The sequence below is a fragment of the Saccostrea cucullata genome, unplaced genomic scaffold, assembly GCF_032062105.1.
Source record: "Saccostrea cucullata isolate Sc308-1 unplaced genomic scaffold, CSIRO_AGI_Scuc_v1 ctg649, whole genome shotgun sequence".
NCBI lineage: Eukaryota > Metazoa > Mollusca > Bivalvia > Ostreida > Ostreidae > Saccostrea > Saccostrea cuccullata.
Genome location: NW_026919021.1, coordinates 1 through 54,838, shown reverse-complemented (window position 1 = coordinate 54,838; position 54,838 = coordinate 1). Strand labels below are relative to the sequence as shown.

The 54,838-nt window shown below is 33.5% G+C and overlaps 3 protein-coding genes across 5 annotated transcripts; 1 reads left to right on the top strand and 2 right to left on the bottom strand.

The window, feature by feature from the left end:
* Positions 1–8,473: 8,473 nt before the first annotated feature.
* On the bottom strand, positions 8,474–24,633 carry LOC134277527 (sine oculis-binding protein homolog A-like). 3 transcript variants are annotated; one of them, XM_062759858.1, is made up of 4 exons: positions 24,323–24,633; positions 15,175–15,388; positions 12,844–12,924; positions 8,474–10,889 (listed from the first exon to the last, which is right to left on the bottom strand). In XM_062759858.1, the coding sequence occupies exons 1-4, from the start codon at positions 24,422–24,424 to the stop codon at positions 8,980–8,982; spliced, it is 2,307 nt and encodes a 768-aa protein (XP_062615842.1). In that variant the 5' UTR covers positions 24,425–24,633; the 3' UTR covers positions 8,474–8,979. The 3 variants fall into 3 exon arrangements, with proteins under 3 accessions (XP_062615842.1, XP_062615847.1, XP_062615854.1); XM_062759863.1 differs by lacking the exon at positions 24,323–24,633 and adding an exon at positions 15,659–15,783; XM_062759870.1 differs by lacking the exon at positions 12,844–12,924.
* Positions 24,634–36,026: 11,393 nt separating this feature from the next.
* LOC134277516 (uncharacterized) lies at positions 36,027–43,346 on the bottom strand. Its single transcript, XM_062759849.1, has 8 exons — positions 43,286–43,346; positions 41,813–41,933; positions 41,237–41,402; positions 40,558–40,778; positions 40,094–40,204; positions 38,880–39,009; positions 38,425–38,530; positions 36,027–38,156 (listed from the first exon to the last, which is right to left on the bottom strand). Exons 2-8 carry the CDS (start codon positions 41,929–41,931, stop codon positions 38,017–38,019), a joined length of 993 nt encoding a protein of 330 aa, XP_062615833.1. The 5' UTR covers positions 41,932–41,933; positions 43,286–43,346; the 3' UTR covers positions 36,027–38,016.
* Positions 43,347–43,568: 222 nt separating this feature from the next.
* Positions 43,569–54,835, top strand: LOC134277499 (small subunit processome component 20 homolog; the record flags this gene model as incomplete). The annotated part of the gene is made up of 20 exons (XM_062759833.1): positions 43,569–43,675; positions 44,574–44,654; positions 44,890–44,956; positions 45,153–45,214; positions 46,956–47,026; positions 47,140–47,334; positions 47,448–47,532; positions 47,669–47,728; positions 48,177–48,254; positions 48,797–48,955; positions 49,171–49,326; positions 49,655–49,789; positions 49,989–50,066; positions 50,306–50,487; positions 50,877–50,993; positions 53,242–53,339; positions 53,522–53,630; positions 54,092–54,242; positions 54,389–54,457; positions 54,686–54,835. Coding segments are annotated over exons 1-20 (2,136 nt in total), but the record flags the coding sequence as incomplete, so codon positions are not given.
* Positions 54,836–54,838: the final 3 nt, after the last annotated feature.

The window sequence follows — 54,838 nt, the reverse complement described above, 5'->3', positions numbered from 1 at the left end:
GACATAAGCAAATTTATGCATCAAATCTGTTAGCAGAGGGTCCTTAAGGTGAAAGGTCAACTGTTTGTCATTACTTGACAGTTAAATGTGTGGCATAACATTTCATGTCACAACAACCTGTAAGATATGATAATTCTAAAATTCAAAGACAGTCGAGAAGATAAAGGGTGATAAAACTACTAACTAGTATCTGTTTTTTAGATGGGAGAAAAATACAGATCATAGGCCCATGCTCTTCGATCCTTAATGAATTCAAAATATATACTGTTTTTAATATCTCTCTAATGAAGATCCTCAAAAAAATCTCAACAAACTTATTATTTATTCCATTTCTCGAAAAATGAAACGAACCTTGGAGTAAATTAAGTGAAAGTGAATTGTGTATTAACAGGATGAAGTTAATGTTCGATCAAGCACATCTTGAATTGATGTAAATGTTTAATCCTCAATTTTCGATCATTCACCCAGAAGAATGGTAAAAGACAGAGGATGCGCTAATTACAGGAAAATTCCACACACCGTTACAAGGTGAAAGCTTGGATGGTTTTGATGAAACCTAAAACAGAATTTCAAGTAAAATAATAAATAAGTAGGCACACGTCTGACTGACCGGAAAACGCATGCACGTGCTGGCCACAGGGGCCGTATATCTGTTTTACCATTGTGCATTAAAATAAAATGCGAGGAAGCGTGGGAAAATGAAGTTCAAGAGAGGAAAAAGAATTTTTGGAATCACCACCATTTAACAACATTGATAGGAAACCAAAACGCGGGCTGAATTTAATTGTTAATGGACGGTCGAGAGATGCTGGAACGGCGGGATACTTTACGACCTGTAAATGAGACTTTTGTAGATGTCCATTTTTGTTTCAGATATCTAAAATGTCTTAACTTTTTTATGTATTTTAATTTCGTATATTTATCACCTCGCGTAAAAAGCTTTAACTACTTCACTGCTGCAAGATTGATATTTCATTTCTTCTTTAATATTCTTTAGTGAATTACATTGAATGAAATCTAATTAGTCCCGTCTTTAATCCCCGGAACATACAGATTAATACGTACTAAATGAAGATCACGAAATGTCTGGCGTGGGCAGTTATTTTCAAAAATTATATAAAACACAGATAGTAATGATATTAAGAGGGCTGGGGGTTGTGGCCATTTTTAGACTTTATTGTTCTCCTTTAGAAGAAGAGTTCCATATGAAGATATACAAAAAATATAAAATTTTAAAACAAAAATTAATGAAAATTTTCTTTGCCAAATGGTAGTTGAGAGCTTAAGATATCATTAATAAACCAGAAGTCTCTGTCGAGACTGTAGCTCTACTGCTTTGTACTTATAACAAAGGATGAGAAAAGAAGCCATTGCCATCAGACCAAAACTGTAGGATGACTAGCGTTTTAAAGGAATTTCAAAGAAAATTCAATTTTGAGTAACCATGGCAACATTGTTCATTGAAATTAAAATCCAATGCACTATTTTATGTATCTTAGTCTAGTCTACTTGTGTGCCAAGTAATATTGAAATCAAATCAAAACTGTAATAGCGTTTTAAAGAAATTTCAAATTTTTCCATGGCAACACCATTCATCAAAATAAAAAACAAATGCACGATTTTATGTATCATAGTGTAGTCTACTTGTGTATAACATAATATTGAAATCAAACCAAAACTGTAGAAGGAGTAGCATTTTAAAGGAATTTCACAGAAAATTCTATTTTTAGTAACCATGGCAAAATCCCTCATAAATCAAAATATATCTTAGTTATAATATTGGAATCAAATCAAAACTGTAGGAGGCGTAGCATTTTAAAGGAATTTCAAAGAAAATTCTATTTTTAGTAACCATGGCAACACCGTTCATCGAAATCAAAAACCGATGCACTATTTTATGTATCTTTATAGTGTAGTCTAATAATATTGAAATCAAAGGAGGAGTAGCGTTTTAAAGGAATTTCAAAGAAAATTCTATTTTTAGTAACCATGGCAACACCGTTCATCGAAATCAAAAACCGATGCACTATTTTATATATCTTAGTGTAGTCTACGTGTGTGCCAAGTAATATTGAAATCAGACCAAAACTGTAGGAGGAGTAGCGTTTTAAAGGAATTTCAAAGAAAATTCTATTTTTAGTAACCATGGCAACACCGTTCATCGAAATCAAAAACCGATGCACTATTTTATGTATCTTAGTGTAGTCTACTTGTGTGCTAAGTTATATTGAAATTTAATAAAAAAATTAATTTCAGACGGACGGACGAATAAGCTCTTCTGGTCTCTGACCAGTAGAGCTAAAAATGAAGTTATATCTGATGCGATGGATAATTTGTTGACCCGGTCCCCAGCCTCCTTAATTTTAGCAATCAATGCACTTTACGAAGAAGCTACAAAGAAATAAAAGTATGGTAAGTCTCGATTAATAACATAGAACCTTTACTGTACTCCTTAATCTTTCAATAAGTTTTAAAAAAATTAATCAACGTAAATATCAAATATTATTATTTTCTTTACAAAAGTGAACCAATTGCTTCATTTTTAAGTACCAACAGGTATACTTTCTCTGGTTAAAATAGTGTTAAGGTCAACCATTTCATTTCATTCATAGGCAAAGCGTGATGGTCTATGCTGGAACTGTACTCTGCGCATCCCTGATAACCTTACTTCGGGTCTAGCCTGGGCAGACAGATTATCTTTTATGTACCTTTTATTTCCCCTAAACACTGCAACTATCCCCGTGAGAAAAAGAGGAGCCCCAGATCGATAATGGCTGTTGATTTTTACAATTCATTATCACTCAGTTTAATTTCTCCCCTGGTATTTAGGAGTGTTGAAATTCTCCAGAAAACTAAACAACTATAAAAGCAGTTGTTCGTACAGAATCAGTAGATGAGGGCTTAATGCACCTTAGAGAATACGGATATTTTGTCAGTCTTCGAGCAAATGATAAGTCTGTCCTCGTGTTAATTTGAAATTATAGTCTTAGTCGAATAATTTTGCATTTCAACTTTTTCATTATCAAAATTAAATTTGGTTTCTCACATTAAATAGTTCTTAGCCTGGATTTTCTGGCAAACGGCTAATTGTACGGTATTAAATCTCAAATAACTCCAAAAAGAAGTTTTCAGCGATATATTGAAACCAAAAGCTTACCAATCCAAGCTGTCTGAAATTCGGAAGGAAATTAACTGGCATAAATAAGAGAAAACTTTCTTTAAAGTTTATGGGTTGATTCTGACGAAAATAGATGAAAACGCGCATCTACTGTTAAGAAGTGCTGAAAATTTACGATTCATTCATAATAAATGTTGAACCCGAAATCTTACAAACTATCTATAGATGTCAGGAGCAGTGGTTCAAGAAAAAGACAGTAAAATTTGACGTTAATATCCATCCACATCCGTTTAAGATATTTAAATCTGCATGAAGCTCTCTAAACTCCACCTAGAATCAAAGCAGAGAGACACCCATAAATACCGAGAGACATAATTTAAAAGACATTCCAAAATCCACAGCTGGGTTTCAGAGGGGTTACTGACTTTACCGATAACCTGCTTGACAAATTGTTCCATATCGTTTCAGCTTTGATCATACATTTATGAGCTGTTGAAAACGGAACATTGAATCCATCAGAATTTACTAGTAGTCTTAAAAGTTGAAGATGATTACAAATGATTTTTTGAGCAATTTTGTGTCACTCTGGCAAATACTGGATGCATTTTTCTAAGTTTTGTTTTGAGAAATAAAAAAAAAAATGGGGATGATATTCTATTTGTAATTTTTAAGAAATGACAATTTAAAGTTGGTGTTTTGACTGTAATTTACCGATGTTCGACTTGTCCGAAACCTATAGATTGTTACGTGGAAACTAAATGAACAACCTGAAAGTACATTTTATCAAAAGCTAGTAACTTTTCTTTATTTATCTCGAGACTTTTCATAAAATAGATAAATTAATGCTAATTGATACATCATAATTGTAATATCATTATAGATAAAAAAATTGACAGAAAGTTATTTGAAGCATTCATAACCTTGGGACTGAATTTTGCACACATTCATGAAAGTGCTTACTTACCAAAGAAAACTAACTCGTATTTATACAATAGAAAATCGCAATGTGTTCACCGAAATAAAGTCTATCGGTTTCATTTTTAACTGTCTGGAAAACTCCTAAAGATTAAAATTTAGAGAGGAGTTACAGATAAGAGATTCCCAAAAGCCGAACAGACAGACAGACAGACGGACGTACAGCCATCCCGATCATTATATTCTCCTACTTTTTTAGCGGGGAGTATAATAATTGTCTAAATATTTATATAAAAACGTTAGTTAGCATTCAAATCAACGATAGATTGTACAATGTTTTTGCTGAAAAGGCCATTACATCAACCAAAGTACTTGTAAAATGGACTGTTATATCCTTGTTTCATCAACTTGTTTGACCATAGCACTTGCAAAATTATAATTTTTATCGAGATTGTTATATCCCTTGTTTCATCAACTTGTTTGTCAATAGCTCATAGTTTATGAATTGATAATACAACGTTGGTATGGTCGATATATACATGTATCATAATGTCAAATTGAAGGCCACAACAAGTTTCTTCTTCTTTTCATGGGCAAGTTTTTAATATAAATTCTGCTTCATACAAGACTTCAAAAAATACGTCTGCGAGTAATGGGAAACAGTAAGTTAGAAAATTCCGGCAGATTGCTGAAATCTCAAAAAATGCATACATTTTTACAATCAGAAAGTCAAGCATTTTTTAATATACTTTAGCGTGCTTGTGTGTACAAACAGAATGTATTTTTTACCAAATATTTTACAAATTACTACATTTTACAAATGACCAGATAAATAAATCTATGGTTTCCATTTTTATCGAAAAGCAGTTGTCTATGTCAAAAAAAGTCTGGACCATATAGTTTATCGCAGGGAATAGCTGTACAAAATGTTAAAAGGGCATGCATTTTGATGTTATTGAATTGGATTAAATATTTAATTGTGACTTCAAAATTTCTAAAAGCCATTTGGAGTTTTATCTAATGTCACTTCTGGAAATGTACAGTACTTCTGAAGTTTTGATTGTATATTCTATTGCCTAATTGAGTAACTTGTTACCGATATTTTCCCTGAAGCAAGGTTAGGCCTGTTAGAAAGTGAACATTTGCTCAAATCATGCCGATCGCCCAACGGTTTGTCAATTAACAGTACTCATTCAAAAAGTGGAAATCTATTGTTAGTAGACTGGAACCATGCAACAAGTAAAGGTTACATGTAGTTTTATAAACATCTGAATAAAGCAGCATACGAACATTTGAATGCAGTGAGATAATAATACGTAAAGGAAAAGGGATAGTAAATATTCAACCCTAATTAAATACGTAGTCAAAGAATATTTTATAGACACTCTCTCTGCCTGTAGATTTAGGCTATCCAACTTAGATATCTTCTTTTCATAAATGCACAAAATTAAAATTAATATCTAACTGGGATTTCAAGCTGATATATCATGTTCCTTGCATATTAGTAAAAATATAAATACCTGTAACGTTCTTCAAGAAATAAAATTCTTTTTTGTTAAGTACTCAAACAAACAAGAGAATGATATAATTGTGAACTGGGAATTAGTATCTTCTGTTGTTTGAAGTTATCGCCCTTATTATTTTAAATGACATTCATTTTTCGCATTATTAACCAATTTTGATAGTTTCATTGGAATTCTAAAATAATCAAGAATAAAGATTTTATATTTTATTTTCAAATAACGCAAAAGAAAATTCTTTTTCTTAGCAGATGTAATGTTTCCATTAATTTTTATTTTGATAAACTATGGAAAATCTATTTATAATGCATATGTATAATTTATTTCAGAAGACAAACTAGAAACTTAGGCAAAAGGACAAAACAAAAATAAAGAGAAGTGGAGTAAGTGGGGAGTGTGTGAAGAGATAGAGTGGGGTGAGGCTAGAGTGGGGAGAGAAAGAGTGAGGAGTGAGAGAGAGTTGGGAGAAAAAGTGGGGCGAGAGGGGGAGAGAAAGAATGAGTGGGGAGGGGAAACAGAGATAGGAGAGAGAGTGAGTGAGGAGAGAAAGAGAGTATGAGTGGAGAGAAAGAGATTGGGGAGAGAAGGAGTGGGGAGAGAGAGGGGAGAGATAGAGAGTGAGGAGAGAGAGTGAGTGGGGAGTGAGGAGAGAGAGAGAGAGTGAGGAGAGAGAGAATGGGGAGAGAGAGGAGAGCGCGAGAGAGAGAGGAGAGAGTTTGTGGTGAGAGAGTGAGTGGGGAGACAGAGAGAGGGGGAGAGAGAGAGAGTATGAATGGACAGAGAGGGGGAGAGAGAGGGGGAGAGAGAGTGTGTGAATGAGAGAGAGTGGGGAGAGAGAGAAGAGAGAGAGAGTGAGTAGGGAGAGAGTGAGTGGGTGGGCAGATAGAGGGGGAGAGAGAGAGAGTATGAATGGACAGAGAGGGGGAGAGAGAGTGTGTGAATGAGAGAGAGTGGGGAGAGAGAGAAGAGAGAGAGAGAGTGAGTAGGGAGAGAGTGAGTGGGTGGGCAGAGAGAGAGAGTGAGAGGGGAGAGAGAGAGAATGGGGAGAGAGTGAGTGAGTGGGGAGAGAGTGAGTGAGTGGGGAGAGAGAGAGAGTGAGAGAGAGTCAGTGGGGAAGAGAGAAAGAGAGAGTGAGGGGAACAATTAATGTGAAATAATCAAACTTATATCTACGACATCTAACACAAGGTTTCTTAGACAATTAGAATGCATCCTTTGCTCACATGCAATGTCAAATATGCTATCTTTAACGTCATTCTTGTATTAATATGCGATTAATATGCGAGTATTTTTGTCTATGTAAAGCTTATATGTCGCTAATATGTCTAGCTTTCAGGCTAAATAAAGGTACAGGCTAAGTAAAGGTACAAAGGTACCTGTCTACAGAGTTATTTACAGTACAAAGTTAGTGGTCAACAACGTTAACGCAGGACTGAAAACTTCATACACATAAATATGCCTGATTTATTTTGATTAACTCCCCTTGGTATGAGGTTTTGTTTTTATTTTCCTTTTAGATAGTAATACGTACGTACGTTGTATCCATTTGGCTAAAATTGCAAAGAAGTTGAAAATGAGAAAAGTTTATAGACGGACGAACGTCGGAAAACGGTAAATCAGAAAACTTTACGTGAGCTTTCAGATCACATGAGATAAAATACAAATATTTTTTCTGTCATTTTAGAACCAAAATAACTATCTTTTTATTCTCAAATATTTTTAACAGTTTTTTTAATCCAAAACAAACACCTAACTTTCAAAAATTATTTTATTACATGCACTAAACACACCTGTATTACAGCGACAAGTTCTTTCTTCATTTTGTACTAGATAATCTACTCACCATCTGATCCCCGTCTGTTTTTTCCAGAGCACTTCGAGAAATAATATCAGGAAACCGTTTAGAATGCTTAACAAACTATCAATTATCTCCCCTTCAAATTCCCGAATTAAGAAAATTTGAAAGGATATGAGCCTAGATGTATGGAAAAAAAAATAAATGTTTTCATTTTCTGAGCAGTCTCTCTTTCATCACAAGCAAGAGAATTCATGCTCCAGAATTCCGTATATTAGAAAACATTTTTGGTGGCGGTAGGGCTTATGTACCTTATCTCACAAACAACCATTTGTAAAAAATCCGATTTTACTCCTTTTGAATTTATTGAATTAATGAGATGTTATAGTTAAGCGATCATTGTCTTCAGTATTTTAAAGTTAAAATATGGGTAATAATGTTCCCTCTGGACTTTTGCGAGTAGCGCTGACTTTTACAGTTGACGGCTTACTTTTATACTAGAACAATCCACGGAAACTCATACGATATAAATATTAACTCAACATTTATAATTCAACCAAAATATCGGGTTATTCCAATGTACAAGTCAGTTGTCCTTAAAGAAAACGACACCCACCCTAGCCTCAACTCCTGGTCTTCACATGTTAGTGACCTTAACAACATTATGGGCACTAACTAGGACCACTAGTAAGGTGTTCTTTTCTATTATCAAAACTCCATACATGATGCCGCAGGTTTAAATGTCAAGTAAATCGTCAACCGTGTGAAAGTCAGTGCTCCTCGAAAAAATTCTCTACTTATGGACTCTGTGATTAAGGACCCCCTTGTACACAACTGAAAAATTATTTTTGGGTATTGAAAAAATTACGTTGCTTAAAGGGGTGATTACTTAGTTTATCTACTGCCTTAATTTTTTAGATTAAAGGACATATCACTCTAACTGCAGTTTCTAGTTTGAAAAAAGATTTTTCAGAAGTTATCTCTCTTTGACCAATTTTATCGAAAAGAAAACCGGAAAGAGGGTGGGGTGAATGGGTAAACCGAAATATGATATTTGTGTGTAATATGGGATTCACATTTAATTCTTTGTTTACATAGTAGTAGTACTCATGCATAAAAAAGATATTGCTTTTTATTATTTTTTCTTTATTTTAAAAATTACAATATTTTTCTTTCGTGAACATCAATGTTGGCATGTAAAGCTTACTAAGTACCATAAACTACTAATAAAATTGCTTTTTTACAGAAGGAAACGAATGATGCAGCACAAGTATAGCATTTTTTAAAATATAAATTTACGAGGAAACGAACAATCCTTTGTAGCAACGTAACAAAATATGACAAAAAAAGTCGTTTGAATTGAATGATTTGACATTCCTTTCATCGAATGCAAAAAATATTGCACAATCAAAATAATAATTGCATTTCTTATAAACATGATAACAAAACCTGATAGACTTAACAATTAACAAATTTTTCGTCTGAAAATGGTCTTATCTTTTAAAAAATTCCTACTGATTTAGAGATATATAAGGCTGAGATTAAAACACATGTTACGTAAGCCGTAAAAACATCTTAATTTTCCTCTATATACTTTACATAAAAATTAGACAAGATCAACAAAATTACAATCATTTAGTCTTTATTCTTGCTCTCATGCATCTTCTCCGAGCAGCTTCCATTACGTCTTTCGGAACCGATCGGGCGTAAGAACGACGATCAGGAGACGGACTCCTCGGTTTTTTAGGTACACGAGGAGCATCTAAAATCAAACCTCTTCTGCTGGCATACTTTGGATCAACGGGCGGAAGAGGTAACTGTTGAGATAGAGGGGGGTCATGGCGGGGACTTATGATGTGAATTTTGGGTATTTTCAATCCAGAATCTCCATTTTTATTGTTAGAGTCTGATCCTTGTGCCGATGAATTTTCGCTTTCGACATTGTCTTTGTTTTCCTTTCCTTTATACAACCTATGCCTGTTTTGAGAAGTGTTTGACAAATCTATTGCACCATCACACGACTGGTCTGAAAATGAGTCCTCTAAACGCGCCCGTTTTGATAGATCTAAGGATCCCTCCATATTTGGAGAAAATGGACGTTTCAGAAGGTCCGACTGTGAGGAATACCTAATGTCAGACATCGGAGACACACATGAATTTACACTTTCACTTCTGTCCGAACTACAAGATGCACACGAAAGCATGTCTTTTGAAACGGTATCATTTTCGTTCACGTCGCCTTTGAATCGAAGAAAGTCTTTTCTTTCAGTCTCAAAATCTGGTTCAGTTTTGATATTTACCTTCAAAGGTGTATCCTCTTTAGTTTTGTTATACACCTCCATTATCTTTTCCATTGTAATTGGCAGAGGAAGAGGGATAGGGACTGGCAGTGGTAAGGGAACCGGAACCGGAAGTATCATTGTTAGGGGAGGGATAGACCCGCACGCTGTAGGATTCATTCCATTTTGACCAAACATTCCAACATGGTTCGGAAGACTTGCAGCGTTAGGTGGAGTGGGAGCTGAGAAGGTCGCATTTCGTGGCGTACTAGCCCTAGGGGTGTTACTTCGGACTGACGTTGTCTGTCGAGATGACGTTCTACCCCGATCCTCGTTAGCGCTTTTAGAAGACTCGCTCTCGTAATTGGGTGAAACGGAGAAACGTTTGCTGCTAGAGGCTGTGGGTGTTGCAGTTCTTGTGGGCATTACTGCTAAACCATCCATAGGCATGCCAGGGGGTATGAAACCAGGAGGCATGAATCCTGGATAGAACCACGGGGGAACAGCACCCATGGGAGGAATACCCATACCGAAAGCCGGGGCCCATATAGGTGGAGGAACGAGGGGCATTCCAAGACTTTGTGTAGATTGTACACTATCTGGGGACTTTGATCTTGGTACCGATCGCTCATGGTAACTGTCTTTCAGTGAACTACGTTTGCTTTTGTCACGACTGTGCATTCTTTCCAAAATGCTCCTGTTTGTAACAGGAAGTTTCTCAGAGCTTGAGGAAGCAGACAAGGGAGAGTGTCGTCTGCTTTGATCAGTTTTTGAGTCAGGTCTCTGAGGTAAATGTGCGGACGATTTTTCAGGATCCTCGTTGGTTGCTCCCGTGTCCTTCCGCCTGTTTTTGGCGTTTTGTTTTGCATTGCTGAGCCAAAGTTCAGGGGTTATTAGAATCTGCTGATCAGACATGCACTCTGTATCGGATTTACTCTCCGTCGGAGAAATCTGTTGTAAGTGTTCTTGAGTTTCTTTACAAAATATATTCATTTTGTACTGATTTAGACACTTGGAACTGCAAAACTGTAGCTGCGTTTCGCCGTCCTGAAAGTCTACGTAATTCACAGTGTGACGTACATGTTTACACCAGTCACAAATTTTGTTCTTTTTAAAAGATGCTCTTCGACACTGATCAAAGCACAGCTCACTACAGAAAGCCTTAGTCGCAGTGCTGGTTTTCAGAGTAAACAGTTTGACGCCTAACTTCTGACACCAAGCGCAGACAATGGAGCCAGATGGAATGGTTCCTTCAGGGGCACCTGCAATTCACAGACAATGGTTAATTTCAGTCTTAATAAGCAAACATATATTTGCAAAGCATCAAATTTCAAACAAATTTGAAATGTATCAGCGTGTTTGATTTATAATTAAAGCATTTAGGCTTAGGTTATATCTTGCACAAAGATAAAACAAGAAAGGCAAATAAAAAACAGTTCACTATCAAATTACTTGGGGTTTAACAGAATATTTGTGAGAAGGTTGGAACATGACTCTGAAACCTAACTAATATTTAGCTAAAAGAACTGAATAAATAGAAGCAGCATTGACAGATGACGCAGAATAAAAGACATGTATTTCCTGCTGCTTTCAAATTTCAAAGTCAGGCGGTCCTAGATTACATTTAACAAACGATAGGGAATTTTGATCCCCACTGAATCAAAGGCCTGCAGACGAGACATGACTTTTTCACCGGTTCGGGTCACGAAATCAGATATCCATTGATTATTAACTAAGATGATTTTCTGGCTAAGTCTTGGATTGGAAATATCCAAAGTCTTCTTAAGGGGTTTTAGTTTTCGTTATTAGATATCTATGTACAAACAGGTCTTTACCGGCAACACACGCCACCAAAAGATGGACGGCTATCTCGTTTTACTCAATTTTCATGTTGCTGTGTAATTAAGACGCATTGTAAATTCAAATTTCGTGCATAAAAACCTAGACGTAGCTGACGGAAGATAGTCAGGGATTGGTTTTCCCGTGCATCCCACGAGAGATTATCTTTCATGTTATTAAGATGTTACCAAAATGGAATTCTGTCAATTTCTTATGAATGCATTGTACTTTCAAAGAAGATCGAAAAGAAAACAGAATTTCTAATAACTTCTTAAAGACAAAATAGATCATGTCTGATTGTGTTTTATATACATATGCGTCCGTAGAAATGTCAAGTCTGTTTTCGTTAAAAGGTTTTGTTTCGATAATGCATCATCAGAATTCTTTAAAGTAATAATAAATTCCACATACACTCTACTCAGAAATGGGTTTCTTTTTTATAATTTCACTTATATAACTGATTTCAGTCATCATTTGCAATATGCACATAAAGAAAAAGAGGCCTGTTTTCATTTCCACTTTTATTTTGCAAAAATGTATTTGTTTTTGTCATTTGCAGAATACACATAAAGTTCATAAATTTACATTCAATACATTATCAAGTCCCTCAAGAGAACCCCAAATCTTTAAGAAATATTGCATGTGTTCTACTTATGTCATAAGAAAGATCAAATTGCAAATTAGATTTTGGAGGAGAATGGAAGCATTGCTGTGCCCTCTACACCTGCTCGCCACCACTGGTATTATGCGTATATAGTGATTTGCGCTGGATGCCAAAAAAACTAAAGGGAAACCTGATTGTCCTTGTAAAATGTTACCCCCCCCCCTTCCTCCTTTATATAACGCAGACGCTTCTTTCTACGTTTCTTATTCTTCTCCTCGAGTCTTTCAGGTGAGGTTGCTTTTCCGCTTGCAATCGCACAATCTCGGGTCTTTCCGTCAGAGGTCAGAAAAACAACGTTGTCAGAAAGACCCGAGAAGTTGCGATTGTTTCCGCTTGTCGTAAAGCCTGAGAAGTTACGATTGGAGGTCATATATATATATATATATATATATATATATATATATATATATATATATATATATATATATATATATATATATATATATATATAGTTCATTGATAAATATGTCGTAAAGAAATGAGAATATTGTATCTCAATACAAATGTACACACATAAAGTGATACTATAAGAAATTCAAGTGTTTGCATGCGAGGTTTATTTAATTCTGTGTTCATTCATAATCATTTCTAAAAAGATACGAGAAAGGGTGGGAAAAATGTAACAAAAAGCAACTAAATAGGACAAACGCAACAGGACACATTGGGATGAGGGATTTTTCCGTGCATTAGCTGAACCATGCAGCTCACCATACCCGTTAATCCGTGCTGCTTGGTCAGAGCTGTGACTAGGTTGCGGTGTTGCGCAGCAAGATTTGTCTCACTGTTACTTCGACCTTTAAAGATGAAAGTGGAACCATTTCATTATCAATTAAGTTCTCTTGCATGCAAATGGTCGTTCTATCTCCAATATTTATCTTTTTCAAAACAACTTTTGTCCATCTAACATCGGAAAACTGGAGTAAAACGTGAAAAGGTTGGATTCTAAGACAGCTGCAATGTTATGTCAGAAATTTTTTATCATTAAATTTTTATTTATTATTTTATTGACAGAATATAGGAAGGCTTACCAATTCTAGTAAAACTGATTTCTTAAAAAAGTATAACAGTGCAATTTTAAACAAAAATCTTTCTTTTAATCAATTTTAATTCTTAGTTTTAGTCTTACTATCATGTCTGTAACTGATCATTTAGATTTAAATCACATGCAGAAGTACATGTATCATTAATAAAAAAAATTACATCAAAATAAAATAGATAAAAAATCAACTCGTTTTGCTGTTTAGTTGTTCGGTTCAGATGTGTTTTAATTGTAGCTATCGTTTGTCGAAAAGATTTTAACTATAAGCAGCTAAAATGTATATTGAATATGAACAGTTGAGGTATTCATTTTACAAAATTGACGCTTACGTTACAGTGCTGCGTTTTGTCGGATTTTAACATTGTTAATGGGATGCGAATGTTTAGTTTAGGTATTAGATTGGTAATATGATCCATTTTCTTTGATAAATGTTGTTTAATTGGTGGCCCGTCTTAGGATGGTTGGGGTCCAAAAACAAACAAGTTCCATACCTTTTTGTTGTTGAAATATTATATGGTCCAAGTTCATGGACAGTTCAAATGTTTTAAAGAATTATAGTTGGACACAATAAAAGTCTTATCATTGACAAAATATTAATATCACTAACATTTCTTCATTAATTAATAAACAGGTGCTTTTATCCATTGCATGCACATGCATAATTTCATTTTCCTTTTCATGTTTATGAATAATAACAGAAACGAAAAATATTCGGACTGAAAGCTAGACCTTGAGAAGATCAGAAAAAAATGAAAAGAAAGACTAAGTGAAGTTAGCGTGCAAAGAAATACCAGCACGCAAATCTTTGCAAAACTATATGAATTAAGACAGGAAATTTTCGAACTGAAAGGAAATACGGGGTTTCAAGTTTCACCAGCCATTTTAACGATGATTTAGAAGGTGATCAGGTTTCCAGCGAAACTTCCATCAGTCTCCCGATCAAGAGAGTTTTATATCAGTGTGTAGAAGATACAGCCTCCGATTTCTTTTTTGCAAGGGAAACAAACGCACCGCGCAGCATTCGATTTCTTTTAACAGGGAACCAAACGCACCGCGCTGATCAAGTTTCTTACGTTCTGACAAGTAAACGTTCGATTCGGCATCAAACAAGAAACAGGACCCTTCGAATTTGATTGAACCGTATTATCTTACTATTTTATTATCTCCGGAAAGCATTCTGTCTAGAGAAAAAAAAGAATAGAAGTCACATCTAGCTCTAAAATATCTAACAATAAACAGATAAATGCTACCATTATTCGCTGCTGGCTCAAAGCAATGCCAGAAAAACGGACATCTTACATCATAACCAATGACTGATATCAAACCGTCTGCACTATTTATTTTATTAAATTATTTGTACTCACCGAGTCACGATTGATTTTTTCGGCGAAGTTATCACATCCCAATAATATTCTGACAGACAAACGAACTGTTTCTTGCCAGATTTTACAGAAGAAGAGAAAAAGATACCCCTTGTTTTGGCCAGGGTATCGTTTACATTCAGATGTGGCAGATGATTCAAATAAGGCAAAATTATACGGTTCGGAGTTGAAATCGCGTGTAAAAATAAAAAGATAGCCCTGGGTCATGGCGTTCATCAAATCTAATATGATTTGGTTGAAATCGAACACCATAAAAAGGCAAAGGCTTTCTAGACCGCTACAAGCATGAGAAACGATATCTGTTTCATTATAAGAATGCTGGCAGAATTCTTGATGGCGGCAGTTGGTGTATACGATACGATAACAAAAATGTTTTGTGCACATTAAGTGCATTCTCTATCTGATATCAGATACTATCAACTTTTCAAATGGGATTATATTTCATCGAATTTCATTGATAAATGCACAACATGTTTGTAATGAATATTCCAATGGATTCAAAAGATAAGTTTTTCGAGCCTCTCATCCTTGCTCTAAATAGATAATAATTTCGTTTGATGGTAGACAGTAAACAGAGAAAATCTATCCATGTGTCTTGCAAAAAGAAATATTATAGTACTCACTTCTGTTATATTTAGAAAGGTCGCTCCTTCCCGAAGAACTATCGCAACTGTCTACACTGACGTCATCACGTGAAGCGTCATCTGGCGGCGAGAGGCGATCGTCTGCTCTTGGGCTGGTGAATCTGTCTACGTTAAGATGTTCAGTTTCGGTTCTGTCGAATTTCTCAAATCCATAAAGACCCAGAAGTTCGTTCATAGTAGATTCAGCATAGTCCTACAACAGAGAAAGACATTCTCCAATCAGCATTTTCTAACATATATGCGGTCAGGGTCCAGTTGAGTTAGCTGTTAAGATTTGTTACGAGACGACATTGTCACCTTCAAAACTAGCGTCTCATAAAAAAAACATACAATTCCACACATTTTCGTTAAAAAGGAGGATTAAATCGAATATCTCATATTGCATTCCAATAATATATTATTACCTACAGATCACTTTACACGTATCGTGTTTAAAAGTTATCTTTCGCAACATATAGCCTACCTCCCTTAAGCAGTTGTGCTCGCTACATTCAAATGAAGAAAAATTGTCAGACACCGGACATGTTATTTGTTTGCTAAGCATGCAAGACGAAGCAAGGTGGATTTACCTCTCGTAGTACTGGATCTAATAACTGCACTGTGTCATAAAAGATGGGGGGACATTTTTTGTTACTTATTAGAAGTATCAAATAAATTACCTCGTCACCCGATACCCCTATCGCTCCACTAGAACAAAACCAAATCGGACACCCAAAGGCCTTTTAAGGCGATTAAATTGCGGTCGCATAAACGTGATATTGCATGGAATCAAAGGACTCATTTCGCTTTGCTTGTTATGAAAAGTTAGTTTGGTGAAATGATACGCGGCAAGTGGTCGCACGGGCTGTCTTTTCCAAGTGACAAGATGGTAATTTGATTAAGAAATCTTTCAGAAAATTGTCAACGAACAGGACAGGTGTTAGACAGCCTTAAAAAGGAGGGGCTGATTTTACAGATTTGGTTTTCAAGGACGCACTGAGATAATTTTACGTTTTTTTTTTAAGATATACATAATATTGAACAAAAAATTAAATGCGGAAATTATAAATAAAGTATATATAAAAACGTCGAATTTCTTTATTTTTATCAGTTCAGTTTCTACGGAAATATGAATCAATAATTGACGTTCAATACTTCTGGTTACATGTTTAATTCAGAAAAAGTGAACACAGATATTACAGATCAATATTAAATACAACTGACACTAGATAAATAAATTTACGGAAGTTATTCAAATATTTCATCTTATCACCGTTTTTCTTATCACACAATTTAAACTTGTCTCAAGGATATTTTCTCTCTTCTTACCTCTTAGGCAGAAAATCCAAATTTCCCTAAGTTTTGCCTTTCATTACATTTTTTTACACCGTCATGATAAGGTATTGTGCACACTAATAACCTTATTTCGTGTCATCTTATTCTTCGCTAATTATCATAATCAATAGGTCTTTATTTTTCAAATTTGACACTTTTAAAATTTAAGGTATGATGATATTTAAGTCGTTATATTGACATCTGATATATGCTGTAAAATTATTTCCACGTAAACTTCACGTGTTTCTGAATGAAAAGAAACAAAAGAATTCTAATCGGTTAATCATTCTAACGATGTCATCTAAACCTTTCAATTTACAAAACAGAGTATATTAAAATTGACCTACTTACGAAAATAAAATAATTAACATACATACCAAAGCGTGGTTCCAATTTAACACTATAGTGCATGGTACATTGATATTTGAAATCTTTACCAACTGAACTTGGTTTCTTATCCTTTCTGTAAATTTATCTATCTTGATATCTTTTAAAAAGGAAGAAGCCTCGCCCATGTGTTATATACAATTGATGTATCCGATGTTCAAATGTCAATCTCTCAGTATTTTTTGGTGTGAATTGAATTACTTCATTGGAAAACCAGGAAAGTCAACGATATTTTAATTTTGATGCCATACTTATAACACGATTCTGAGACTGTAAACCCATTTAGAGCTTCCAATACTTAAGACAGTTTAATAATAATAAACAAATGTAGAAAGATGATACTCTTGAGTCTATATACTGTACTTTTTGATTTTTTTTAGAGTAGATCTTAGGGAAAACCCAATTATCTTTTCAAAATGTGTGTGAGTAGATACAAAAAAAAAATACTTCGCTTGACTGTTCATCACAACTCATCAATGGACACAAAATCCATGGCATGAAATCACAAGGATTTTTTTTTCCAATTCGCTGAAATAAAATTCTTATAACATCAAGGGTAGTACTTAACTATTGGGATTAAAAGCAGTGGGATGCACGTATATTGGTGCATTTTCTTCGATCATTACTCTGGTATTTCTCAATGTAGGTAATTTTATACGGTTTTCAAAACATCTGTGTTTAATTTACGAGTAAAGAGATCGTGCCTATATTTCGCCAGCAACGAAGTACACAACCATATCATTTTCATTTTGTCTTTGCACCCAACATCCAAGTAACGTCAAAATTGCTGAAATTCGAGACTTGATGCCTGTTTTCAAAAAAATTTCCTGTGAAATCTTGTTCTTTGTTCCCAAGGAGATGGGATATTTGGCGCCAAATGATCACGTGTCTTGCTGCTCTTCCGTTGCAGCAGGCGATAAAATGGTTATAATGTAGAAACCGGAAGTGGTTACCAATATATTTTTATTCTTACATCAAGAGTAAATACTTCATGGTTTTTAAATTTGTAACTACTTTGTTGCTTTGTCTTGGTCAATAAAACCACACTGTCTTTTTTTATCGATGCATATATCCCTTTTTATCTCTAAACAACTAATTAACGATTCTCGCGGGTTTCTTTTGACATTTTTCTTGTTTTCACACTATTTTGAAAACATCTACATATATATTGCCTAGAAACTTTCATAAATATTTATTAACCTGTTGGAAGAACAAGTTTGATAAATTTTTTTTGAAGGGGTGGGGTTGGATCGTAATAACATACCATATGATACTGGTGTAGAAATAATATTTTTTAAATGAAAATCCTCTTTGCATGTATATTACGTACAATTAGTTAAGTCCTGTTTCTATGGGCGACCAATGTCTATAATTATTGATTCATATTTCAAATAGCTTAAGAAACACGAAGAAAAAAACCAAAGAAGGATGAAATAGCATCCTGAAACCATTGATTTCCGAAATCTTGGCGGAGGGTAGCTATTAGCCTAAAAATGTAATTTGACCCATGGAACCCTCAAATTGCAAATGTTTCTTCGATTGGAATGGCACGATAGATCATTATAACAAACTGAAGTGCTGGGCTCAACTTTCCTCGTGTATAAATATGCATCAGGCGGTATCATTGTCAGGGAGAACAACCTTGGACATTTAATACGCAATAGAAATGTCAATTTTGTAAAATCGTTGCTATAATTCACCTCGGATTCAATTCCCCCATTTGTTTGGAGTTTAGAATTTCACTAAATAGCACGTGTCAGATTCCAACTGAGTAGGTGGGTATCTTCTATGACTCACAACTAGCACTTTCCCAGGACAACTAAGATTTCAACTTTTTTTTCTTTTAAAACGAATTTTATACGAAAACACGTACATGTATATACAATATACGTTTGCAAGTAGGGATTCGATTAGCAGAAAACTGCTTTCAAAGTCTCTCCATCTCCCTTTCTCAAAGGAGAGCGTTTACAATACAAGTTCATGTTGAAAAGAGGGGGGAGGGTAGGGGGTGGGTGTATTTTTATTAGGAATGCATTAATAAATAAAGATTTCAATTGTTTAAAAAAAAACTGATTGTCAAAATTAAATTTAAAGCAGATTTGGCAATATAGTTTACAAGGACTTATACAGTTCGTGATTACAATAACTTTTATGTTAAAGAAGATCACTTTGCTTATTTTTAGGACTCTGTTTTAACTAGAAAATGTAATATTTTGCTCAAAGATGAACACCTACTCGATGTTAAAAATGATAACATCATTTACATATCTAATTCTTCCCTGATTATCAAAATGACATGGAATTATATTCAAAATTCCCACGACAAGATTAAAATTGGATATGGCATCTGTAATTTAATTTCTGCAATTTGAATCTTTGGAATCATAAATGGGAAATAACTGGAGATGATACCCTTTCAGGAGTATTCATACATGCAAGATTTTGCGAAATGAATCGGTCCCGATTGTTATGCAACGCATTCTGGAACGAAAGAAGAACAAAGGGTATCTTTGGCAATGGCATGTAATGGACGAAATAGGTGACCCGAGTATTATCATTAGAGGCGCAGACGGAAGATATGAAATTACGAAAAGAATACTCGACTTTGACTTCCTTTTAATAAAAATTAAATCAATATATTGGACGTATTCCTATCAATGGTAATTTAAGTGTTGCATATCAATTTTCATATAACGTTCATCTGTGTCAATATTCAAATACAACACAGATGATGCACTTCAATTTAAAATCCTATTTACGTAACCCACATGCGAGCTTCATATGTCTGTTTCCATCACAATTAAGGTAACCTAAGACATAGTCATATTGTTATCAAAATTTATTTCATAACGTCAACGGCCTTGTTTTAGAGAAGACGTAGTAAACTGATCTATCCGCTATATGTTATTTTTTTTGTACTAAACTCATATCACCGAAAAAATATAGACAGCAAATTATCTGATAAATTTGTCAGGCGAAAATCAACGCCATTTTCCCCTTGTATAACTGTTACTGGTGTAACATTATGACATGTTTAAGTGTCACATATCACCTTAATTGTCTCTTAAGGTTTATCACTACAAAAATTGGACTGGTTCCCACCCCTATCGTTTCGGTATTTCCCAGACTTCGGAATCTGAAGAGTGCTACTGATCGAGTCCTGATAACACACCAGTGACACCTTGTGTCGGCTAAAGTGTAAAACAATGTGCAATCCGATAGCCGTGTTTGTTTTTTCCTCCTTTTACAAAAGATGTCTTCTCTTACATACTTTTCTGTTGACTTCTTTAATTTACCCCGTTTCTCACGAACTATACTCAAGACATGCTCGCACCATCACCATCATCCTTTATCAATTAAAAATTGCTTTCTTTTTATTTTGGAAGGTCGAAATACTAGTAAACCTGTACCAAATATCAATAATCTATATTGATTTATTTGACCATTCTAAGTTGGTTGCAAATTCTTTGGTACGACCAATGATTTTAACACGTAGCTTTATTTTTAGTGCATTATTTGAACTGCAGACGAATAGACCGCAAAATATATAGTCCACGAAATAGAATCGTATGGACAAACTAATTTATCTCAAAGGAGTGCATAGACTCTGGCCATGGTCTAGAGTCTGCTTGTAGCTCTTGTACCTTGTAGTACTTACGATTAGAATCGGAGAGGATCGTATTTTGGCCATGGTTTGCGATAATGGACTATTAACGTTAATTCATAAAACCGACTTTGCTTAGAAATCAACCAGTCATTTCAAAACTGCATACTCAAAAATCGAACAAAGCGATTTTTTTAAAACATCAAACGACTTTTTGAAGATTATATGAATGTGTGTGTGTGGCAACATATTTCTTGGTACTTAATCTTATAAATGTGAACGTTTTAAAGAGCATACTTTTCTCCCTTACAATTAACAGTAACATGTAATTTGCATTAGACACAGGCAAGATCTTAATTAACTTTATACAAGAGAGTTGCTCTGCAGTCGTTCAATACCACATTAAACAAGAAATTTGACAAACCAAAAACCGTCTTTTTCAGAGAGAAGCTAGCATCTACCATTTTAAAGTCATAAATAAAAAAATCTTTTATCCCATTTATTGAAAGAGAATTTCTTTAAATAAATCAATTAAAGAAAGGTCAGTATACCAAGACTTTCAAGGTTTGGGGGATGCATAGATATAAATGGTCGTAAACATTCGGTTTAGCTTCTGCGTTTTATTGATGATTTATCAGACATCTCGACTGATGTTTATACTGTTAACAAGATTAAACCCAGTGAGAATTTAAAGAAGAGCCACGGGGCCTTTGATTTTAAGACTTTTAGTACAAGATTAGTATGTTTTATTTCCTTTCACAGTGAAGAACAGAACTAATAATATCGTAACGCAAAGATTTTAAAGAGTCGGTATATATGGCACGCCAAATCCACAAAAATGAGCAAAACATAGTTTCACAGTCGATAAAATAGGTTTATCGGTTGTAAACTATAGTTTACGGACTGTAAACTATAGTTAACAACGTTAATCTATATTTTACATCTGTAAACCATAGTTAACGCGAAAATCTATGTTTCACAACCGTAAACTATACTTAACATCGAAAACAATCATTTGCGATTGCAAAACATAGATTATCTGATAAATACAGTTTCACGATTTGTAAACTATAGTTTACAAACCGTTAACTATAGTTAACGATCTGATAAATATAGTTTCACGATTTGTGAAACTATGATTAACAACTCTTAACTATAGTTTACGATTGTAAACTATAGCTTACAAACGTGAATCTATGTTTATCAACAAAATCTATTGTTAACGCTTTATTCAGACAGATAAACTTAGATTATCATTCGTAAACTATAGTTAACAACCGTTAAATATAGTTTTACAGATGAAAACTATACTTAACGAATCGTTAACTATACTTAACGAATCGTATAGTTAACGATTTGTAAACTATAGTTTACAGTCGATAAACCTAGTTTGTGAATTTGGCGTATATACCTAAAAGATTAAGGACTGTTAACTCAAACCTGGATCATCAGCATGCTTAAGGACCTACGTTTTTTGGGAAATGGGTATAGGCACCGTATAGCATTTACTTTCATGAAAAAAATATATTTTATGGGCTTCTTTCATGCAGGGCAAAGGTAAATTGAGCGAGATATATGTATATCTATCAGTACAGTTTGAAATGAGTGTTAAAGATGGACCTACTTATCATGAAGTCGAATGTCATATTTTCACATTTATTCAAGTAAAATGTGTATGGAAATAAAAATTAGTTCGCAGAAGGGATCAATTATTGAGTACCCTTAATACATAAATGTATCTTTTTTTCTCATTCGTTGGACCATATAATTCTCATCCTCAGCCAATCAATTCTGTATCGTTATGGCCAAAAATCAAAGCAGAACCTGACCCAAAGAAAAAAAACAAACAAACACCATATTCATGATTGCCAAGAAAAGTGTCATATATGAATAGAAATCCTAAAAGATTCTGCGAAGACTAATCAATATTTTATCTATTTCTTTGCAAAAAGTAAATATAGGTTCTTGACTTAAAGTAGATGATTTGTAGGAAATCGATAGACGTTCTAATGGAATCCGAAGCATCTTTGTCGTAAAGACGTTTGGATTGTTGAATGGCGTGTCGTCTGCCTCTGATGGGGCATCCGGTGCCCGCCAACAGTTCGTCTGCACTTCCTGTGGTTACCCAGACTTGCTGCAGAAACTCTAATAGGCAGATAATGAGGGAAATTATCATTGACAAATACTTCTTGAAACAATAGATTTACTGAACAAAACATGAATTTAATAGGCAAGCGAGGAACTCAAGAAAACTAATGTCCTGTTTCGAACAATAAAATAGTGAAACAAAATGTAATTACAAAAAACTATTTGAAGTCATTACTTTTTTTCATTATTTTAGGTGAGTATATATGTAAAATTTCTTTATGATCTTTTTTCGATTTCTCCATGATTTTGTACATCAGATATCTGAATATAGATCTCAATTATTTGTTCAAAGATAAAACTCCGCAAAGTGAAGTGGTAAATATTTAAAGCTCGAGTCCTTGTATTTGCCTACCACAGAAAACACTTATAGCAAGAAGAACTTCATATTGCATAAAATATTTGAATAATTGATTCGTCTTGTACAGGCTCCAACGTTCCTCGAGGAGTCAAGATGAGCTCTGATTGGGGTGAATTTAAGTGGTAAAAATTAATTTTAGATGAAGACGCTCGATTCTTTTGCAATTGGTAAAGCTTTTCTTTGGAGTACACTCTGGCACGCGCATTGACGTGCATAATATACAAAACGTGTTCCTGTTTACATCTTTTACAAAGCGGGAAACGGTGGGTATTGGGTTACAAGGGTTCTTATAAAAATGGACAAGAATCTTTGGAACGCCTCTGTGTGCGCTATCGTCTGCTTTCTTTTACATCATCATGTGATATTCGAAGGCAGAGAAACCAACAATTCACAGGAGCTGCATGTTTGAAAAGTTAATGAAAAGTTTGTGAAAATGCTAGCATTGCTACATCTAGAAGAAATTCATCTGACAAATATCATTAAAAAATGTTCGGTACTTTTGAAAGACAAATATGAACGAGAAAAGCATACGTAGATCTCCTTTTCGTGATAAAGCTAAGAGAGAATCATTTGATTTATGAGAAAATCAATTTTCATGAAGCAGAAAAAAGCCAAGAATGAATAATCAATTCAAAGAAAACGAAGAATGAAAGGAGCTCTAAGAAATATTGATACAGTGGCTGATAATATTGTAATGTCCTAGTTCTGTATTTACAATGAAAAACCACAGAAACAACCATTATTTGCATTAATTGTTCGATGTTCTTTCACTTTTTTTTTTTTTTTTTACAGTTTATGTTAGAATGTATTTTAAATAATGTACGTTATATTTGCACATTATACAAGAAGTTTCCTTATTTCTTTTAAATAAGGATCATCTTTCAATGGAACAATAAAGGCAATTGTTTCACAATCTGATTGGCAATCTACTTAATGTTATATGGGCAATAGACTGAATTAAAGAGTTATATGTTGCATTTTAAACTCATTAAACATTGAAAAAACTGAACAGATTAAATCGTACGTTGATAATCAAGGTAGATACAATCTTCCAAAGACTTTAAAATGAATTTCGTTTTCATTCACGACTCGTCAAAATTCTTCAAGCACCATTGAACGCTACACCTTTAAATTGAAAAACCGGTGTATTTTTATCTCATCGGAAACGCTCTCTTCACGCCAATTGAAAAAATAGTGGAGAAATGTTTCAATTCTGTCGTCAAACTTTTTGTAATTAATTTGTTTTTTTACCCTATAGCAAACAGATAAAACTCCCGCCAAATTTATCGATAATCAGACGACAGACTGGATCTTACCTTCATTTCTGAGTTGGGTTCGTCGGCTGTGGACACCTCATCTTCCCTGTCATCCGAAGTTTCCTCAGTTGAAGAAAGTCGTCCACCTTTTGAATCTTCCATGATTGGAGCAGATTAAGTTTGATCCTGTAGAAGTATGGCGCCCGTTTGCTTTGCTTAACGTGATGGTAGTTAAACCAAATCGAGCCGGCGCTATTGACTCTATGTAAGCCGAGAGGAGAGATACCTGATACACCATATTGATACACTAAGTCTAGCGTTCGGAACGCACACACGGCTTACTTCACGCGCACATTACAAGAGCAGTGTTTTGCCTTCTGAGGCAAACACTTGGCGGATCAAATGTCTCCTTATTATTAATAGATTTATTTTCTGATGGCAGGATGAATTCAAAATAATATTCAAAACAGACCAATGATGTTTCTGTATTTTCTTTGGTTCTCTGATATTGCCTTTATTTGAAAAATATCGTTTTTCCCTTGTGCTGGATAAGAGTGAAGAAGAGCTAAATGAATTCAAATTTTATTAAAACTGCCTTTAAATCTTTGATCCACCCCGTTGTTATAGCGTTAAGGGGAAAAGAGGCGGATATAACTTTTTACCTGTTATTCACCCAGCATTTATTGGAGGGAAAAAAACTACAGAGAGATTTAATTGGATGTTTGTTTGATTTTGTGCTCGTTATTAAGATAAAATTGTTATATTTTGTTCATTCATTAACAACTCGGTTGGAGTTAAGCCATGTGTTTCTTTCTATCGTGGATATACATAAATATACCAATTCGTGAATCATTCTACTATATTTAAACTCAGTAATAACCGTCACAGTGAATTTATACATTTCGGCAAGACGGAGTACCAAAGTAGCGTTTATATCAACCACAAGACCACATCTGCGATATAAGGGGCGGAGAGTGGAAGGGGGGGGTAGCAATGCTCTTGAGAAAAAAAATATGTCGATTTGAATAAAATTTTGAAGAGTGAAGTTGAGTGACACCCCCCTCCCCTCCCAACTAAAAACTTTCTAGACTATCATTTCAGGGGAAATTAAAGTTAAAGGTAGAATATACTATCTTGAATCACATTTTACGAGGGCTGGGTGACCGTGGCCATTTTCGGATTATATTGATCTCCTTCAGAAGAAGAGCTCCATATAAAGATATACAAAAATGATCAAATTTTAAAAGTAAAATGTATGATTTTTTTCTTTGCCAAATGATAGTTGACAGTCTAAGATATAAAATCTTTAAAAAATTAAGTAATATCTGTTATAATTTGTTGACCCCCAGCCTCCTTAAAGACGTTATACACAGACGAAGTGCTGATAAGTTCCATATATATATTTTTTTTTTAATTTTTTTTTTTATTTTTCTCTTTTAAGTTGAAAATTATATAAAACATTATATTCCAACACTAATATCACCTGAATATATCCGAGATCTCTTAATATTTCTCATCTGACTCAAAGAATCTGAAAATCACGATTCTGATAATGCCAATATACACAAGTCTACAATTACAAACCAAAAACTGTCATCGAATGGAAAAGACAGCGCTCAAATTTACCGAGATTCTTTGAAAGCATATTTGATATTTGATTCCAAGAAGATGAGGCAATATTTTATTTCATTTTGGAATGAGTACGTAGGACTTGTATCATATTACTTGGTTATATAAATTGATTGCAAAGTTTCTGGGAAGGATCTGCTTGTAGATTCTTGGCAAATTCCGAAATCTTTCTCCAGTATTAGTTCCATTTTTCATATTCATTTGGACGAATTACTCTATTCAAGAAGATTTTTCCCCTTTTAAATACACCGAATTTTGAAGATAACATAAATATGATTCTTAAAAAGTCCACACGATATAAAGTGTCGAAATAAAACACAAAAAAATAGTAAATTCGAATTTCAAAATTAAGCGTCTAAAAAAAAGTTTCAAGCACAATAGCGGAATGAGGAACGAAATTCAAAAAAATAAAACGGTATCTATAGAAATTAAAAGCAGCAAAAATAATAATGAAAACAACAATAACCTGTTTAGGATGTAGCATTTATATTCATATCTATACCAATTATATCAGTTATATTTCGACATACCCTCTGCAATCTGGATGCTCCGTTAAACCGGACGACTTGCTCGCATGGACACACAAGCGTGTACGGATAAACAAGAATCGAACATAAATCTAACATTTTAAAGACTGTAAAATGATTATCAGAGGTTTGCTATAATAGAAATTTTGCTGACAAATGACTAATATTTGATTGTACATGTATGCATTGCCAAGTAATATTTATTCTTAAAAACTTATCTAAAAGTTGATACAACTTGATTGTCTTTACAATGGGGATAAAAAATAGGGAATTCTATAGAATAATATTATATTTGACCTTTGTTGTAGAAAAAAACATATACGTATGATATGAATTCACTGATGTTTTTGAAAGAAAAAACAACAACAAAACTACTGGCATGCGCTTGTTAACCTAAACCGACCATTCATCTCCAGTGTCTTCGTTACATTTCATCAGTACTATAGTATTGTTTAAAAAATACTATGCGGAAACTGACCAAAAAAATTACAAATGCTTGTGTTTCATCTATTTCACAGTGATCTTTTTCCTCATCTTTAATGATAAAAAAAATCTTCGCTAGTATGGCATGTCAAACGTTGCTATATTCGATAATCTTGTGATGTATATAGCAACGTTTGACATGCCATACGCTAGGAATTCAAATTTGCACGGTAATGGGCAAAATAAGAAGAAACTGGGATCAAATATATCAAAAATCTTTATTTCCTGGGAGCAATCAAAAAATGTTGAATACTACTTTGGCCATTTAAAGTAGAAAAGAGTTGAAAACAGGAGGATATTTCAAGTCTTGAGACAAATTTAAAATGGAATAGTTTGTTTCAAACAGTTTGCCATTTCATTTTTTTCAAATGTTTGGAGTCCTCAGACGGATTGAATTTGAAATTTGGTGAGACCACTTCTTATCAAGTTTTGGATCATGCAAAGATTGGGGTATGTATATAAATATTAAGAATTTTAAATATGTTTGTTGAAATACAAAGAATATTCTCAAATAAAAATTACAAACTTTTTCATTGTTTGTTTTTCTTCCTGATAGACATAGGCTTTCGAAGTTTGGTATACAAAGAAAAAAAAATAATGGCCAAAAAAAAACAAGTACATGTACAACCCTCGCTTCTTTTCATAAATGTTTGCAACTCAATTGACTCACAAGGTAACATTTGTCCTTACAATCTGTATTCAGAAACATGTTCATACGTATATAGACTTATTTACAATGTATATAAGTCTTATGATTCAGAATGACAATTCCTTAATCAAACATAACATAAAATAGGAAAAGAAGTTTAGTATGTTTAAAGGCAAATACATGTAATTGAGATTATAAAAGATATATACATACTGATATTTATTTAAAAACTATACATTGTACCTATAAATTAAATATCAACTACACGTCATTTTCAGGAAAGGTGAAAGTTTTTTGTATGTAGAGCTGCAACAATGCAGCTTAAAACAAAATTTTTGAACAGAAACTCAAAGGGCGTTAATTTTGAGGCAGCTTGAACAAAAAATTCTAAAGGTACAAGAATCGGGACAACAACAACAGATAAACAGAATGATGCACAACAGAAAAAAATAGCAAACAACAAACATGACGACGACAACAACAACAACATTGAAGATGTTACTGAAAATGAACAAATTTCTGATACAAACAGAGTAGTGACAAATGCATTAAGAATGTTTGTAAAATAAAAAAAAGACGATTTAATACACGAAATCACACAATCATGTAAATTTGAAATCAACACGTATCGATTTCAGGGTGAAAGGCCGGAAACGGAAATACGAGCCTTTACTGCAAATAAAATATAATGATTTGGCAAAATTCTATATCTTAATCATATACGTATCGATTTCAAATCATGAATACCCCTAATTCTGGTTCGTTTTCGAAAATATAATACAGGGTATCCGATATCAAGTAAAAAGTGGTTGGAAATTTCAGCTGCATCTAACTTTTATTACATTAAAAGTAGAAGACCCGGTCATCATATTTAATATCAGTAGGCCAGAAATGAGATTCATAATTCTATAAACATTGCTCTCATTTCAATAAATTCATTTTTGATAGAGTGAAACTATTACTCCATGTTCAAGTTACCGCTGGAAACAAAAGCGGAATGTGATTCAGGCGTTTAAAATTGGAAGCGCATTTGAATTATCATCAGATCATATGAATTCAATATTTACATTTCATTACAGTGAGAGATGAAATTAGATAGGTATCCCATACAAGGTGCGCCCAAGATCCTTGCTATTTCAGCACATGCTATTCAAATGCTTGTAAAATTCATTCTACTTTACTAGAAACCAGCAATGTTTGAACTCCCAATTGTTTCGAGAGAAAAAAGATCAAATGTCCATAGCAAATTGTCCCCAACACAAAGCACGAATTTCAGTTATATGTGTAATCAAATACAATTTGAATTTGTTCAATTATTTATTTCAATTTTTAGCAAATATCCATAAAAATTAAGGCGAGCATCACATTTATCAGAAACAGGGTGCGATATATTCGGTTACAATTCCTCGGTGTGCGTGTGTGTATTAAAATAACACGCCAATTTACAGCCTGGTAAAATATTTAAAAAAGGTTTCAATTATAACTTTATTTATAAACTTAATAATATACATGTGAAGAATGAAAGTCCTAGCACCAATTGTCCAAAAGTTATGGCCAAGTTTCGAGTTGTTTTTGTTTTTTTGTTTTTTTTTTTTTTTGTTTTTTTTTTGTAAAAGTGCGTCAAAGTCGAAGGTCAAGCTTGCTGGTACCCAAAGAAAGGTCTTTACAAAAGGAATATACCTGTGAAATATGACAGCCATACGCCAACTACTCAAAAGTTATGGTCAAGGTTAAATTTTTTTTTAATGGGCCAAACTCTATGGTCAAGGTCAAATATTTTATACACATTTACATAGGTCTTGTCGAAGTGAATACAAATGTAAAGTATATTAAAGACCTAGCATCAATAATGTTTTTTAAAGTAATGGCTATCCATGGTTAAGGATAATTTTTTTAAAAGTGGGCCAGACTCTAAGGTCAAGGTCAGAAGGTCAAATATTTTTATACCCAATGAAAAGTTTTGTCACACTGAATACAAATATGAAGTATAAAAGCCCTAGCACCAAATATTCAAAAGTAATGGTTATTGTTTAAGTTCGGAAATATTTGGTTATCGAAGGCCAAACTGTAGGTCAAGGTCACGAGATCTAATGTTTGGTAACCAAAGGTAATATCTTTTCACAAGCAATAACCTGTGAAATATGAAAGTCATAGCCCCATTCCTTCAAAATTATGACCGAGGTTAATTTTTTTTCGGACAGACAGACACACAGACGGACGGACAGGGCAAAAATTATACATCCCCGAATCTTCGACTACGGGGGCATAAAAATAGAAGAGAGGGGAGGGGAAGGGGTCTATTACCAGTGTCTGTTATTAAATTTTGATCAATGATCATTCCCTAATAATGACATTGTACAACAAATTTTAAACGCAGGCTCTTATACTCTACAATACCGTTTGAAGGGCTATACTAGTATATACAACATGTGCATGTATCGCCCAAAACGGGATTCATCTGTGAATAAAATTTAATTCAATTCAGTCAAACATGTCCCAGACTAACTATGTATGTTATATGCTATTTTCTTTAGAAGTGTGGACAGGCTTTCGCCTATAGCTATATCCACGCGAAAGCCTGTCCACTTCTCTAAAGAGAATAGCTACATGCATGTTCCTGCACACCATCAGTCTGCTGATTGTACGTTTAAGTTCGAGGACTGTTAAAGTGTTCACATGGATAATAGTCATGCCGTATGTGTGATGTCACATGTCTATCAATGGTACAAGACGGTGATGTTGTTCCCTATCAAAGTAGCGTGATTCCCTGGCTCATCTTGTCAAGGCAGAGCACGCAGCACTCGGAGCTCCTCGGATGGATCGTACCTTGCACACTAATCTCTTACGTAAACGGATTTCTTAGGGCATCACTGTCTTGTTAGTATAGTATGCCAGGGCATCAACGATAGTGGGAAACATGTGATAATTTGCATAACGGGTAAATTATTTCATGTTTCCCCTATCGTTGATGTCCCTGGCATACTATAACAAGACAGTGATTTCTTATATATCCGTTTTATTGTGAAATAAAATTGTCGATTTAGACTTAATAAATGTAGACATAGATTTAAATTACACGAAGATTCTCATGCCAATTTCAATAGTCCTCGCCCGCTGACGTCATACACAAAGACAGTCGCACGAGATTTACATGCATATTAGCGTCATACTCAGAGACAGATGCGCACGAGATTTGCATGCATATTAGGCCTCCTTAGCTCCTGACCTATCGACCTGCCTAATTTACATTCCGGTAGAATTATCTATCTTAGATATTATCTATCTTAACTCTGCTAATTTTCAAAGAGTTATCACAGCGAAAAAAAATAGAAATGGAAATATTAACATTTTGCTGAAAAAACATTACATGAATATAAATTAATCAAATGTTCTTTAATTTGCAGTAAAACAAATATATATTTATTTTTGCAGTCTTCTGCATTGGGTTTGGTTTCTGAATCAGGTTACCAAACGAATTTTCTTTATTTAGAAAATATTAAATGTCATCTTCCTTATACATCTTTTCGTTTTCAATACAAAACCCTCTTTGTCTTTTGAATGCACTTTTTATCGCGTGAAATACCCCGTCTTATCTGATTGACAAGGGGTGTCGTCCAAATTCTACTAGCTTTTGTAACTTGATCCCGACGTTTTATGTGTATTTCATTTTTTTGAACAATAATTAACAAATAACCACGTAGTTTATCATTTGTTTTTATTGGAATATTTCCTGTTGTCCGAGTATTAAATGTCCCGACAGATGTCTCAATTCTAAATATTATTCTCTTTGTATATGAGTACTGGGTGAATAAACTTAGGGATCGAATTACAGGACTTTTGTTCATCGATATGTAATTTGAAACCTCGGTAAAATTTGTGTGTATCATCTGGCCTGTTTCAAGTACAAATATGATTATATCCATTTAACTTTTTTTTTTCAAATTATTACTCTGAGTAAATTAACATAATTTTGAAGGAAACATAAATATTAATTGATTACATGTAATTTCAATTTGGAGAAATTCACTCCACACGTGCACTCAATGAAATTTTCTTGTAGGCTAACTATGATAAATTTCTTTCAGGCATTACAGAAATTACTTAGAATCAGACAAAAGTGTATATCATAAGACCTACAGCGTAAAGAGCAAGATCATCATGAACTACTAAAAAAAGAAACCATTGCTCAATCTGGAATCGAACTCATGACCGCTTGATATGGATTGCACTGCAGCCGTCATGCCATTCAATTTACAGAATTATCTTTCTTGACAACGAAGTCGACTTTGAAAGAGAATAAATAACAAATCTGTCTTTATTGAAGTAAAATGAATACCTTTAGGCACAACTATGAACTCAGTAATGAAAAAAAAATATATGTAATGTAATTAATTAGAGTTGTGCATAATTATAAGAGGTATATTAATATATTCAAGTATTTAGATTTAAAAGCATTCACTTTTTAATGGGAGAAAGCATCCCAATTTATATTGACTTAAGACTCAACAGCAAAAGATTGTCTGCTCTTTAACTGTTAGCTGAGACAAGGGTATAACCAGAAGTCTCTGATGAGACTGTAGCTCTACTGGTCTGTACGTTTAACAAAAGAAAAGTAGCACTTGGGTTCGAAACTTTGCAACAGGCAGCAATAAATAGAATTATGTACCTTTGTTTAGTCTATACTCATGTGCCATTTTATACTGAAATAAAACTAAAACTGCATGTAGGAGCAGGAGTGGTTTAAAAGTATTAGAAATACTTTCAGTAACCATGGTAACACTGTTAATCGTTTCAAAAACCAATGCACTAATATAGTATCTTAATGTAGTCTACTTTTGTGCGAACTTACATGAAAATCAGACCAAAAACAGTATAGGAGAAATGTCGTTTTATTGTTTTAAAGAAAAATTTCTATTTTTAGTAACCATGGAAACACTGGTCATTGATATCAAAAACCTATGCAACAAATTATATGCCTTAGTGTTGTCTACTTGTGTGCAAAGATATATTGAAATCAAACCAAAAGTGTAGGAGGAGTAGCATTTAAAAGAAATTTCTAAGAAATTTCCAATTTTTAGTAAGCATGGCAACACCGTTCATCGAAATCAAAAACCAATATACTTATTTATGTATCTAAGTGTAGTCTACTTCTGTGTCAAGTTATACTGAAATCAGGCCAAAACTGTAGGAGAAGTAGCATTTAAAAGGAATATGTACGAAATTTCTATTTTGAATAACCATGACAACACGGTTCATTCAAATAAAAAAAAACACCTTTCATTAAAACCCGATGCACTAAATTCTTTATCTTAGTGTTGTCTACTTATGTGCCAAGTTATATTGAAATCAGAGCAAAACTGTAGGAGGAGTAGCATTTTGAAAGAATTTCAAAGAAATTTCTATTTTTAGTAACCATGGCAACACCATTCATCGAAATCAAAAACCGATGCACAGAATTATGTATCTTAGTGTAGTCTACTTATGTGCCAAGTTATATTGAAATCAGAGCAAAACTGTAGGAGGGGTAGCGTTTTAAAGGAATTTTAAAGAAACTTCATTTTGAGTAATCATGGCAACAACATAATAATTTATAATCAAATTCCGATGCACTAGATCTACATCATGTGTATTTAAGTGTAGTCTACTTGTGTGCCAAGTTAGATTGAAATCAGACCAAAACTGTTGGAGGGGTAGTATTTTGGGGAAAAAATGATTACAGACAGGTAGACAGGCAGACGGAGAAACAGAGGGACAGCTAGACAGACGGACGGCCACCTTACTACTGTATATTGTATAAGCTCTTCTGGTCTCTGGCCAGTAGGACTACAAATTCTAGCAATCGTTCACAAAATTACCCCTTATATCGTCAGTAAACATATTTATTCTTTGTTCTCTTTTTTATTACCATTAGTTTTTTTATCATATGTGTAAGAACTTTTACAGAGGAAATTATGTAACTTATTTTGAATAAATATACTTTTTCGATGTAGAAATTATAAATGAAGGTTATTTTTGCTGGAATATCATCTTTATTCAGTCACCATAAATATTTGTTGAATATTAAAAATCGTTCGTCAAGAAGAAAATTAATGCTTAATCATTCTAAAGAGCAGATTCTCAAGCGCGTCTAATGTTGTTAAATTTTCTTTTATCGAAATTTCCGGATTGTTTGAAACGAAACAAGATCTGTACTTCAACTGTGTTTAATGAAGAACTCAAATACCCGTTTGACAGTGTTCAAAGCCCGCGAAATTCTTCACAGAAATTGGATCCCCTCTTTATATCTATATGGTGACAGTTAAGGAATTGAATAACAAAGAATCTTAGTAATCGGGGGTAAAAACTAAGGATATATGTCTCAGTTAATGGAGATATAAAGACACGGTTCCCGTAAAAATGATGGGAAAAACGTTAAATGGTCCTTCCTATTTCACCGTAAGAACAGAACATGTAATTGTACATACAAATAATTTGAAGTAGAAATGTAAAAGATGCTTGAGTTTCTGATAGACAATATCTATATATATGCAGCTTTGAGCTTTTCGAGACCAGGCCTGGGGCCATAAAACTTAGATGAGCTCACTTTTGATCTCAGTTTCACTTTTCCACTATATATTTCTTTGATAAAAGTGAGAATGAGATCAAACGAAGGGCTTGTCTAAGTTTTATGGCACCCAGGCCAGGTCTTCCAGAAATATGTCGGAATTCCCATGGGTACCAATTATGTCCAGTTTTGATGTTACAGCGGCAAAGCCATGCAGACACGTAGCATCGGGGGAGAGGGACCCCATTTTTTTCCCAGACACAACTTTTTACTTTTGAAAATGTTCATTCAAAGTCCTGTTGCAGTAAAGCCCCCCCCCCCCCCCACACACACACACACAACGAAATAGGATTATCGAGTATGGACAATTTTCTTTTGTTTGATAATTTTTTTCCAGGTAAGTTGACTCTGAATTTTTTCACTGGCTCCCCATCCCCACTTCAAAAACAATGCTAATTCACGTCACTGATATGACGACAATATCTGCAGTGTGAGTAGGTACACATAAAACGACAGTATGTACCGTCACAGACCTACATGTACTTACTGACAAGTATTTACTATGAAAATTTATTCGAAGGGGAGAACATTTCAGTTCACCAACCACGTGACACCGACATTTTCAGTGAAATTAAAATCCAATTTCTGCAGCTAATTCTGGGGAGCTGGGAAATGAAATTCAATCTTATGGACACGATTTATGACTTTTATTTCAACAATAAAATGACTTCTCATATTCCCTCCTTTGAGCTTTCTAGCATATCTGTCAATTTCCGTGTAGTTTCCTGCAGTAAACCCTAGAAATAAAACAGACTGTATTAATAGCCAGGAGAAGGGGATCAAATTGTCAATTATTTGGCGCCATTAACAGCTGCCTCTACTGCAATATGAGCAGCTCTCTGTATTCTTTTTGAAATAATTGTTAACGCAATATTTTCCTTTTCTAACTTCTTTGGATTGCACATTCTGCAACTCACATCTAGATTAATTTGATATATTGAATATTAACTCTTAACAATTGGAAATAGCATTTACATATTTACTTTAGGCATCGGAACCTGGGGGTTGGGGGGTTATACCCCCCTCCTTTTTTAAAACAAAGATATACATAATACATTGCATTGAAAATTGCGGCTTACCCTTTTTGGAAGTTTACCCCCCCCCCGCCCTTTTTTTTCAATTTGCTTTCGACGCCTAAGATAACACTTAAAGCCATTGTCAATAGATCTTTCTTAGCCTTGATGCCAATACAAACTAAATACAGTATATAGTCATTTTATACATGAACGTTCAAATTTCATCATTGGGGCGAATGAAGACACCTCATAACCTAATTTAAAATATTTAAACCCGGGTGAATCCAGGATTTCCAGTTAGGGCCGGGCGTTTTTATTTTCATAAAAAAGAGGTTTAGTTCTTTTTTTCTTAAATGACTGTATGAAGCATTTTCTAATATTTCTCTTTAAAAAGTTCAAAATCTTATTTCTTGCAATTTTGTTCTGATATCAATAGAACATGCTACACAATAAGGCTACACCAAAATCCATCATGTTTAAAGGTTTTAGATATTTTTAGATATCAAAGACTGGCTTCATAAGCTATCATGAATAAATAATTACTGTTTACTGGTGTTGCCATAGTTTCAAATCCTAAAGTAAATTTCATTCCTCATTTGTTATACATGTAAGTACAAACCAGTGGAGCTACATTCCAGTATGGTTTAATTAAAGAGGTACAGATTTAAAAAAAAAAAAACTTTACCCAAAATAAAATGTTGGCAGAAAGGGGGGGGGGGGGGTTAAAGCACACCTCAAGCTCCCACACACTAAAAGTGACATAACGTAAATTTTTAAATAAAATATTGGTTTTCCTGCCCCTATCTCTGTTATTTTCATGGACCAACTTTTAAGCACTCAAGCACATAAATGCAACTACAAAGAAATACTGCTTTATTTTCCTGTTAGAATTACTTAGATGTAGTTAAACACTGTACCCTTAACAAAACTTATTTTAACATGATGGTAATTTTTTTTTTATAATGATAACAACAATATTAGAAGATAATGCTGTATATTCGTACCACAAAAAAGTACAAATAATTACTACCTTGTTCAAAACAGTAACATAGTTGAAATAATATTGAATGATATCTTGAGATTTGAATATCATATCAAACAGAGCATATTTCACATACAAATATATAAATAAATCATGTAATGAAACATAGGTCCATTCCACTTGTACAATTACTGTCAGAACAGATCAATTCTTGTTATTCAATATAACCTCTCTCTCTTCTCTCTCTCGCCATTACATGTAACACATAAACCACAATTTTTACTCTTTAGAGCTAAAAACACTAAAATCTAAAAGCAAGTGAAACATGATCGACGACAAATCTCAATACATCTTGTGACTTTTGTAAAACACTTTCCTTCATGAAATTACAAGATATACACAGCAAATAATCATTTTAGAGACTAATTATTACAAATACTGACGACATGATTGAGATTCATCTAAATTTAAATTAAACTAGATGGAAATTTCATTATCTTGGGACATGTATTTTCAACATCTTATAATGTCATAGGATACTGACAAAAGGATATCCTAGTTGAATCCATTTTAACCATGTAATCATTATAATTATTTAACTTACTTTATAAATAACATTATAGGCATATCAGTAAACCAAGACTGAGATTCTGAAACCCTGTACATGTTCATTGTAATTTCAAAATTGTAATACCAGGACCAATTGACAATCTGTTCTAAACAGCTCTAAACTATGACAATAAATTATAAACAGCAACAATCAACAGTACTATAATTTGATTTCTAATTTCCAATTCATTTAATTTTCTTAAATTGTCTTTGGGGTCTTGTATGGTTTTAAGGTAAGGTGAGGAAAAATAAGTGATACATGTTTATCTAAAATAACTTCTTTACTGTATACAAATTCATTCCTTGTGTGACTGTGCCATATTCATCTGAGACATTGAAAAAAAAAATCTTTTTCTATAGTGGTGGTTCTTTGTTAAAGCATGAACACTAATATACATGTATTACAAAGGAACCTTTACGGGAGAAAAAAACCCAATACTATTGAAATAAGAAAACATGAATCCCCAAACCATTCCATAACAGTTTTTAGAATTGCTTTTTTCACAAAAAAAATTTGAAAATGTAACAAGGTTCCCTTGCTTTCCAGTGTTGAATTATCAGTCAACTACATGTATGTTCATGTATGAGACTTTTAACTGATGAGCACAATATCACACAATGACACTGATAGAACACCCCAAATATGACATATGAGTACAAAGCTGTCAAAATTTACCTTTTAGTTTTGGTTATCTTTATTATTTATGCACCAGTAGATTGAGCAAATAGTGTTAATGTACAAGTCATATGACAAAAATGTATTAATAGTTCCTATTCTACTCGAAAATGTTTGTAACTTATACATGTATCAAATGTATACATGTAAATAAGCTTCATGACAAAAAAAATATATATTGAGAAATCATGAAGAATGCTTGAGTATTATTTTTAAACCTTCTTTCTAAAATTTATAGGTTTTATGTTTTTTTTTTTGAAAAAAAAAATAAAGTTTTAATATAATATTTAGAAAGTATATCCAGAAATATGAAGCCAGATCCTTTTTTTATGTATAACAGACAAAATAATTTCTCATTTCTTTCTAGTAGCAAAAATATTTTAAAGGAATCATGAAAAAGAACCATTCAATAACCACTTTCACTGCTTTGAAAACTATAAATGCATTACTTAAAATATACTAAACTTGCATTTTAAATACAAGCTCACTATACATATAAACCATTTAAATGTACACATTGACCTAATTAAAAAAAATATCACAATTAATTCTTTAAATATTGCCTAAAGTCTATAAATTTCATTCTAAGAAGTCCACTACTTCTGCTAATTCCCGCTGCCTTGCTTGCTTGTGTGCCCAACGTGCCTCAGCCAGTTCCGCTGAAACTTTGAACTTCTCATGGAAAATCTGTTTACCACAGGATGGACAAAATTTTCCAGCTTAAAAGAAAGTAAAGTATTTCATGACAAACTCATGTTGAAAAATTAAAAAGAATTTTCAGTTTTCACAAATACCCAAACACTTATCAGCTCTCTGCTGTTAACATCAAAACATGCACGCTTTTTTCAAAGATACAGTTTAATTGATTTCTGAGTTTTATTTATTTTTTTTACTGATTTAATATGTATTTTGAATTCCTTCCATTTGATAAATCTTTCACTGCATCCTTTAAGCAACTGAAGTTCTAAATAACCATATTAAACCTACCTGCAAAAGGAGGTGTCTTCATGAATTTATATAAACAGAAATAATGAAATAAATGTCCACAATACACTCTTTCTATCCTCTTCTTTTTGTCTAATCTTCCTAATTCCTGAAAGTGGGAAAAAAATCAATTTAATTCTACTCAATACATCTGAATCAAAAGAAGACAACTCTCTCTCTTAACATACTAACTACATGTATTTTTTTTCCTTCTACTCAAGTATTCCTTTTTGAGAAAATGTTCAGGAAATCTCATACTCTCAGAGGAGATTGCTCCTTCTTTAAATTTAATTTAACAAATGACATTGAATAATAGGTATACATGTACTCATTAATGTCAAGACTGGCCAACCTGTGCTTAAACACTGAAGCAAAGAAGTAAACACACCCAATCACAATTTGGGAAGGAAACACAATTGGGAAAAAAATTTGAGTTTTCAAAATTCAAGAGTCCTTACCTCTGGATTTCGAGGCAGAATTCTATCATTACACAATGGACAGTTTTCTTTTGCGTATCTTTTGACACACTGTTGTATCAGATGTTCACAAACAGGATACAGTGAGGGTTTAGGTTCAAAGGGAGGGTCTCTTAATGAAAATAAAATAAAGCATTCATTGACAAGAAATTCATTAGAAATAGCAGCAACTCGAAAGAGTGCATGCAACAAAATTTCAGATAATTTATGATAATTAACTAGGACAGATCATTTGTCTTATTAAGCAAGTAATTATTTTAAAAATATGCATATATTAAAAACAATCCTTTCCCTAAACATTACCTAAACTTATATTTTCACTTTTGAAATAGAATGAAAACCTGTCATTATCACAGGCACTTGTTTTGGGAATAAATTTGACCCACAGTATAATAATAACACAAGGTATCTAACTCCAAATTACACGGAGTACCCCCTCCCTTAGCATTGTGCTCATTTACACTTTCAGAGAAAAGGCAGTGGAAAACTTTTTATACCTACGTCATCTACAATAATTTATCTACACAACCATATATGACTTGCTTGTCTCTGTTTTCTTTAATCTCTGTAAACAGCGTCAAAACTCTACTTGCCGAGTGGAAAAGTCAAACTAAACCATAAAACGGTATGTGCTAATCTCGGGCAAAGAGAAAAATTAAAGAATGCATGGGTTTAAAAATTCAATTCCAGATTTTAAATATTGCATTGAATAAATAAAACTTCATAGTGTCTTATTTTCCATAAAAACACTACGATGTTTTTCCGTTGTAATTTTAGGAACAGATTTATGCCAATCAAATTTGAGGTCTAATTCTTTGCCTGAGACTAGAACATACTATTCTATGGTTGAGTTTCACTTTTCACTCTGCGAGCAGAGTTTTGAAGCTGATTACGGAGATAAAAGAAAATAAAGACAAGCATGTCAGATATGATTGTGTATATAAATTATCGTAGAAGACATAGGTATAAACAGTTTACCCGTACATTTCCTATAAAGTGTAAAAACAGCGCTTTCAAGGGAAAGGGGTACTCGGTGTAAATCAGAGTTAGATACCTTGTGTTATTATTATACTATGGGTCAAAAATTTATTACAGAAACAAGTGCCTGTGGCCATTATATATGAAGATAAATTAATATTCACCTTCTATTAAAAATGATTCCTAATTAAAATAGGCATTGCAAACATTGTTCTTACTTTGGTTTCTTCTTTAGGGGAGGTTGTACACACTGTCTGGCTATTTCTACTGCCTGTCCAACAAAGTTAGTCTTAAGTATATCAGGAAAGTTGTTCTCAGACATTTCTATTCTGAAAGTACAATACAATAAAACACAGTTATAGATAACACACTTATAACAAATTGACACTTACATCGAAGTGATTTTCATTCCCTTGAATTTATAATATATTGTAAACTTGATGGATATAGCAAATCATGCTTCTAACAAAGGAAATTCATCTGTCCCTGGCACTTCTTTTCAAAACTTCACATACATAAAATAATATATCACAAAATGAAACATTTCCCTCTTGATAATTATTAGAAAAGGTATTAATAAATATTCAATACATTGAAAAAAAATTCCAAATATCAAATATAAAAAAGAATGTTTTTTGACAATTTAAGGGGAATAACTCTTTTCAGCACTAAACCCACTTACTGGACTTGTTTGGCAGGATAGTCAGGGGGGACTGAGATTTTATAGCTCATATAGTACTCCTCTTCCTTAATCTTTAACACTATCTGTGAAGTAGACTGCATCAGTTTACATCTGTCTTCATCCGATAGCAGTTCTTTCTTCACTTTCCCCACCTCATCATTAACGATACACAAAGGATTGTCTATTAAGAACTGCTTTAAAAAGTTTATCATCAGGATAATCTGGTAAAAGAATTGCAAAATTAAAATATTGTTAGATACCCAATTATATATGACAATGAATGTATTACATGTTCCAGCATAACTTGTTTAATAATGAAACAATAAAGCAATGGTGCGATTTAAGAGGTTAGACGAATTTTTTTTATCCGTTGTCCATTTTATCTTAGAATCTTTAACATACTAATATATTTCACACTTGCACGGTATTAAACCTCCGCTAATCTGTCATAACCTATATATCTGTGTGCATCTAACCTGTTTTGATCTATATATTTGCCTGCCTCTAACCAGTTTTTGAGCTATATTTGCCTGCTTCTAACCTGTTTTTAACCTATATATCTATGTGCATCTAACCTGTTTTTGACCTACATATTTATGTGCCTCTAACCTGTTTTTGACCTATATCTTTGTGCTCCTCTAACCTATTTTTGACCTACATATATCTGTGTGCCTCTGACCTGTTTTTGACCTATATATTTGCGCGCCTCAGCATCACAGATCTTGACGACCCCGTCCAGTAGTTTTTCGGTCAGAGTCTTGCTCTTTAGTTCCACCACTATAGGTTCTGTGGGGTAGGTTTCCAGGAACTGCATCACTGCTGTCATCTGTCTCATGTCATCCACACTATTTAATCACAGAAAATATTTAACCATAACAAAATCTTCCATGAAATTGCAACACTCTATGTAGCAATATACAAATTACTCCATTAATCCAGGTAAATTGACTTCAAGAAACCATATTTTTACTGAAAAAAGTTTAAATGTAAATTTAAGCTAATTCAAAAGCTGGTTACGGTAGATTTCTAATTTTTCGTGAGTACTTTTTATCGCAAATGGGCTCTTCAAAGTCACACTGTGAGAAAAATAATTTGTGAATGGACGTTTGATCAGGAGATTTTACATAGATTTCAGCAGCATAAAAATAAAGGTGAATAATTTTATTTAGCATGTGGTACTTCAAGCGAAATTACGCGATAATTAATTCCACGCATATAACTAGGAATTTACAGTATACAGTACACATGTACTTACTAGATGTGAACTCTGACTATCTCTGGAAGACAGGCCTCTAAGGTCACGCCCTCTATGTGGGGAGCTTTCTGTTTCACCTGCTCAAGCTCTGACAATAGTATATCCTTGTTGCTGGCCATGACTGTGAAAGGAATACATGAAATTTCAATAGGGTATATAAAATTGTATAACATTACAATATCACTATTTTACTTAGACAATATTTTATTGATGTCAGTGACTCAGTATGAATAAAATTAGATAAAAAGCAACAACTAAAAATACCCTTCTTCATATACATAAGAAATGATCTTAGAAAAGAGATTAAAATTGAAAAACCTGATTAAATGATACAACCCTGTCTGCATGATCACAGATATTAATCATACTTGTCTGTTATTTAAATAATTGTGTAACTGGAGAGGGGAAAAATGCTATAAACCAGACCAGAATTGGAACCCAGGCCGGGCCCCTTAAATATTCTCGTCAGGTGCTCTATTGAGGTACATGTAAATATGGCTACCAGTGACTGAAGCCACATGACTACAACATTCCTACCTCCAAAAAAGGTCTTCAGCCCAAAAGTCACCAATCCTGGCTCTTAAACATGTCAATCACAGAGCATTAAATGGCATCAAATGTAGGGAGAGAAAAAATGGACCAGATGGGATTCGAGCCCTGAGTTCCTTATATTTCCTAGTCAGGTGCTTTACCAACTGAGCTATGTGGATCGAACCCTTGGTGTCTGACTGTATTCTAAGCAAGATATCATAGAGACTAAAAATTTTGTTCTGGTGTCTCCAGAACAACTCAGCCCAGTGTCACACACACTCATCATATTGACTAGGGTTTTCTTGTCCGACTTTGACTGCTTGTTTCAATCAATACGGACTGAAATGAATTTGCTGCCCAATTCAACTTTTTCCTTTGGACATCCTTTTAAGTCTCTGTTACTATAAAACTTTTTTTCTTACCTTTATAAGGTTTAAATTCAACAAAATGTCTTTAAATGTCTTCAAAAAATTCTTCATAGAAATATCCCATTCTTTTAAACCTCTGATGCTGAAGAGTTCGAGCAATAGTTTGCTTCGAATACTTTGTTCTACTACTACTTCCTATAAGAATGAGCAATAGTATGAAGGATGTCCAAAAGAAAAAGCCTGCATTGATTGAAACAAGCGGTCGAAGTCGTGGCAAGAAAAGTAAGCCCAAGTCAGTTTAGTGTGACACTTAGCTGATATACCGTAGGGACATCAGACAAAATGGTTAGTCCCTAAGACATCTCGCTGAAATTAGCCTGACCGCAATATTTGTACTGTTGTACATTTTATGCTTGTTTGTTTGTGATACTATCATTGATAGATCTAAGATGGTGAGTGGTCATTACGAATTCCTGTTTGTTAAACAACCAAGATTCATTTCAATACGTTACGTGTCGTAAAATAATTCATACTTTGTCCAACACAATGTTAATTTGTTCAAAATAGAGCTTACCCTGTAGAATCTTTCAGTTTCACAACTAAAACTCTCCTCTTTTCGCCTTTCCAGATGGCGCTGTGAGAATTTCTAAATGTCGTACCCGATCTTATTTATTTTTTATATACATAAAAAAACAAAATGATATATATTTTTAAAAGAATAAAAGGATATTTCAATAACAATATTTGATATTTAACTTAGAGAGACAGAGAGACACAACAAAGAAAAAATTAAGTGAAAACACATGTATTTGAAATCGGGATCGGAGGCAAACCAGAGGGCGCTGTTCAAAGAAAATGGCAGCTTCCAGAGAAGAATCAACGTGATTTCACACCGATCGTTGTGTTATTCATCACAAGTGAAGAAATAAAGATGGGAAAATCGAAAGCAGAGAATACGTTCAGGGTACTTACTATTTTTTATAGGATAGTGTCAATTTTAAGTACGAAGTAGCAATATTTTTACACCGAACGTGTAGACCTACTGTAGACCAGACCACTTTCTCAGTTTTACCAAAGGAATCAATTCAATAGTGGATAAGTGAGACTGAGATCAAAATTGAGCTTGTCTAAAATTTAAGGCCACCAGACCTGAAATTTTTACCAAAGGCCTTAGGGGCAGACTTGTGAATGCAGAGGGATTAGATGATTTCGTTCGAGGACAAATTCCTTTAATATTTCTAATCCTTTTTTTGTAAATTTGTGTCTTGGACAGTTATGCAATTATGTTAGTCCTTATGAACATGTTGATGGTTGGTGCGACCGTTGGGGCAAACACAGATGCTTATTCATTTTTGATTTGGATTGGGTTCGTCAAACAGCAGGTGACATTTGGTGCGACTAGACTGTAAAGTTGTATATTACCAGAACAAAGCGGCAGCCTGAACAGTGCTGACTTTATTGAAAAACTTCTATTTACTATTTATCTGCAATATAGCCATTAAATCAAGACAAGTTTTTATATTTTGATGAACTTTTGTTTTTCTAACAAGAAGGTAGCTCTATGAAACGATGCATTGTGGGTACATATAACTGTGCAGTAGTCCAACTTTTCTTTTCGTCGAGGCATTGTCGTTAGAGCTCGCAGTTACGAGCGTCACTTCGTGCACTTGCTGTGCTTGCTATTATTGTACATGAGTGAGACTTGAATCTTTTCCTTTTCCCATTTTATTGGCCAGTCAACTAGGACAATTTCTTGTGCCCGTTCTCTTGCAGTTTTCACGTATTCCTGAAATTATATATATATTTTAAAGTTTTTCATATAAAAGATTAATAACTGATATTTTATTTATTTTTCACTTTAGTTTCAGACATTTACTGAACGAATAGCCAGTGTAAACATTGATGTCATCCACAAGATAAGGCATCACGACGACACTCCAGATGTAAGTTTTATGTATTAGATGTCATATAGCCATAGCTTTTAACTTTTCTTAAAAAAAAATCAACTAGGCTATTATTTCTTTTTAAAAAATTTTGTTTGGTTTGGTAGAAAACACTTGGAACAACCTCATTTACATATTAAGTCTGATATTCTTAAGAGTATAAATATATATGAATAATCTTAATCAGAGTGATGTTTATTAATTCTTTGTTAAGAGTTTTTTTTTTTCACTTCAGGAAACATCCACTTATTTCTGTGAAGCATTACAAAAATGGTCAGAGTTGAACTGCACAGAGCATTTTGGTATGCATTTCATCTTTTCCATTCTGTTATATCCTATTATAATACATGTCTTTTTATGAATAAAAAACTTGTGATTTATTTCTGTATACATGTATTTCTGCATATTGAAGCTTCAGGCATTTTTTCCATCATGCAGTGTCTAACTTATATTAATAAAAACCAGTGATTTATTTATATACATTTCTGTATGTTGTAGCAAACTTTAGAAAGGAGATAAGTGACCAAGTGCAGACATTTGCACAACTAGTACATCACAAGGTATAAACTCTATATGTAACAGTTACAGTGTAAGTTAAATATCAAGATGTAGAAGTAAAAACCTTATTTAATACTTCCCTCTGCATATACTATTTATGAATATTTTTAATGTTATGAAAATTGAATGCACTAAGTGAACACATTTTTAGAACATTTATAAAGTTTATAATTTACCGTATTTGGCCGAGTATAATACGCATTGATGTAAAATACGCAACCCCCTTTTTGAGTCTGAAACTGAGGAAAAAAACACAGTTCGGATGTATTATAGGCAACCGAAAAATTTACCAAGCGATGTTCTGAACTTTGAAAATCGCGGTAATTTGTTACGAAAATCGGCGCGAGGATTAAGTGTCAAAAATTTACTGAACACACTTTTTTTAAAATACACACTTTATAACTTTCTCTTAATCCTGACATTCCATATCGCGGCAATCTGGAGAAAATTATTTATTCATTTATTAATTTCAACAAAGCACAAGATAATGTTGCGTAAAAGTATTAACAGATTTTTTTAAAGAATAGTTACGGTGATTTTGAAATTATGCATCGCCATATTCTTAGATGAAATAATTTTATTTCAACAAAGCAAGAGATATTGTCAAAAGTTTTATCAGTTGTCATGTTTAATTTTGGTTCTAGATAATCATGCTTTAAATTATCGTACAATATTTTAACAGGAAACGAAATTGAAACATCAAAGTATTTATTTCTTTAAGAAGACTACGATTTTCCTCTTCTGAATCTTCGCGGATATCTTATTTTCTAAATGATACCACTTTTATTAAAAGTTTTAGCATAATTTATATTTCATTTCTCAACTCTCAATTATTTAAACAAGAGGCCGATAAGTATAAGATAAGGTAAAATTACATTTAACAAGTGTTTAATTGTTTAAAGTGCCGTAATCAACACATGCTCACACATACGAATGGTCATAAACCGACCCCCAATTTTTAACAAGAAAATAATCAAAGCAATTAACATGGCAGTAAACAACCAGTGCTCTAACTGTAAAAACATTGCTAGATTGCTTTGGAGTCGGTAAATAATTAATTGCCCCGAGGGGTGTTGATAGGTAATTATCATTTGACCAGCGCACGTGTGTCACAACATTGGCTTCCTTTCATTGGGACGTATGGAGGGGTGTTAATATTGTTGCAGATTATCATTGAGTTATTTTAAACCTAAAATTAATATTTATTTTATTGTATTTCATTAAAAAATGATTTATTACTTTTGTCTGGCAGATAAGGTGCATGTGCACTATCATTACGGAAGCACGTGACATAGCCATGAGTGAACTTCTAAAAATAACATCGGTAATGGCGGCCTCCTCGGAGACAATCAACATGCAGCTCAAATTACTTTTAACTTACTTTTTCATGTTATTTTGGTATCAAAATATTATGAAAGTGACATTTTTAAGAAGCATACCTTCCAACAATAACTTTTCGAAGTTTAAAATATGGCAATTAACAATAGAAATTGCATATGTCTCTAAGTTATACTACGGTATGTACGTATGATAGCCGTGTTTCACCTGAAAGAAAAACTTGTCAAAATCCCATTGTGATGTAAAATATGCATCCCTTTCTCACAGAAATTTATTTTATGAAAAAAGTGCGTATTGTACTCCCCGAAATACGGTAACACTATTTCCTTATTTTTGATCTTTCATACTCTGCAATAGGTATAGTGCATATAAATTATATTTTTCCCTCCGTTTTGTAATTTACAGGAAGAAATCATTGCAGCTTTGAAGAAACACTTGGAAATTCCTGAAAGCTTGGCAATCGGACCACTTCTGAAGTAAATTTTGAAATTTGTCTAATTTCATGCATGAAAAAATTTTGAAACATTGGATAACACATAAAACTCATTTTCTTCCACAAAAAAAGAAAAAAATTATTGGTTTCTCTTAGTTTACTGGTGCAGCTGGCCCGGGATCTTCAGACAGACTTCTACTGCTATTTCCATGATTTTTTTGACTTGCTGGTTGGTCTCCTCGGCAAAAATGGCCAGAACCAAGAAATTCTGGAAAGCATTTTCTCAGCCTTATCTTACATCTTCAAGTTCCTCTGGCGTTACTTAGTTAGAGACATTCAGGATGTGTACCAGTAAGTAGGGGGAGGGGTGTGTGGGTGGGGGTAAGATTTGGCTTTGAATGTTTTAAATTTTAGAAATGGCATGGTATGATGTTTATTCAGTATTTGTTGTTTTGACTTTCCAGGTATTTTTCTACACTTTTAAGAAAGAACAACAGAGAATATATTGTGAACTTTGCTGCAGAGAGTTTTGCTTTTTTGATGAGAAAGGTATTTTAAAAGTGTTAAGAAACCAATTAATTAAAAGATGATAAAAATTCAGGAAATAATGAAACATATTTTTAAAATACTGTTAATAAGAACTTGTATGAAAATGTAAAATAATTGACTTTTAATCTATTTATAGGTGAAAAACCATGGAGAGTTGTTTGATTTCTTGTTCCTTACTTTAGTGGAGGCTCCTGAGGTAAGATTGAATTTGGAAATGTAATGTGGATCACAATGCTTGCTCCAACTATAAATTCCACATTCAAGTCTAAATTAATTAAAAAATTGTTTGAAAATATAACAGAGTGTAATTTATAAAGTCTAGAAAAGTTCTCAGAGTAAAAAAGAGAAAGCTTAGGCCATGCAAAATTAATTCCTTGGTTCTCGGGCCTTTTTTCAAGAAATATGATGAGGGAGGGAGGCATTTTTTTTTTTTTATTTAATTTTTATTGCCCCCAAAACATGATGAGGCAGCTTTTTACATTGTACAAAACCTCAAAAAATGATGAGGGAGGTGATTTGTTGTTTTTATTTTATTGATTTAGCAATAAAAAGGGTCAATGAGGTGCCCTTGGAAGAGATGAGGGAGGGCCTGAGAACCAAGAAATTAGTTTTTTTTGGCCTTAATTTCATTTTTTTTTTAACAGACAGCTGAAGGAGTGGGTCGCCTGTTATTTGAGATGGTTAAAGGTGTTCAGAAGCAGTTCCACAGCTGTACACAAAAGGTTTGTTGATCTGTGTTTGTTACCTTTTGATGAATGTCATCTTAAATTTGATCTTTTTTTATTAAAATTTCATAAGGCCATGTAAAATTAATTCCTTGGTTCTCAGGTCTTTTTTCAAGAAATATGATGAGGGAGGGAGGCATTTTTTTTTCACTTTTTATTGCCCCCAAAACTGATGAGGCAGCTTTTTACATTGTACAAAACCTAAGAAAATGATGAGGGAGGTGATTTAGCAATAAAAAGGGTCAATGAGGCACTCTTAAAAGAGATGAGGGAGGGCCTGAGAACCAAGATAATATTTTTTTATAGCCTAAATTTATTTGTTTCCTTTAGTCTAAATTGATACTTATAATTATAGATTTCAATCTGTATTTTTTTAAATAAATATGAAATTTTTATCTCTGTAAAACTTTTTGAAACAATTACTTGATAAAAGGCATATAAATTAAACCTTTTTCTTAAAAGAATTTATGAATTTATTTATTTTGTTATAAAATGAAATTTTGGTATGTTTTCAATGTTTACCACATTCTTTTTTACAGACATTTCCCATTGTGCTTAGTAAGCTTGGTGAATGTCAGGATGGTAGATATGAACAGTTACCCTGGGACCTTGTGGAAAGTGCAGTCACTGAAATGTTTGTGTCAATGGCAAAACACACTGACAAGAAAAATTGTTCTGATATCTGGAAAATATTAATTGTAAGTTTCTAAGATGTTGAAAGAGAGACAACCCTTACCGGAAGTCAAGTAAATTCTTTGAGTTATCTCCCTTTGATCAGCAGACGACATTGAACAGAAGGATGCTGCACTCATTTTGTTTTTGTTAAGTTTGATAAATTATGTTGATTACACTTTGCATTGGTTCTTTTTGTTTGATTATATGCAAAGTAACATGTGTATTCTTACTTTTTCAGTCCTCAGTTGACAGTGTTTATCAGAATTTAACAAAAGCTGCTAAGAAAAACAAACCCAAGATCTCCACTCATCTGCTGCGACTTTTGCGTTTGATGAATTTATGGATAAACCACAGGAAAGGAAAGATTGTAGCAGAACCAGACAGTGTGGCACAGGTATTATAACTCATTCAAAATATAAATTGTCTAGAAGTAATTTTTTCAAGCATGTAATTTATATATAGAGAAATATTGTGTGTTGTTTTGATGGCAACATCTTCATGTTTGTGCATTTTGGAGAGATTCACACTAATTCAAAGTCTTGTACATTTCATTTATAGCTACCACAAAGCATTTTAAGTTGAGTTGTTGAGTTGTTGAGTTTTGACCTTACTGAGGGGAGATAATTTAATTTAAATTAAGCAATTTCTAACAAAAAACTTTTGTTGAGTGACCTTACTCAAGAGAGATAACTCAAATCATTCTCTTATAAATTAACTTTCAGTGCCTGCTGACGTTACTGAGGGGGGAAACCTTACCAGAGGATGCTGGGGGACAGCTGCTGGAGGTGGTCACTAGTCTTATTGTTACCTGTACTGCAGTCTTACCTGTAGAAAGCACGGTCAAACTAGTCTCCAGTGTAAGTCAAAGGGGAAAACTGTGTTGAAAGAGTAATATCTGAACATGATAAGTTTCTTGTAGTGGAAAATTTCTACAAATGGTTGCCTAACAATGATTCATTTTAGCTCTGTAAAATACTGTAGAGGTAAGATATATTGGTTATTGTAATTTTACAAGCTTGGTGTCTTGAACTACATTAAAAAAAAATTGTTTTGCAGGTGTACAAGACAAAATACTCTGAGAGCCATGTGTATTCTTTCACTAGGGCTGTCCTTGATCTCCCATTATTTGAGAAGGTATTTTGAATTTTTTTTTTCAAGAACTCAATTCTGTTAGGACCTATTGAAAATGAGATTATCATTACAGTACTTTTAAACAAGCATGGATATGTTTTACATTTTAATTAATATCATTTAACTGTTCTGTGCTATGCAAAATGGTTTCACAGAAATCCTCCCCTTTCAAAAAAGTTCAACAATTTATATACATGTATATTAAAAAATAAGCGAAGATAAATGGATTGTTATTTTATCAGGATGTTTTGCCCTCCCTGCTACCATACTTTCATCAAGTGATGTGTGGAAATGACGCCTCCTCACAGAAACAGACAATACATCTTCTGACAGACGTCATTCATCACAAAGCCCCACCCCCTTCTGATGGCAGTCAGCTGGATCAACTGCAGGCTTACATGCTAGACTTTGGGGTCACTGGAAAGTAAATAATTTATGTCAGCGAATAAAATTATACTGTAGATTCCTATATATACGCATGGAATTAATTATTTTGTAATTTTGCGGAAAGCACCACACGCGAAATAAAATAACTCGCCTTTATTGTTATGGTGCTGAAATCTATTTATTGATCAACCGGCCATTCGCAAATTATTGTTCTCGTGATTTTCCATTGAAGAGCCCATTCGCGATAAAAAGTTCTCGCGAAAAATAAGGAATCTACAGTTATATCTTTTTATTAGAAAAAAAATGATTAAATAACTTCCATTACTCTTATAATTAGTATCAATAAATTTCTTTGAAAATAAAATATAGTTAAAGTTTTTGTCAGATTGTTAGGAATGTTTACACAATGTTTATGCTCTGTTGCAGGACAGGACTTCCTTATCACATCTTGACTGTGTTGACGAACAACTCCAACGATAATGCACTGAGTGGTACATATTTACCTGAAGTCTGGTCTGCATTAAAACTACTGCCCCATGTCAGGTAAATTGATAGATTCAATTCTTTATGTAAAAAGACTTCCCTTACGATAAACATCACATGTGTTTTTTTTCATCTTTTATTTACAGTAATGTTATTTGGAAACTTCATTGTCATTTTTTGGTCTGTAAAATTGCCAAATTTCTATTCAAAATTAGATAATGTAGGTCACTTAATTTATGCAAAACCTTATTTTTGTTGGGTAGACATTAACTCTTTATAAGCTAGACAAAATTTTCATGAATTGTGGTTACTACTCTATATACATGTAGTCTGAAGGATTACTGATACAGTAAAATTTGTCTAATCCGGACTCTGAGTACTCCGGACTTTTGTCCATTCCGTCCGTAAATTTTAGTCCCATGCACTTCTTTAACAAATTCATTTTAAAAAATTCTGTGTAGTCCGGATACTGTCTATTCTGTATTCCGAACGGCCATACTGGTCCCTACTGCTCATAATTAACGGTAATTATTCCCTCTAATCCGGCCACACCTGAGTTATTTCAAAGCAATTAACACCTTTCGTGGGGAATGTGATAATCTGTGTTTACATTAGCATGATTATTACTGCCATTAGACGAACTCGGTGAAATGCGGCGGTGACACAGTCCACTTGAAAAATATATTATATGATTAAATTACAATTAAAAAAAATTAACTTTGTTTTAACTCCTTTTACCACATTATAACATAAACTCAAAAATATATGAACGCGATTTACAAATCAAAATATAAATCGGGATCGAAAATCGAACGCATTCAAAATGGCGCCATGACACTGTCGGGGAAGACGTAAATTTTTACATAAAATTAAAAGTTCAATATAACAAGTTTGGCTTTCCAGAAAGCCTGAAATGTCATCTCTTTGGTATCAATAATGTCAAAGAAATAAAACAGAAAGGGAGATATTTTAATGCAATGAATATATGGATTATTACACCTGAAGTTCCCAAATGACTTATTCAGCAAACTCCACAGTAAAGTACGCAGTTTCTTTTGACCGCAGTATATATATGGAAAGCATGGACGTCTGTGAGAGCACCCAAGGCGATTTTTGGTGAAATTTCATTCTAGCGGTCTTTGTGGTTCTGGGTGTTTACAATTTACTTAAATTCACATACTTTCCTTGAACTATATTTTCTTAACACAATACGGAATTATCAACAATAATTATCATTCATTTAAAAGCAGCTAATCATTAAAGTTTGACAGGAATTAATTTAATAAATCCAATTACAGACTAAAAAATTAACATAAAATTAGCGTTGACCACTCTTCATTTCTTTTTTGCAGAATCTAATTGTAAGCTTGTTCTTTTGTGCGAGAACCAGTTTTCCCTTCCCGTCAACAAATCTATATATAGAAATCACGTCATTGTCAATTCTCCTTGTGTGGCTTACCCATTTAATAAGGCATAGTATTGAGGATCAATATATATATACGACACACCGAAACTATAGATATTATAAGCATCGTACTTCTTTTCTAAATTTTCCTTGACTTTCAAATAGGCCTAAACCGAAAGTAGATCACACACTCCTAAGCTAGTTCTTCTAAAAGAAACCCAGTTTACAGGCTACTTGGAACTCTGTAAAACATCGAGGACTCCTAAAAGATTAATGGAGGCTTACACTAGGACTTCACTTCCGGCATACAATCTTAATGTGTCATCTCCCGAGGGAGATGACAATAATTAGGAAATCGTAAATAATTGTGCATTACTGTCAATACATTGAATGAGGTCTTTGACAAGCGAAACCCGGTCCGCTTGATACTTAGTAGGCCTATATTGTGCGTGCCTATATATTTTGATTGAGGAAACATTTCACCCGACTTTCAAACTTCGTGAACAAATAAGAAAAAATATAGTCAATCATGTGAGACTATTTTATAATTTTTAGACTCCAAAATAGTAATTGATTTCATCATTTAATTTTATTTATGATATGTATATGATGTACTTGTAAATAAACAACGAAAATTTTCGAAATTGATATTTTCCTGCATTTTTCCTGCACTCCGGATTCTGTTTAATCCGGCCAAATTTTATGGAACCGGCGGTAGCCGGATTGGACAAATTATACTGTATATATGTATATACAAGATTTGTATTTTCACAAGCACACTGTCTCACCATGCATAATTGGGTGAAAATTAAGTTCTCGCAAATAAAAAGTGATTTACAGTAGGCATGATCTTAGTAAAGTATCAGACATCTTAAACATGCACCATTGTTTTCCATTTTTCAGACCCATACTTGACAAGGAAGAGACCATCAAGAGAGTAACAGCATTATTCAAAAACTGTTTGAAGAACATCTTATCAGATGACGCTCAGATTCCAACAGGTGATTTCAGTATTTTGTGTATTTCTGATTAAACTCCAATTTATATTTCTAAATTCATGTCAAAAGAAGAAGTAAACCACTTACTTGATATGAAATGAAATTTAGGACAATAAGTAGAAATTAAGAATATACAGAGTTGATGTAAAAAAATTATTTCCAATTTTTTTTTCTTTTTCATGAAGATGAAGTTTTAAACATCATGTACCACTGCATTCTGGCTTTGCTTTATATACAAGATGATGGAGAAATGTTTAGCTGCATTTCATTGACAGATGTCCTTTCTCTTATGAGGTAAAAAAAAGAAAGAAGAATGATTGCTTAAATAAGCTTGAGCATGTTTTTATTATGAAGTATTGAAATCAGCTTAAATGTTAATGCCTTGAGTATCTCATGCATTTTACCAAATCAATATCTGATTTTTGTGTTTAAAAAAATCAAACTTTTATTTCTACAGTGGACCTTCAGATATCCGGACGCCAGATATCCGGATGCTTCAGTATCCGGACGATTTTTCATCGGAACAAAATTTTTAAATGTTATTTTGTCTTGTTTAACTGGTGATTCAGATATCCGGATGCTTCACTTATCCGGACAAATTGACTGGGAACCAAAGCGTCCGGATAAATGAGGGTCCACTGTATTTACCTTTATGAAGAGTAAAATACAGAATCTGTACCCCCCCCCCCCTTTGTAAAAAAAAAAAGCTGAAGAATATTTTAGTTAACTATTGACAATTCTGTCTTTGTTTACAGGCAATTTCCTGATCATGTGACAGTCCTAGAGTTATTTGACCTATACTTCACACAAGCCTCACTAGATGACAGCACCAGTATCACATCTGAGGAGACTTTGTTACAAGTTTACCCAGTTCTTGAAAAGAATCTTTCCTCCCCTTTCTCAAAGGTTTGATTTGCGAGATTGGTTATTTAAATGAATGAAGAGAGTGGAAAAGAGCTTTTTTAAGATACCCCCCATAATTATTTAAATGCAAATGATATTTGTCACTATGTTTAAAAGAATTTTTCAATACATGTTATATTTTTTGACAGGTTAGAATGCTGACCCTGAGAATTCTGTCACAGTTCTCATTTAGACTACCATCACAGGGAGATGACGAGGTATGCAGAATGGTAGACATAGTTTATTGAGTTATAATACAATGTACTTATTGAGACACAAAGTATTAAAATTCAACTGTTAAATTGCATTATATACCTTAGTATATTAAATGAGTTTTAGTTTTCATGGGAATTCTCAAGAAAAAAATTATTTGAAATGAGAGAAAACATGACAAATTTATTTTGATAATGATGTTTATGTTTGTGAATACATAAATATGTTGACAGGCCACAGAACAGCTAGATGTATTCAGGATTTGTCTTGAGGCAGAGTTAGTTCCCCTGAGTGTCCAAGACTCGCGACGTAAGCTGATGTTTTTACAGAGACTGCAGTTTGACATTGTCCAAAAGTCCATCCCTGTGGGGCCTTTTACTCTGGTT

Excerpts from the sequence above, each read along its gene's own strand:
- LOC134277516 (XM_062759849.1), bottom strand. The coding sequence starts at position 41,931 with ATGGCCAGCAACAAGGATATACTATTGTCAGAGCTTGAGCAGGTGAAA. Across the intron at positions 40,779-41,236 it reads AATATATAGGTCAAAAACAG|ATTATCCTGATGATAAACTT; the intron begins GTCAGAGGCACA and ends TTCTTTTACCAG. Across the intron at positions 40,205-40,557 it reads TATCCTGCCAAACAAGTCCA|AATAGAAATGTCTGAGAACA; the intron begins GTAAGTGGGTTT and ends TTGTACTTTCAG.
- LOC134277527 (XM_062759858.1), bottom strand. The coding sequence starts at position 24,424 with ATGGAAGATTCAAAAGGTGGACGACTTTCTTCAACTGAGGAAACTTCG. Across the intron at positions 12,925-15,174 it reads CCTTTCTAAATATAACAGAA|GTCGAAGTAACAGTGAGACA; the intron begins GTGAGTACTATA and ends TCATCTTTAAAG. Across the intron at positions 10,890-12,843 it reads CAAGCAGCACGGATTAACGG|GTGCCCCTGAAGGAACCATT; the intron begins GTATGGTGAGCT and ends TGTGAATTGCAG.